The sequence below is a fragment of the Pyrus communis genome, chromosome 4, assembly GCF_041283825.1.
Source record: "Pyrus communis isolate YQ-2024b chromosome 4, ASM4128382v1, whole genome shotgun sequence".
In the NCBI taxonomy this organism is placed as follows: Eukaryota; Viridiplantae; Streptophyta; class Magnoliopsida; order Rosales; family Rosaceae; genus Pyrus; species Pyrus communis.
The window spans coordinates 6,398,454-6,470,121 of NC_142568.1; the positions used below are offsets into that span (position 1 = coordinate 6,398,454).

Sequence of the window (71,668 nt, forward strand, 5' to 3'; positions counted from 1 at the left end):
TGTTTTCGCTATTATTTGTTCCTATGTAAATGCCTAATTGTTTTCTTTCTTTCTATAGGTATGAGAAATTGGAAGGTAAACAATTTTCTATCGCTGATGCTGAGTACTTCGTATTTCATTCTCCCTATAACAAGGTATATATTCTTAGAACTTGTGATCTTGCAATTGATCTTTCTTTCTGGTTTACAATTGAGATTTTGAATGTTTTTCTTTTCCTTTTAAAATAATTTGTGCTTTGATTTGTTGCAGCTTGTACAAAAAAGCTTTGCTCGTTTGGTGTTCAATGACGCCGTAAGGAATGCAAGGTACTTGTTTTTCCTCAATCCCGTCTAAGAATCATAATGCTCCGGACATTTATTCTTAATGTATGTTTACGTGGTGATTTATTTTCTCTCTTTCCATACGTAGCTCCATCGATGAGGCGGGTAAAGAAAAGCTGGCTCCATTTGCTGACCTTCCTGGTGATGATAGCTACAATAGCCGGGATCTTGAAAAGGTACTGTTAAAACCCTTGAAAATTCCTATTATACTTGCAACTTTCTCGGTTCCTTTGATTGTGAGCATAGTCTTTAATTATATCTGCTGATCATTGTACACGATTTATTTAACTACAGGCATCCCAGCAAGTCGCTAAGCCCCTATACGACGCTAAGGTTGTACCAACAACTTTGGTACCAAAGCAAGTTGGAAACATGTACACTGCATCTCTTTATGCGGCATTTGTATCCCTCCTCCACAACAAGCACAGCTCCTTGGTAAATCCCATAAATTTCTTATCCAAAAGGCTCGACTTCTCCTCTGTACATTTTGGCCTAATAAGTTTTGTTTGATAACAGGATGGCAAGCGGGTGATACTGTTCTCTTATGGAAGTGGCTCAACTGCAACCATGTTCTCATTGCGTCTCAATGCTGGTCAACAGCCCTTTAGCTTGGAGAACATCGCAGCTGTGATGAATGTTGGAGAGAAGTTGAAGGCAAGACATGAGGTACTAGTTTTTTCCCTCCTTTTTCTGTAAGCATAGTCGTACCATTCAGATACGAACAAACTTTATTTTTCTCAAGTAATGCTTGCGTCTTTGAGGAATAATCTTGATTACAATGTGATTCCAATAAATCATACTGCTCATTACTTTGTTTTTGAAACTGCCATGTTAAAATCCTTGGCAACACGAAAGCCATCTTCCTCTGCCCGGAACGTTGTCATGCACGATGATGCATTTAACACCACGTTTAATTGAGTGCTATTGAAAATTAGAACCATGTGCTGTCCAACGGGAATTCGGTTGAGTTATCACGCTTGATAAATTAGAAAAGCACCTCGGTAAGGAATTCATTTATTGAACAACGTGTGTTTTTGATGCAGTTCCCTCCCGGGAAGTTTGTTGAAGTGATGAAGATCATGGAGCACAGGTATGGAGGCAAAGACTTTGTGACCAACCAGGACATTAGCCTTCTACTTCCAGGCACATACTATCTTACCGAAGTCGACTCTAAGTACCGTAGATTCTATGCCAAGAAGGATGCGGCCGCCATCTCCAATGCCAACGGTGTGGTTGCCAACGGTCACTGATGGACGTAATTCAAGCCGGTCACACGGTTAAGTTGAGATTATGATGCTAGATGTCAGTTGTAACTCGTAAAACAGAACATGCTGGCCTCCGTAAGTTTGTATGTTAAAAGCAAATAGTTTGATCGGCAGCTAAGTATTGTCAGGTTAAAAAATTGTTTTTGTTTCTTCTTATTTTTCTTTTTAATAAAATTGTTGAATGATAATGATGGTCCACGATTGGTGAAAAGGAAGATCACAAGCCCATGATCACAAGCCCATGTTTCGTAGCTTGTTTTTCTACTTGTACTTGCAAAAGCATTCTTGAAAAAGTACACACGAAATAATTGCTGCATTCTTTTTTTTTTATGAAGAACCCGGATCTCGACGGATCCTCTTTGTGAGAATTCGTGAATCATATCCGTTCATTATATATTATCTGGTCATAAATTATTTTAAATATTTTTAATTAAAATTAAATACAAATAATATCTAATAAAAACTGATCATATGATGTACGATGTACAGATGCGATTTACGGATTCCTAGAATCTTCACCAAAAGAATCCCGAGAGGATCCTGTTGGTTTTTCTCATTCTCTGTGCTCATATTTCCTTGTCCTAGTTTGGTATGCCGTATTAGACTACGGATAGGAATAATAGTGCGAGAGAGGTGTTTGGCTCATTTTGGATTAAATTAGCCGCCAATTAAATATCCCGGGCTCACTTATTTAGTATGGCTCACACTTGCTAAAGAATACCCTTCAAAAGCTTAAGGGGATAGTTTAGCGGGTTCAAAAGTTAAGGATAATTTAAACGCGTTTTGTTGAGATTCTTGAAAATGAGTCCCACATTATTGGTAGGAGAGACATTGCATGAGTTTATAAGAGGTTGAGCTATTCCCCATATTACCAATTGGTTTTATAGTGGAATCTCAACTTTCTTCATGGTATTAAACCAGGTTGTCCCATGAGCTTATAAAATTAGTACATGTGCTTCACGTCACCCAAGTTGTGTTGTTCACGTGTTAGACTTGAAAATTCGCCACACGGGAGGGGGCGTGTTGAGAATAAGTCTCACATTGATGGGAGGAGGGACTTTACATAAGCTTATAAGAGGTTTGACTACTCACTATATTATCAATTGGTTTTAGAGGAAAACCTCAACTTTCTTCACGTTCTATCTTCACTCTCAAACGAATCTGCACCTTCTCTGTTTTCTCTTCCTATTCATCACGAACTTCATCTGATGTTCTTTGTTCTTCTTCCTCCTCATGTATTCCATCTCTGGTTTTATACTTCGTTCTTCTTACTCCTCTTCCTCCATTCTCTCTCTGCTTGCCTCTCTGTTCTCTCTCTTATGCAATTAGTTGATTCGTCTTTTTTCTAGCAAATTGATTTCTTTTCTTCATCATTTTGTATCTTCAATTTAATAAGTAGTATTGTTTGGGTGGGTGAATCAATGTGAATTTTGGGAGATTGAAGAAATGAGGAAGTGAGTTCGTATGGGAGGGTGGGATTTGATGCATGGGAAGATGATGAAGAAAGGAAGACACGATTGGGAGAGATACTTGGGTTTCTTTCCTTTTTTTGTATGTTTTTTTTTTCATAAATTTTATCAGTGTAATGACGTTTAGTTTAGTTTCGTTTAGGTGGTTTTTTTTTTTTTTTTTTGTTCTTTCTTTTCTTTGGTTTTCTCCATTTTTTCCATATAACATCAATTATTTTGTGAAAATTTGTACAATATTATTGTAGTCCGATGTATTTTTCAATGGATAGATTAATCCTACATAGTATTAAATGCCATATTGATTTAGTTAGTATTATCCGATGATTATTTTTCTCCTATCCAACTGAAATAGTAAGTAAAGTTCAAGCTGTCAAACGAGGCTTTATGTTCAAATTCTCCTTTGGTTTATTCGGTTCAAATGTTGGAGGAGAAAAGGAGTTAGCAGATATCATTTCCTAAGTGTACTAATTTTAAAAATAAAAAAATTATTATTATTAAGAGGAAGGAGAGAATTCGAAATTATTATAACAATTAAGAGGAGAGGACAGAGTTTCGAACTCGAGACGCATGGATAGAAACTTAATACCCCATCCACTAAGATATTTGATCACATGCAAGCTAAGTGTACTATTTCACTATGCTCAACATATGTGTGGCTTATAAGGAAGACAAACTTGGTTACACCGACTGCATCTTTCTACAAGTTTCATACATCCGTTGTACGTTTCTGATACATCACATGACAGGTGTATGAAACCGGAGTAGGAGAGTTTTTCTATTGTCTAATATGATGAGGGCAGTCAAAGCCGTCGCACTGTGGTCAATGATTAGGGGCCAAAAAATTATAAAATGCACTTTGATGCTAATTGTCCACCATAACCCAATTAGGGGTTGGTAATATAGGAATCAGCCAAGAATATTCTCTGGAATTTGGATAATAATTTACCTAGATATTTGATTTTGGACATTTTGTTTATCTCCCTTCTCAAGAGATTTTGTAATTTTGAGATACTAATAATCGAAAGAAAATCACTTACAACAACGTATACCGTTTCTTTTTCTTCTGTTTTTATATGAGATATTCAAATGTGAAAAGAAATTGAGATTAAAAATGATATACAACTGGTGACATGAAAGTCCTCGTAATGAGGTTTGGTGGTTATAGTTATGAGGGGAGCTCATAAACTTGACCCTTTGCCGGCAAGTCAACATAGTCACTCAAACAGATTTGTGTAACAGAAACTACATAATCCAACCCCTCTTTTGGCTTCATCTCATTTGACCACACGTAATCGCCAAAGAATTGGTCTAACAAACATACTATTATTCTATCACCTAAATCAACAAAGAACTAAATTAGAATACCCTCCAATCTACATGCTCTTCTCGGTCACTTAAATCGGAGTGACGTTACACTTATCAATCATTTTTTGATTTAATAATATTTCTCTTTGTGTTGTTAAATACTCTGATTTGGATTTTTTTCTTCTTCATTGATAGAGAGTAGTTACAGCATCTGACACGTAATGTGAGTCGTTAGTTAATCGTAACATGATACGGTACCACAATTGAAAAGTATCTTTTTTTTCCGACATTGGTAAGTAAATTTTACCATTAATGGTCACGCTAATACGTTGGGTTTGGCTAAAAAGGAAAATTTGAAAAAGGTAGGAAGGCCTTTAGGATTTTGGTAGGGGCGATGGACCACATCGTGCGAGCAGTAGTAGATAGGCGATGCCAAATTGCCAAGTGCCAACCAACACCGGTGAAAAATCCATTCAAATGCAGAAAAGCAATTTTCCAGACCTTTCCGAACGACTCCACCTCAGCCTTTCCAATTCGTTCTGTGCCGCCCCACTGGAGCACCTTTTATTAGAATAGGTTAACGTTAGGAAGATTAAATTTACCGATTAAATTTTATAAATTAAATTATACGTAAGTTTATGATTGATTTGTTATTTAAATGTTGATAACTGTGCTTATTTATATTCGTAACATATCATTTAATTTGTAAATTTAGTCTTCAAATTTAATCTTCATTGCATTACCAATTGGAATAACAACTTATATACAACGGTAATGCTCAGATCTAATAATATATTATTACCGTTCCGATCTAATAATAGATTATTATGTAGAAAAAAAATTTCATATGACAATGGGATGAGGATCCTTTTAGGATTCTCTATGTGAGGATTCTAGAGATCTTCACATACTATCCGTTCATTATACATCGTACATCGTAAGGTCATTTTTCATTAGGTATTGTTTATATTTAATTTTAAATAAAAAATATAAAATAATTTACGACTGCACGATGCACGAACGATAAATAGGATGTGAGTGATCTTAAAATCCTTACAAAAAGAAGTCTGATGAGATCCAAATCCGTGACGGTATATTAATGAACAATAAACACTATATGATAGTGGAGAAATTTTTTATTGTGACTGGAACACGGAGGTACACCATGTGTTTTTATGCAAGTTATCAAAATTTTTATTTTTTTAAGTTATTAACTTTTTAACACACGTCACATTATTAGTATAATGATACATAATGTACGATTTCATTTTCTAATCCCACTGAAAAATCTCGCATCGTCTTTGTGAAATTTGCAGATATAAAAAATAAAAAATAGTGGGGCAGTGATGCGTGTGGGGTGGGGGGCCTCCATTCTTTTGATTTCTTCTCTTTCCGTTATATTTCTATATTTTACAGTTCGATCCCATTCTTCCTTCTTCGCGTGTTTGGATATTGGATAATATAGAACGGGAGAAAAAGAAACTGATCAAAACCCTTATCATTTTCTCGCAGTTTCTCGGCAACCAAACACTCCAATTCTCTCTCAAAGTTTCCTTCGATACAAATATTTTCCGTTTCTTCTGATTCAGTTTGCAAGAATGACGTCGTATTTGGAGGATCAGGACGACGACGGAGGTGCCTCTGATCTCAGCACCAGCACCGGAGACCCGGGAGACAACGACCATACCAACGGAGAGGGTGTCGTTTCGATGCAACCCAACTACGAAGAAACGACGGAGTTCCATTCACTGAAGGAGGAGCCCATTGACTCCGACCCACAACAACCGCCGCAGGGTCACCCCATCGGAATGCTCCCGGACACGATGCAAATGCCCATGCCCATGTCCGTACAGCTACCCGTCTCTGCCCCGACCCGACGATCCTCCACCAAGGACCGCCATACGAAAGTTGAGGGCCGCGGCCGGCGGATCAGAATACCCGCTACCTGCGCTGCCAGGATCTTCCAGCTGACACGGGAACTCGGCCACAAGTCCGATGGAGAAACCGTCCGTTGGCTGCTCGAACACGCCGAGCAAGCCATCATTGAAGCCACAGGCACCGGGACCGTTCCCGCCATCGCCGTCTCCGTCGGCGGGACACTCAAGATACCCACCACCTCATCCACGTCGGTCGAGGATAACTCCTCGCCAACCTCCGCAGCCAAGAAGCGAAAACGCCCCTCCAATTCCGAATTCATGGACGTGAGAAAGGACGCCGTGTCGCAGTCGTCGGGCCTTGCTCCGGTAAGTCCCACCGCTCCACAAGGTCTTGTTCCGGTGTGGGCAGTGGGCGGCGCCGGGTTGATCGTTCCGGCAAATGCGTTCTGGATGGGCCCGGTGGGGTCGGGGGCGGGACCTTCTGGTCCACAACCGCAGATATGGGCCCTATCTCCGACGATGACGCCGGTTTTTAACATGGTGGGAGGAGCCCGGCCCATATCGAGTTTCGTGGTGAACAGCGGAGGAGGAGCAGGAGGAGTGGAGGTTCGGGCTCCGTCTCCAGCGCTGTCGAACTCGGCGGCGAGTACGAGCACGGTGGGAGCGAGGGCAGCGAAGAGGTCGTCAACGACAATGGCGCCGCCGAGCGTGAGCTCCTCGAGCAACAACAGTAACGGCAGCGGAAGCGGCGCGACGACCAAGACTCAGATGCTGAGGGATTTTTCTCTGGAAATTTACGATAAGCAGGAGTTGAAGTTCATGGATCAACCTGTTGGACCGGCACATCAACAACAGACCCAGTGAAATTGAACCGAAACCGGTTCACGTCCGATTGAGTGATTTAGTTAGTTTTTGTTCCGAAAATTCAGATGTGAATGATTTGTGTTTTTATTTTGTGGTTTAATTTCGATTTAGCGATATTATTTTCTCAAACAAATTTTAAAAAATGCATGCAAAAATAATTGTCGACGCAAATTAATGCCGCGATGGGTTGGAGTTAAGGAGTTGCAGAGGCGGAGGTGGGACTAACTCTCTGTGTTTTTGCCTTTTGGACAACCATTTTTTTGCGGGACGACCGTACGCACATGTGCTAAAATTTCATTTTAGTTTTCTATTATTTTCATTGAAAAAACCGATATCGATAATAATATTCAATATATATGTAGATATTTTTACAAATTTACATATCGATGTTTTCAACACTACTGGTATTTTAAACAATGGTTACGTTGCATTGTTATCGCTGTTGGGATGTGTGAAACACGCTCCTTGTGAGGGCGTTGATAATGAAGGAGCATCAACGAGAGAGATGTGATCCCCGTGGATGGTGGGCCATCGTTGAAGTTGTCAAACATCAATGGTTGGGCGAGGAGGTCGCGTGCGCCGAGGGATGTGGTGGGGGTGTGGTTGGCGGGGTCCATTCGTTACACTTGGAGGATTATATGTTTACTGGGCCCACATTTGCACTCTTCCAAGTTGGGTTGGTTGCTCCGATCGAGATGGGGAGGGCACACAGATTGGGGTCCACTCGCCTTCACCTCCTTTCGTCAACCACATTTGTATGGGGCCCTTCCGTCCTACTATGGACGGCTCATATGTCTGGTGGCCCATCTCTAATATTTTATTTGTTTTGATATCTTCTGATTGATGAATGATTATGAACCGTTGATCTACAAATCCATGTTCACTATATAGTCATGATCGATGAGTGATTGTAAATGCTGCTTACATCAACAATTTAGAACTTGTTTGAATGTACTTTTGAAAATGTTGAAAACGTTTTTGGAGAAAAAGATTAAAAGCGTTTTCGGGGAAAATGCTATTTGAATCAATCTTTAGTAAAAGTGCAAGTGAATTATAGAAAAACACTTAAAGTGTTTTCTGTAACAAGCACATAACTGGTGCTTCTTCCAGGAAGTACTTCAAGTATTTTTGAAAACCAAAACTATTTTCTCAAAAAATAATTTCAGTCACCTTAAAAACGCTTTTAAACGAACCATTAGAGTCACCGAAGCACTTAGCAACTGAACATAGCATTTATCTATTAGGAAAAGGACTTTCATGCGTGAGAATAACTAACGTAGCATATTGTGTCCATGATGTCATATGTGAACTTGTGCATGTAGTTTTCTATACTCTATGATGGATGATGACCAGATCATGTTGATAATTTTAATCTTGAGTTCACAGAGAAAAATGAAGGGGAGTGATTTTTGCATACTATTTTTAAGGCTGCTACAAAGTTTCATTCAACTGCGATTCTTGATTTTATTTTGATTTTGTTCAATTTAATACCATTTCTGAAAATAAAAAACAAAAAAAAGGATAATTCCTCTCATACATTACATGTTTTACTAATCGTGGCACTCATGTAGGAGCGATTTCTTTCCAAATAAGGGCGTCATGACGTATAACCTGTCACTGAGACGTTGTGATACCTCTAAGGGTTCATTTGGTGGATTAGATGAGATTGAGTCTTAGAAATATGATTGAATTGATAGAGATGGGTTACATAACCCTTGGGTTATGTAACCCATCATATTTCCTTTATTTTGGGTTTGTAGTCAATCCAGTTTGTGTCACAATTTTACAGTCTCTTTGTGGCCTGGTGGCTTTGTGTTTCACATGAGGTCCACGGGGTCGGCAGTTTGACCGGCCCAAGAAGAAAGGAATAAAAAAAAAGTGTTACAATTTTACTCACCAAAACATTGGCTAAGTTACAAGTCTTATTTAACTTTTATGATCGAAGATAATTAATTCACATGAGGAATTAGAGGAGGCCTTAATTAGTTCATCTCCTAGGAATTCTTGTTTCATTATCCAACCCAAGGTATGAAACTGAACTCCATATCGATAGAGATGCCTTTGATATATAGGATACCGACCTAGCTTTATTAAATTATGCCCTCAAATTGCTTCATTATTAGATTATGCCCTTGCAAATTGATTAGGTACGAAGTTGGGCACATAATAATAAAATTAAAAAAAAAAAAAAAACTAGAGTTCATATATTGTAATATGTGGTTCGTTCTTTTTTCTTTTAATTAAACCAGGACAATGGTGAAAATATAAGGAATAATTGGAGACATGGAAAGATGACATTAGCTTACTATTAATTAAAGGAAATACATTAATTTTGTACCTAATGAACAAAACATTAACTTAATACTTAGTTTAAATAATTTAATTTAAGTAAATAAATAATTTTATGTTTCAGCTTAGATTAATAGTTATTTAATTTTCTACTGTAGACATTTAAAATATTTTCTAAACCATAGATTATATACTTTTAACCTAAATAGGTTTTTGAGTAAAAATGATATTCCACCCAAAAGGTCCAAAATTTCCTTTCTTCTTGCAAAATTCCGTTTGGAGTTCATGCTGCACAGCAGCATTTAATTTGGTGGGCCATCTTTACCACTTTAATTGTCCAAGAGGTTTACCATTTCAATACCTATACAGTCCTTATATGTGGGTTCATACACTAAGTATTCAATGAGTTCATATACTTTAAGGATTTACTTTCTGACCAATTAGAGATTCATTTTGTCCCTATATTTGATTTATATTCACTTTATATGGTGGTTGTCCCTATATAAGAACTCCCTTCGAGATGCTCTAAAGACTGCATGCATGGTGGTCTTTTATACTCGATACCCAAGTTAGTCTTCACTATTTTCAATACAAATTGTTTTTGTTTTTATTTTTTGAACAATTTCAATACACATTGTTAAGAAACATATTCTATACAGTTACTTTTGTTCGATTTGGCATTAAATCAACTTGCCTAAACTAAAAAGGATTAGGATATCTAGGACGCAAGATATTTGGATTTGTGTTTCCTAGTTGGTTTGGGATTTGGTTTAAGTATAGGTTTGGTTTCTTATATTCTAGGGACTTTGTGTAAACCTAGGACATCTATTAGTGTAAATAGATGGATAAGGGATAGAGTTTTGTGTGTGAGAGTTTTTTAGAGGCATAAGTTTATATACTTGAGAACACTTTGTGTTTGTGAGTTCTCTTGTATTTGTTGATAATCGATAAAGCTTCCGTTGTTAGAGAGGTACTCCTATATTGGAGGAACTCTGAAATCGTTGTGTTTTATTTATTGCTTGATTGGTTTTTGGTTAAGTTTATAACAAGTGATATTAAGAGCCAGGTTCTTACGTGGGTTGGGACTATCAAGTAATGACGAAGACTGGTGATTCCACCAGTAGTGATGATGTTGAAGAAAAGTTTGGCACTAGTGGAACCAAGACGACGGTTTAGAGTGCTAGGTTTGAAATTGAGAAATTCGATGGAAGGAACAACTTTGCTATGTGACAATGTGAGGTTCGAGATGTCCTGATACAACAAGGTTTGCTTGTTGTGTTAGGAGACATGCCGTTTTCGATGAAAAAAGAAGAATGGGAAAGATTGAATGCTAATGCATGTTCTACAATTCGGCTATGCTTGGGAAAGCAACAAAAGTATGGTGTGATGAACATAACCTCTGCGAAGGAATTGTGGGCTGCATTGGAGACAAAATATATGAAGAAGAGTGTAGAGAATCGACTGCATCTCAAGAGGAAGTTGTTTAGGTTCCAGTACAAAGAAGGCACGAAGATGATTGGCCATCTAGAAGAGTTTAACAAGCTTATAGCTGAACTGGCAAATCTTGAAGAGATAATCAAAGATGAAGACAAGGCCTTGATCCTGATGAACTCATTGCCTAAATCCTATGAGCCTGTCGTGACTACTTGGATTTATGGCAGGGAGACAATTAAGTATGATGAAATCTCAAGTGCTCTTATGAATCATGAGGTGAGACACCTTGACAGGAAAGAAAAGAATAACTCTAAAGTTGTGATAGTGAGAGGAAGATCAAAAGAAATGAAAGGTCCGTACAGAAAAAATAGTAGGTATTGTACTAGATGAGTCTTAAAGAATAAGAAGTTCTTGGACAAAGATGAGTGTGCTTTTTGTCATGAAAAAAGACACTGGAAGAAAGACTGTCCTGAAATCAAAGAAAAGAATAGAAAGAAAAAGGATGACTCAAAAGCAAATATGGTTGAAGTCGAGGATGAGGAATTTGTCTATGCCCTAACTGCATCGAGCATTGTGGATTATATGGAAGAGTGGGTGCTCGACACAGATTGTACCCATCACATGACTTCTTAAAGGCATTGATTTTCAAGCTTCAAGGGTATGAATAGAACTGTGTATATGGGATATGATAACTCATGTACAACTTAAGAAATTGGAAGCATCAGGGTCAAGCATCATGATGGTGTGATTTGAGAATTACACTGTGTAAGGTACGTCCCAAATCTGAAGAAAAATTTAATCTCACTAGGCACTCTCGAGTCATAAGGCTACAAGTTTTACTTCGATAACAACGTGCTCAAAGTTGCTAAAGGAGCACTTGTTATAATGAAAGGGCCTCGGAATGGCTTACTTTATATGCTACAAGGAAAGACTTTGGAAAATGGAGTGGCTATGGTAGCTGATGAAGTGTAAAGTGATAAAAGTGACTTGTCTGTATTTTGGCACATGAGGTTGGGACATGTAGGAGAAAAAAATATTGCAAGGATTGATCAAGCAAGGGTGTTTAAAAGGAGCAAAAATTAGAAAGATAGAGTTCTGTGAGCATTGCGTTCTTGGCAAACAAACAAAGGTGAAATTTGGCTCAGCTATTAATCAAACGAAAGGGATTTTTTACTATGTTCACTCTAATGTTTGGGGGCTTGCAAAGAATGCTTCTTTAGTTGGAAACAGATGGTTTGTATCTTTTATTGATGACTACTCTTGCAGATCATGGATATATATGATGAAAGGAAAGGACAATGTTCTTGACATCTTCCTGGAATGGAAGAACATGGTGGAGACCAAGACTGGAAAGAAGATTAAGATATTGAGAAGTGACAATGAAGGGGAATATACATCTAATCATTTCTTCAAAGTGTGTAAAAAGCAAGGGATTAGTCGACATTTCAGTGTTAGACATACTCCATGGCATAATGGGATTGCAAAAAGACTAAATAGGACTTTGCTCGAGAAAGATTGTTGCATGTTATCTCAAGCTAAGCTGCGAAAGAGATTTTTGAGCTATGCATGTTATATGCTTAATCGACTACTGTCAACAACATTGGAGGGTAGAACACCCATTGAAATGTGGTCTGAAGAACCAGCTTATGACTACGATAAGCTATGAGTGTTTGGATACAATGCCTACTTTCATGTGAAGGAAAACAAACTGGATCGATGAGCCAAGAAAGCTGTCTTGATGAGATTCAATAGTCGTGTGAAAGGCTTCAGACTTTGGTGTCCCGGGTTGAACAAGATTATAGTAAGTAAAGATGTGACATTCGATGAAAGTCACATGAAACTGAACGAAGATGTTCACATAGTGTAGCTTAAGGAACAAGTAATTGTGAATTCATAGCCAAGTAAGGAAACTGTACAAGAAGAAAGACAAGATGATCAACTTGAACTTGAAGAGAGTGATCACGAAGAAGAAACATCATCAGAAGAACTAAAGATACAAGATGATTGCATAGCGAAAAGGAAGGGAAAAAGAGGATATATCCCTACTTGCGAGATATAAAGATTGCATGGCCTGCATGGTATACGTATTGCCAGTAATTGAGGCTGAAATTCCCACTAATTTTGAAAAAGCAGTAAACAGTGAAGAACAGAGTAAATGGAATGATTCAATAGACGATGAAATGCTCTCCCTTCACAAGATTAAGACTTGGAACTAGTGGAGCTGCCTAGAGGAAGGAAAGCAATTGGTTGCAAATGGGTTTATGTAAAGAAGGATGGAGTGGATGACAAGAACTTGGTAAGATTTAAAGCTAGGCTAGTAGCTAAAGGATATGCTCAGAATGAGGGAATAGATTACAATGAGATTTTTTGCCATAGTTGCACAATTTAACCTTGAATTGGTACAACTAGACATGAAGACTGCATTCCTTCACGGTAATTTGGATGAAGAATCATTGGTATCAAGTGAAGGGCAAAGAAAGATTGGTTTGTAAGCTTAGAAAATCTCTTTATGATTAGAATCAGTCGCCCATGTAGTGGTATTGAAGATTGGACAAGTTTATGAAGGGTCAAGACTATACAAGAAGTCACTATGATCATCGTGTTTATCACAAAAAGTTGAAAGATGGTTCGTTCGTGTACTTGTTAATCTATGTGGACGACATACTTATAGCCTCAAGCAATATTTTAGAGATAGAAAACTTGAAGGAGCAAATTAGAAGGAAGTTTGAAATGTAGGATCTTAGTGAAGCCAAGAAAATATTGGGAATGGAGATCACAAGGGATAGACAAAAATGTTTGGTGTGTTTGTCTCAAAAGCAATATCTTGAGAAGTTGTTACAAAAGTTTGGAGTAACAAAAGACACTAAGCCTGTAGGAACTTTGTTAGGTGGTCATTTCAAATTGAGCAGTCAACAATGTCCCAAAACTAATGAAGAAAAGTCGAAGATGGATGGTATTCCATATGCTAATTTGGTTGGAGGATTAATGTATACTATGGTGTGTACTCATCTTGATATAGCACACACAACTGGAATTATTAGTAGATTCATGCATAATCCTAGAAAAGAGCATTGGAATGCTACTAAGTGGATACTAAGGTATTTACATGGAATGAGGGACAAAGGTATTTGATTGAAAAATGTGATGAAGGAATTGATAAGTTCTCAGTTGGATATGTGGACTTAGACTTTGCTGGAGACTTAGACAAGAGAAGATTGACAACTGAGTATGTGTTTACTATGGCAAAGGGTCCTATATGCTAGAGATCAATATTACAACCAACGGTGGCACTATCAACCATAGAAGCAGAATACATGACGATCGCTGAAGCTATCAAAGAAGCAATGTGAACTTTGGGGTTGTTAGGAGATTTAGGTGTAGAACAACACAAATTCGATGTATATTGTGATAGCCAAAGTGCCAGTTATTTTGCCAAATATCAAGCACATTGATGTACAATATCATTTTGTGAGAGAAGTGGTAGCTGAATGTGAGATTCGTCTAAAAAGTGGTGGTATAGAAGATAATCCAGTTGACTTGTTGACAAAGGTGGTTAATGTAGCCAAGTTTGAGCACTGCTTGGATTTGGTGCAGTTGAAGCAAGTTTGATTTTGCAATATGGTGGAGCAACGAAAGTTGTTTAATGACTCGTTATGGATTTCATGCCAAGGTGGAGATTGTTGGATTTGTCATTAAATCAACATGCCTAAACTAAAAAGGATTAGGATATCTTAGACGCAAGGTATTTGGATTTGTGTTTCCTAGTTGGTTTGGGATTTGGTTTCAGTATAGGATTTGGTTTCCTATATTCTAGGGACTTTGTGTAAACCTAGGACATCTATTAGTATAAATAGATGGATGTGGGATAGAGTTTTGTGTGTGACTGTTTTTGAGAGGCATAAGTTTGTATACCTGTGTTGACCCTAAAACTACCAAGCCTACATGGCATGCATGCCGAGTAATTAATGAGCTAACTATGTCATTCGGTTGTGTGTGGGGCATGCCAACTCATCGGTCGAGCTCAGCCGGGGAGTAAAATGTGTTAATGTTGCGTTGAGCGCGCTGCTAACTTCTTAATCTTGTGACTGCGGCCGAGAAAGGAACACGCCTTGACCTTCGGGTTCTAGTCATTTGCCTGATGAAAATAAAAATTAACATCAAGGTCATCTACGTGTTCTCACGTAACCCAATGCGTACTGTCTATGTATTAGGCTTAAATAAAACTTCACGTGAGGAAGCGTGTTAAGGTGAACCACATGTAAAAAAAAAAAATAAAGGATCCTTTTTTAACACACAGTTAAAAAGATTATTTGTGGCATTTCAATCTTATTAAACACCATGTTAGACCTTTGTATGGAGACAATTACAAAACCAGAAACATTAAGGACAGGCCTGCCTGCAACTGATTTCTACGAGGGAATTTGCAGTGCAGTCCGACCGGCGAGCAACGACATTGCAATCTTCCAAGTTTGTGATTATATAAATACACAATGGAGATCTTACTATCCAACATATCAACTTGTAAACTTAAACTAATTAAGTTGGTTACCAATGGCCAAGGCAACTTTTCTTTGGCTCATCTTAATAGCAACTAATGGAGATGGAACATTTGAGCTTACAGTAAACTCATCGGAGCCCGGTTCTACAATAGTGAAGGAAACTACGACACCACTGACTTCGAATAGCCAAGAGACTCCGAAGGGCATGGAAGCCACACTGCTTCGATTGCTGCAGGCAGGGAGGTGCCAGCAGGTTACTTTGGGCTAGCTTCCGGAACTGCCAGAGGCAGTGTCCCCGATTCTAGGATTGCTGTCTACAAAGTTTGCTGGGTATCTGGATGTGCCAGTGCCAGATATCCTTGCAGCATTTGATGATGCAATAGCAGATGGAATCAACTTCACTTGGCTCTGACTTTCCACTCGAATACTGGCTGCTTGGTTTCTGACCTCTGCTGGAAACTCTGGGCCTCTTCCGAAAGCAGTTTCCAGTTATGCACCTCGGATTCTGACGGTCACTACCAGAACCATTGACAGAGTTTGTTGCGAAAGCATACTTGGGAATGGAGAAATTTACAATGTGAGTTTGACACTGATCTGCACCCTTTATATCTAGCTGTACCATAACAAGTCATCATCGTACTAATACCGTACCATTATTGTTCAATGATGTAATGCAGGGAATCTCCGTTAACAATTTCGACCTTCTTAGGAAGTCGTTTCCCCTAATTATTGGAGGAGATGCTGCAAACTGCTAACTCAGTGATATCAAGCTATTGTATGAACGGAAATTGAAGGGAAAGATTGTTTTCTGCGAAGCCATCGGGACTGGTTTTGGCATCGTGGTAGCTGATGGCGCGGGTGCAATTATGGCTGATTCATTTTACACTGATTCTGCATTCAGTTACTCCTTACCAGCAACTCTGATCACCACATGAGGACACAGTGTTTTGGACTATATCAGATCAACAGAGCAAGTATATATAATCTTACACAATTAAAATTCCTTTTTCTGCATCATGCATTTTAATGAAAGAAAACGGACCTGTTTGTTTCAAGAATCCAGTTGCAACAATTCTCGTTGCTGAGACAGAGGAGGACATCATGGCACCGTATGTTGTATCGTTTTCTTCTGGAGGACCCAACCATAAACCTGGATGTTCCAAGGTGACAAAATTCCAAATGAATGTCATGATTTTCATTTTCGTCATTGCTTAAATGGCTTTTAACTACGCTTCTGAACACGTTATATGCTGATTGGTTGTGATAAATGATGTACAGTTTGATCTCACTGCCCTGGGTGCTGATATACTTGCTGCTTGGTCTCCCATGGCACCGCCATCCACTGACTTCAATGACACCAGGGGTGTCGATTATAACATAATTTCATGGACTTCCATGTCCTGTCCTCATGCTAGCGGTGCTGCTGCGTATGTCAAGACTGCCCAGCCAAAATGGTCTGCTGCCGCAATAAAATCTGCCCTAATGACTACATGTATGAACAGTCATAATATAAACACTAGTTTTTGTTTTTCTGGAAACTAACCAGTTCCTGGTGTTTTCAACGTGCCTCTCTCTATTAAACTACTACCTTTTGGTTTTCCCATGAAATGAATAGCTCATGTCATGGACCCAAACAAACACAATGAACTTGAATTTGCTTACCGGTCTGGTCACATCAACCCTCTGAAAGCAGTCAAACATGGGCTCGTCTTTGATCCATCTGAGGCAGACGATGTGCATTTCCACTGCAAACAGGGTTACAACAGCACCACATTAAAGCTTATCACCAGTGACAATGGCCCTTGCAGTTGAAGATGGCCAGCCAATTAATGCCGTCTTGACCGAAACCGTCACCAATGTTGGCTCCTGAAACTCGGTCTATTCCATCATCAATGTGGGGTCTGAGTTCCGCGACTCCAGCATTTCTGTAACACCATAATCGCTGCATTTTTCCGCAGTTGGCAAGAAAAATCCTTCACCGTGAAGGTACGTAGTCCGCCGCTGTCACAGCACCCAATCGTATCTGGTTCAATCGTATTGACTGATGGGTCCATGTAGTGAGAAGCCCAATTGTTATATACACAATCCTCCCTGGTGCTGCTTTTTACTCATCCATACCTGAGAAAACGCCAAGCTTCAAAGGCTCTTCCCTGTACGACATAAATGGGTTCCTCAGCAGCAGCCAACTACCAATTCCTTTCAAATCATAGCAGCAACTCCGTCGGAGTGACCTCAAAACCCGTTTCACTCTGTACTGCCACCAAATGATTTCTTTGTAAGCCAATTCTTTTCGGAGTAAACTCAACTCAAAACCCGTTTCACTCTGCACCTGCTGAACAAGATTGAAATAAAACAGAACAGGATATCTATGGTTGTATATGGCGCTATCTTACTCTTTCGACACAATGCTAGTACAACCGGGGACACTCGGACAGTAAATCACAGTTAAAAAATATAACAAAAATAGCTCCAGGCGACAAACTTTACTGCCAACAAGTAAATTATCAAGGACTAAACTTTATTTCAGTCGCAACATTGATCACACTAATTAACAGAATCAAAAGACTAAACTGGAGCTCGTCAAATTCAAATGCGATAAATACATTATCAATAACTTAAGGAAGAAAAAAAGGTTTGAGCTTGGTACAAACTTGCAACTAGTTTATTGATCGAGTTATTTCAAAGACAACATTCCAATACAAACAAGGCAGACGTGAATGCCACCCGGGAGAAGGCGCTGTATAATGGGGAGATCACATAAACTGAATTCAATTAATAGCAACATGACAACCAAAAATCCAAACCTAAAAGCTTTTAAGCTGCGGCAGTCTTCTGATTTGGCTTGAAAACGTTCTTGATGAGCGATTCCTTGATCGACAAGAGTTCAGGGAATTCTTTCTTCAATTTCAAGGCGTCGAGCTCATTGTTGCTTCTAGGAGCAACAATCACCTTTGCCTGCTCCTCAAGAGTAAAGTTCTTGTAAGTGAAGCTGGGGTCAATGTATTCCTTGTACATCTCCAAGATCTCGTTGTGGCTGACCACTCCGGGGTTTGTGAAGTTGTAGATTCCGGTGAGGTTTCTCTTTGCCATCTCGATGGAAATGGGGAGGAGTTCGTCCAAGATTGTCATGGAGTTTGGAATGTCCACTACCTTCTCGTATCGAGTGATCTTCGTGATGAAGTTACGGGGGTTGGATAAGTCGGATGAAATCGGCATCCGAACGCGCAAAGTACAAACGTTCTCGAAATTGTTGAGCAGATCTTCCACCTTTCAAGTATCATCAAGTACCAAAATTAGTAACTCCCACTTTTTAAGCATTCTTATAGATCAAGTCACACATTTGAAAACTGAAAAATTGTCAATGACATCAAAATTCTGCTACAAATTTTACGATATCTCGTAACGATAATGCTACATGTAACAAGTTAGTAAGTCCGATTTTGATGGTAAAAGGTTACAAAAGCGAATATTTTTAACAATTAGTTGCATTATTGGCAAGTCAGAGTTATCCAGGCTACGAGAAATTACACCATGGTCCTCTTCTTGACCACAATCAAACAGACTCACCGTCTCGCAGCATCAAATCTGATCCTCCCACATCTTTTTATTTATCAGGAAGCCCCGTCCTTACTACTGGACCCTTGCTTGCTGTCTTAACCGTTGCAATTAGAAAACACAACATTTGTAATCCAAAAGGTTCACAACATTACAGATCCAACAGTAAAATCTTTGGATCTAAGATACCCAGATGAGATCTTACCAAGGGTAAATACGTAATTACAATGCAAACGTAAATTGGTAAACGTGAAAAGGTAAAATGCGATTGACTCACCATGGCCTTTGTCTTGGAATAGAAAGATCCGATAAAGTTGGGGGTGTCCTCCTCCTTGAACCCGACGCCCGATCCGAGCGCGTGACCCGCATCGTACTCGAAAATGCACCCGGTCGCATAGTTAATGAGGACCAACCCCCGCTCTCTGCATACGTCAGCGAGGGTCAGGGTGCCGACCACGTTGGTCCGGATGGTCTCGACCTTATGGGATTCGCACCAGTCGACGTTGGGGCGGCCGGTGACGCCGGCGGCGTTGAAGACGTGGGTGGGCTTAATATTGGCGATGTCGGCCTCGAGCGAGCTGCGATTCTCGAGGCGGCCGGAGCCGTAGTCGTAGTCGATCGATTGGGCCTCGCAGAGCTTGCCGAGGAGGCCGCCTATCCAGCCCGTCCGGCCGTAGATCAGGAACTTGAGCGGCTTCTGGGCGCCATTGGATGGGAAACCCATCAGTGCCACAACCACAGACCAGAGAGAGAGAGAGAGAGAGAGAGAGAGAGAGAGAGAGAACGAGCTGAGGAGTGTTTGATTTGGATCTGGGGATTGTGTGAGAAATGGAATGAGTGGTGTGGGTGGTGTATATAGGCAATAGAAAAAGAAGGAACACGAGAGACGGGGTGGTCGAATGCGACTGTATCGGACACTGATGGTGTATCTTTAATTCTTTGCCTGAATATTATAGTTGGGTTGGGATGTGGGAGACCCTATAGAACCTTACCATAGACTTCACTTCTTTTTTTCACTTTTGATATTAGTGGAGATTTCGAGTTGACAAGTGATTTCTACCCATATTTTTCTCGTACGTATTTTATGTTTGTTTTTAACAATTAGATTCAACAAATAGAGAATATTAATGAAAGAAAAAGACAAACGTAAGTGTATAGAATCATTTGCAATTTTTTTGCTTAATAATTTGTTTGTTGCAACTTGGAAGAGAGCAAGAATCGAGCTTTCATTTAATCCAAGAAAAGGGAGCGTGAGTTATACTTTATGAGTGGAAGGAGGTTAAAGGTAAGTGTTTTACCACTAAAATTTTATATGATTAGGTCAAATTATATTGTAAATGGGAATTCAAGTATGGGCATTTACCCACTTAGTATTACGATTTAGTGGTATTCCTCTTCACTTGTAAGTGAGAGATCTTAGGTTCGATTTTCGCCAAAGACGAATTTAAACCACATTATTGCTAGTCTATTATGAGGTTTAGCCCACTATCTCGCCTCTTAGTGTAGATAATATCGTTTATTCTAAAAAAAAAAAAAGTACGAGTGTTTTTGTTTTTTGTTTTTTGATGGTTGTGTATATTGGTTACAAAAGTTTGATAGTTATTAAATTGAGTTTTACCTATTTGGAAATTAGAATTGTTGTCTTAAAATGTAGGCACATTGACAAGTTGGTTTCCTATTTTTCATTTTTGGTCCAAGTGAGTTTTCCAATTTGGTCATTCATTAGTTGATGCATTGTTGTGCCTTCCTTTTCATTGTTGACAAGTTTCAACTCTAAATGCCGATCACGTTAAGAGAGTAAGTTTAAAGTAATTAAGGGAAGGTGGCAATAATTTATGGAGATTAAAGGGTCTATTAGAATTTTAAAGGAGTTAAGAAATTTAAAGATATTCAATAAGAATTTTAAAGAATTCAATAAAACCTAAAAAATAAAAACCACATAAATTCATTAACTTTTAAACTTACCGAGCTGACCGTATGTAGTTGTACAATGTAAAACTTTCAAGAATTTGTCAGCACATAAGAGCTCTTTTAAGAAATTGTATTTAAAACAAAAATTAAAACTTTTTCTCGGAAAGCAAATTATGCAGATAAAAAAACGCACGCTTGCGAGAGATTTTTCAATGTAACTAGAACATGCAGTGGTATATCATGTGTTACTATACCAATAGTGGAATATATGTGCTAAAAAGTTAATAACTTCAAAAATACAATTTTCCACCCTTTATATAAAAACACGTGATGTACCACCTATGTTCTTGTCACAATAAAAATTTTCTCTACAGTTGCAACCATGGAAAATTGCATGTCTACCTTACAAAAAGTATGCCTAAACAGTCCATGGAAAATCGCTTATGGTTGCGACCTTAAACTTCTAAACTCTAGAAAAAACTTGAAACTAAACGAAAAACACTTGATTGGCATAAATCCCTTTTTCCTTTCTTTTGTTTCTCACACATACTTGGCCTTCCAAAGTTCTTTTTTGCAGGCGATACACTCCTAAATTCTAAAAACATTGAAATCAAACGAAAAACACTTGTATAAATCGATTCATACCTTAGTTTGATAATTTAAAATTTCAAAATCATTATCCATCGGTCGAAAAGAATTTGTTTTTCTTTATGAGAGCGTCTTAGGAGTTTAGCCAAAATGAGCATAAAGATTGTGTAATGGTACGGTTTATATCTTAATTCAAAAATTTCAGAAAATCAAGCCACTTGCTAGTTGTGGTACAAGGATAATGCTTACATACTCACGAGTGAGTATTCACCTTTTGGTTTTGTCTAATGATATTTTAAGACATGTTTTATTGTTTAAAAAACTAATGCACATGTTATTAGTATATTTTCTTTTCACTTTAAAAAATAAAGAACACATGACATTTTTTAGTTGAATCAAATTAAAAAGTGAGTGCATAGTGTATTCACTATTGAGAAGTGAGTGCATAAGTATTATCTGTAGTATAATATTTATTAAAGTGGAGAGTGGACTTATAGTTTCTCATGAAAGAGTCGACTCATAGCTTCATCTCTACGTGTTCAAGCTTCAGCTCTACATGTTCTAATTAATTAAGGTATATTAATAGGACAAGGATTGTCTTCCTTTCCATTTCTGGTGCCCTCCTGTGCTCTTCTGTTTTGTGTGGTCATGGTTAAGTCACGTTAACATTTTATATTATTTTTTTATAGAGATAATAAGACAAAAATGAATAGTAATATAAAATGTTGACGTGTCTTAACCGTGACAACACAAACAGAAGAACGGGAGGACACCGGAAGTGAAAGAGCAGACAATCCTTGTCCATATTAATATCCTTCCTTGCTTACCTTTTCTTTTATTTTATCTTTTCTTCTTTCACCTTTATTTTATTTTTGTTGCTCTTTACTTTCACTTTGTTTATTCTAATTCCTCAACCATTGCATAAATCTCAGATCCAAAACTTCCAATGCAGTAAGGTTCCATAAAATCTAAAGGCTAACTCCAATAGGGGGATGGAAACTAAAAAATAAAAAAAATAAAAAAATAAATCTAAAATGAAAGTTCGAGCGTGGGTGAGCACACAACAAGTACTTTTTCTATTGTCCAGGGACTAGCACATCAAATCCAATTTAATCAATTTTAACGGTAATAAAAAAAATCCAATAGTTCAAATTCAATTTAATTAATTTTCTTGGTAATAAAAAAATGCAATGGCTCAAATTTTAATTAATCCAAATTAGATCCAACTCCAAAACTCCTCCAACAATCTTATCAATTTTCACTAATTCATAAAAAATTCAATTTTCTCAACAATTGTTTTTTTAAGGTAAGATACAAAAACTAATTCCAAAACTATAAGCCATAAAAATTAAAAAAAAAAAAAAAAGACAAATGAAATACAAAAGTTTAACAGATTATAAATTGGTTGGGGTGGGAATTATAGGTCCCTACCCCTTGAAGGAAAGAACGGGTAACCTCATACATATAGATGAATAGTTGAAAATATGGGGCTAAATTATGGGATTTTAGCCCCTTGTGTTGGAGATAGCCTAAAATTCATCTATATATATATATATATATATATATATATATATATTGTATTTTGGTAGAATGCAAACTACTCATTTCAAAAAATTTAACATAGTTTATGAAATCAAGATATGCTAACTTTTATATCTATCGATAATTTATTGGGGGCGGATCAGTAGCGCCACTTTTTTTACACACGTTTTTGTGAGATCCACTTCGTAATATATTTTAATGATCTGAACCGTCTCTCTTTTAGAACCTCATATATAGATCATCCTTGCAAAATATTTGACAAATCCAAAATCATACATTCACCTCTAGTGAAGAAAATAGACAAATATGATTATACAAAGAAACCCTAAACCATTAATCCAACGGTTATATGATTTTAGATTCGAGTATTTTTGGTAGACATGAGCTTTGAGGGAAGATATAAAAGATAGACGGTTCAAATCATTAAAAAAAATTACAAAGTGGTGCCCACAAAAATGTGTGTCAAAATTGCATAAAAAAGTGGTGTCACAGATCTGTCCCTTATTTATTTAAGAGAACTCTTAAACTTGTTAACTGGAATAACAACATATTAGTAAGCTCTACATTCACCTAATTAGTTCAAATAACAAGTTTGTAAGTAGCATTTGGTCTAATATCTTAGTGGATATAGATATAGTGTTAAGCTCTACATACGCGTCTCAGGTTCGAAACTCCTTACTATTTTAAGTTTTTGTAATAATTTTGAACACTCCCCTTCCCTTAGTATTACTACTTTAAAAAACAGTAGTAATCGAATTACAAAATCATCCCACATCATTTTAGCTATGATATTGATATATATATATATATATATGTATGTATGTATGTATGTATAATTGTATCAACTAATACAGATGACCAATGTATAAAATGTCGATGATTGTTGTGACTGTGGCTACAAGGGCAGGATGATAGTTGATGCACCTGCAACACACTGTAATAATACCTCGTCTGATGCTTAAATAGGATACGGATCTTTTTGTCCAAAAGAGTGGGTGGTTTGAGAAAGAACACACACACCTTTAGCTCAAGTAGGGGTGGTTCGGTATGGGATACCATACCGAAACTAGTATCCCGAATTCCAAACTAAAATTTTTTGGGATAGGAATTTGAAGACCAATCCCAAACCAAATTTTCGGGAATCCCAATTTTCGGGATTTTGGGACAAATCGGGAATTCCAAATTGAAATATGAAATTATGAATTGTTCTTCAAATATATAATTCAAGAACACATTCATGAACTAGGAATTTCATTTCATTCACACTACCATTTAATTGAACACTGGCATGACTGATTGTTTTTATCATAGTCAAAATTCAAATTAATTAAACCCTTTTTGCAATATGTTGAGAGACAAAAGAATCAAGTCTTCTAAAATCATCAACCATGGCAGCAGCAATAATAAAATCCACATGAATATCAAACAGAACATGAAAAATATGCAAGGTGTAGGGCATTCCAAGTTGCAGAGCATGAATTAGAAACTACTAGCATCAATTATAAAAGAATAATATATATATATATATATATGTATAAACATATATATAATAATTAACATTATATATTTTCGGTTCGGTATGGGATTCCCGAAATATTGAGAAGCCAATCCCGAATCCCATACCGAAATTTTGGGATCGATTCAGGATAACATCCCAAAAATTTCGGGAATTTCGGTTTGGGAAATTTTTGGTTTGGGATCGGGATTTTTGGGAATTTTTTCCACCCCTAAGCTCAAGTGTGAATCGTGTGATAACGAAGGCAAACCATGTAGGACCCGATTTTCAGCTCCCACCATTACTCATGATTTCACTAATTTTCACGGCTCTGTTTCTCTTCTCCATTATTCTCAATCACATTATGAAAATAAACGATATGTATGATTACACGATAAGAGCGACAAACATAAGCGAGATGTATCTATACTCGTTACATATATTAATAAACATTTCAGGATTATAACAACTACATTCCTAATTTGTTAATGTTTTACTTAAGCAAGGACTTTATTTTATATATATATATATATATATATATATATATATAAAGTATTTCATCATACATTGATTACAAACTAATCATCCTCCTCTCTATGCAGTCTCAGTACCACATCAAGTGTAATGTACTTTTTGCCTTTGGATCCAACGATTCGTCAAAGTAGAGCTCGTGGCTCACCTAAAGAATGCATATCCCTGGAAGTTCAAACTTAAGCTGAAAGCTCCAAACTTTTACTCGCTTTCCACTTAACCAACCTCTTAGAGTTAAAAAAAAATTGATTTACTCGAGAACCATGATGAAAATAAATTCTAAGCTCGATTTCCTTTGTAAATTAAAAAATCAGGAAAGTGATTTGTGCATGCCATTTTCCCCACTAACGCCTAAGATTTGACAGCTTGAGTATAAAATGCCTCCACGCAGCAATCAACAAAAGAAAAACATTTAGTATCTCTTATATTTGTCATTCATAGTTTTGTTTTACTAGATATTTTATTCTAAACAGCCGTAATTTATAACGAGAGAATTTAAACTTGAGTGTAAAGAAGATAATACATTACTCTAGCCAAATGACTTAATCTGCATTGAGGATTCAAATTTTCACCCCAAATTATTTCGACATTCTAAGCAGAGTTGGACAAAATAACTCACCACCAACCATATACATTACAACGCATGTGGGACAATGCATGTTCAAATCCTACCTTCTAATGTACAAGGAAAAATAGACAAGTTGGTGCCACATAGCTAGCAGGCCTAGTTGTATATTCATATGACCAAGAATTTGAGGCAGAAGCATACTTATCAACTGGGACTTCAAATCTGCACTGAAAAATCTGTTGTGATCAGATGGTGAGATTTTCTTGGATGGCTTTGAATGCCCCCAGTATGTTGCCGCCGACGTCTGGAAAAGTTTCGCAGCCCGGAATAGCCTTCACCTTGCCCATTTGATCGACTTCAACCGGATATTTCAGGAGGTGAGCCTTCATTTCTGTAATCTCATCCGCAACGTATTGCCTCCAGTTCTGCTCGCTCAAGGATCGCACCCGTCTCACGCATTCAAGACTCTCCGGCTTCTTGAAACATTCTTCAAGACATCCTGTATGCTCTGCCCAAAGTGACATTCTATATCCATATATCTGCAATCATATATGCAAGCAAATTATTACAATTTTTTCCCTTGTAGCGCACCATTTCCGTATGTATGAATGGTGACCTCTTCCAAATTATAACGTAAGGTGATTTCCACACACCACTTTTCTCCCCCTGCCCTGTTACTTCTCGCATTTGGATTGAATAAATAAAAAAAAAATCAAGGGAAAGAAATAAATAGGGATGTGCAGGAGAAAAAGGTTTCGGAAATCATTTCCCAATTATTCAACAGACAGAATTGAAAATCTTGCAGTTGTATCTTCTACTCAACACCAAAATCTGGACACTCGGATAACATACTTATGTTCGAAAATTTTAATAGTGCTACATGTTGCATTTTATCATGATTCAGAAACTTCTCTCAACCTTAAACTTTCAGGACTCAGGTAGGATAAAACGATGCACAAGAAAACCTCTAGCAATATGGGTACAGAAAGCTTTGACAATTAAGGCTTTACCTTTCCATGTGGACTAGAGAGTTTTCTAGCCCAGGTGTGATGAGGCTGGTATGCTCCCATTGCTATTTCGGTATCCCGGGTACCTTCCAAGGATCGCTGATTGATATTTGCAGATCCTATTATAACATATTCATCATCCACAATCATTCCTTTAGAATGGACATAAATCATAAAACGCCGATTCTTCCGAGTGAGTGCCTGCATTACAGAAAACCAGCACAAGCAATTGAAATATATCGGCAAACCTAGCTTCATGAGCTAAAGGTGTGTTCAAGAAAAAATTTAGGGGACATACCAGGGGAGTATTTGCTTCTTTTTTGTTTGCAGCACAAGTTTCTTCACCATTCGGTATTTCGCGATTCCCGAGGCAAAAGAAATTCAAATAGTCTTGTGGACAATACTTGTTTTCAAGTCCAGCCTCCTTTAGAGCCTTGTAAATCATTTCGTACATCAGTTGCATTGTTTTATTCTGCAGAGAAGAAAAAAAAAAAGCCATGGGATAAAAAAAATGGTGCTGCATTGTTATTGTTTTTTATGGATGTTTCATCTGATTGGTAAAAAAAACAAAATGCCTTGAAATTGTTCTTGTGTTATTACGGCCTAGAAAGCTTCATAAGGCATGCTAGAACACTAATGAGTCTGGAGCCAACGATAACTGCTCGAGTACAAGTACTTTCTTAAACAGTAATCAGATTACCTGCCAAAAGAGAATTCTTTGAATAGGAGTGCTTGAAGGAACACCTTCTGGCCACATGGGGATTACAATATATACAGAAAACCTCTCATTTGCTTTGATTTTGTTTACGATTTTAAGAGCAATTTCCATTGGTATTAAATTGTTTGCACCTGCATAAAAAGGCCTCATCACCGATGTCTCTACGAAAATAAATCACATGGAAATACAATACAAATTTAGCTTCATAAATCCCAATGCTGCATTGATGCTACATGGTGGGAAGGGAAAAATAGAGCACCGACATGTTTATGAACCACCTATATTCATTTTTCGGGTTACTTGCTTCAAAGGTTAGAGTCCTCACCTAAATCACTGTATAAGTTCCAATTATATGATGACCCAAGGAAGTACTGGTTTTCTATGTAAATGAAATGTTGAGCCGCACGGATTGCCTTGACATATGCTGCATGTATACTCATGTCTATCAGCACATTCTTCCCACAAACCAGGTTCTGTTGCAGACATGGTGAGACATTAGTGTAAACTGTGAGATACCTTATATTAGTGCAAAGAAGTTAAGCCAAATTTCTCACCTTGCTTGTAGCATCTTTTGAGTCCTTCGGGAATCCTTTCACTGAATTGGAATCAATTGAACGGAAAACCTTCAATTGTGGGGGTTGGTGGGGGAGAAGATTAAAAATTGACCAATTTGTTTAGAAATCATAGAAGACAAAAGATAGCACACGCCTGATTGAGATCCAATGTACCTGAACATCCCAAGCTTCTGGATCATTGCCACTCAGGCAAGGAACTTCCGCCATCCCAATAATTTCAGGAATTCTCTCAATCCTTAGTAGTGCATCATCATGCGGTGTTTTAATTTTTTGAAGCCCGCGGGGTTTTGAAGCTTTCAACCAACGCTCCTCAAAATTGGCAAGGATGTCATATGCTGCTGGACCATCAATTTTACTGTGCAAATCATGCCATGGCTGCCTTGGACAACCAACAGAGCGCTCCTGTTTGTGTTGCAAAGGTGAACATGGTAAAGAAGAAAAAATTCGACATAACTATACTATTTATTGAATCAAATCATCAAGGTGATCCTCTATCTTTTCATGAAAACTCGACAGGGAGCTCGTAAACCAGTAACATCAATGACTTACACACTTCTTATAGGATCACAAAAGTATGAGAACTTTTTAAGAAGAGGGCATGTAATGCACTAATACCTAATAAGTATTCTTGCTCGTGTTACACAAAAAAAAAAAAAAAAAAAAAAAATTGCTTATAAACTATCAATTTTTCATTGTGTGTACATCATCTAGCAATGGATGTTAATCCAACAGAAAAATAAAAAATTAATACAATGATTACCGAGAAAGTAGGGTTACGACAGTCATCTTTGTGCACTGTCTGTAAACTCTTAAAGATTGGATGATCTGGAGTGTCATAGCGCCCCAGGCATAGATCAAGACCTCCAACAAATGCAATGATCTTTCTTTTAGAATTGCCTGCATCAGCATCCACAAGCACTGTTTTCTGATGATGGGTATAGATAGTTTCGGCTTCCTATGACCAAAGACAAGAAGTATAAAGGTTCAAAGAAGCACTCACGCAGAACATTAAGCATGAAAATACAAAGAGATAGAGACAGGCAATTATACACCTGATGATTTCTTTTGATAAGTATCCGAACAGAACACGAAAACATAAATCAAATCTGAGTTGTGCTATATATATGTCCATACAGTTTTAACATACTACTTGTGAAAAAAAAGAACGACAATTTGACATAAGCTTAGAGCTTGCCAGCCATAGAAGATATCGATTCTTTTTTCTCAGTTGATGATAATATCACCATGTCAAGAATAAGCAGCACTGATTCCTAGTCCTCCAAAAGATTTGTGTGGGATTTACTTGATGTTCAGCCCCAAATTAGTTGAAGTGGGATAATTGTAATTGATATGCAACTTGGCATATCATAACAGAACTCTGGACTTTCCAGATTTCATTTTATGAGGTCCATTTACTAGTGTAAGAAGCGAAGGAAACGCAAAATTTTAGTACCACGTATGAAAAACAAAATGACATGAACAATGTTCACCTCTCAACTTGCTGCTTAACTAAGTCGGTTATTTTATCTAACCTGCTTTTTGACCCAGCTACCCTTCCCAACAGATCGAGGGCAAAGCAGTACTTGGACTGAAGAGTGCTTGAAGAAACGCCGAGTTTCCTCATCAGAGGTTTGCATGACCCCTTCCTGCATATCATATAGTCAATCAAAATGGACAATGATGTACAAAATAAAGATTAGCCTTCTCAAGCATTTATTCAAGCTATACTTTGGTGTCAGCCGGATCAAGAGCATAGCCTTTGAATCCCGTACATGTATGAAAATCAAAATCAAAATTTAAAAAGTACAAAGGGAAATACGAGACTGCAGAAAACGGGCAATGTGTAGATGCACCTTAGAGTTACTTATTATAACGTTTTGGTCAATTAGCTTGGTACATCATACATAACTGCATCTGCTTTGAAGTACAACATCAGGCAAAAATCAAATGAATCTAGTAGTATTTGATAAACCTAATCCGAGCTCTCTATCATCCTCTCCTCAGTTCCGCTCTCATCAAGATTCGAGTTCATCTTCAGCTGCCCCTACATTGTCTCTATCTTCTGTTTTTAGTATTTGCTTCAATTTCTTATACACAATTCTCAACTCAAATATTAAAACATTAAGTGAAAGATAATTTTTTTTTTAAGAACAAACACAAACTTTGTTCTGTTTATGTCATTTCTTACGATGTTTGATGATTTGATCACTTTTATTTCTTGTAGAGAAATGAGGAAGTAGAACAAAGCATAACAGTCGGTATAAGTAGCAATCAGTATTCTTGGCGCCTAAGATAGAAATATTTCAGATTTGCGAAAGCATTTTTCAGAGCTTCAACAATGAGCCAATAATAACTTGTTCAATCGAAGGGAAAAACTTATAAAATCATCCTTATATGCAAGAAAAGTATAATAAATTTGATCTGAACCGAGAGAATCCCGAATTAATATATTTACTAATCTCGAAGGCCTTACCATTTTATATCCCAAAATTCTCCGGGAAGTTGGATCATCCCAAACAAGAAGCAGCACTCTCACACCTTCCTGTGATTTGGCCTTAAGAAGATCACCTAACATGTAATCCGCGGCATCATTCTTATCCCGAACCAATCTAACTCTGTGGTACACAGACCACCCTGCAATGTATATCAAGCGACGGGCCTGACTTATTGCATCGAACATGTCTTGCCAACAATTCCCTTGCTCATACTGAACACCGCCGTCAAGCTCCAAATTCGGAAGGCGACCATCATGAACATGTGCATCTTGATACAGAGTCACCTTACCGCCTCTCCTAAGAGGAAAGTAAGTGCCGGGGACGCCTTGATGATCAGGATCCGAACCTACTCCCTGATCATAAAATGTCAGTTTTTCAATTGGGATATACTGAATTGACAATCTCAAAACGGCTCCAGGCTTACAAGCTTTCCCGCTCGAATTAAGTATCGGAAATGTTCCCTCTACTTTCATGCCAGAAAGTAATTGCTCAACTGGGATTCCCACAGCACCCATGATCTGTGATCCCACAACATCAGAGTCTTTCACAACAAACTGCACCTCCGAAGCATAATGCGCGACCGGAACATCAAAATGCTGCCCCCAAACCGGGTTTTCGCTATTACTAATCACAAACGTCCTCCCAACCACAGCACCTGACACAGAAATTGTCACATAGGGATCACTGGTTATCTTCTGCGGCGCTTGCCCTTCAGTCTTGCTGCCAAACTTCCCTGGAAATTTAGCAAACATGTCGCCGAGAGTCCTATGAACCATGTCCATGTTAGGAAGGTTTCTGGCCTCCATTACCCATATAACTAAGTTGCCATGTAAAAGACAGACCTTGAGAGATCCCTTGGCAGTCTTGAATGGCAAAACTTGTTGGCCCTGCCCATGCTCTGAACCTCCAAACGATAGCGATTCGTTATACGCAGGATACGCCATACAATCAAGAGTACTTGCTCACCACTCAAAGATTTTGAACTTGATGATATCTATATCACTTACATATCAAACAAACTCAGCCAACTAAATACTTTCGCTAAACAGGATTCGAAATCAAAAAATGGCGATAACCCAATTCAGAAAACACCCCAAAGATTCTTGTTGCTCCACCAGAAAAGAAAGAAACAGATGTTCTGGTGAAATATTGGAGTACCAGAAGGAATGGGCCAAAAAATAAGAGTAAACGTGGGGTTTAAAGGGAGGACAAAAATAAAACATGGTGGGTTGGTTTGACTTGGTAAAATAAGGTGGCCTTGGAAAGATGAATATTATACAATAGAAGCAGCAGCAGTTGAATTTGAATGAGTGTGAAGAAGGAAGAAGAAGACGCAAACTTTCCCATTATTTTAATTATTTGAAAAATGGAGAGTTATTGAATAATCAACACGACATTAAAAAATAGGGAGATACTATATATGATTGATTGTCTTTGGTTTTGCGTGGAAAGTTAGTTTGGAATATTACATGAAGAAACCCCTTTGAGGTTTTAAAGTTATTCCATGGCAATACCATGCTTGATAATTGATGTAATTTAATTATTATCTCAACACTCTCTCAGGTTTTATCATGAGATTTTAAAAATAACACGAGCACATCTTGTAATTTCATAGAAGCATGTCATGATATTGTCTAATTATTACATAATACGAGCAATATTAGAGGAGAAAAAATCTAACACAAAATCTTATGCAAAATATTGTGTTATAACTTATGTAGTGAGCATGTGATGTCATATCCTTAAGTTTGATGCTTAACTTTCAATTGGGTTTTAATGAAACACTTCCAGTACTGTTCATTTTTAACAAAAAAGATATTTTTACTCTAAAATGTCACTCCTGGTACTATTCACTTACAACACATTTTTGTCATTTTAATTAAAATCCAAAATTTTCAAGTCATTTTCTTTACTTTTCCTTAACTTTTATGCAGTGAGCATGTTATGTCATATCTTTAGTAACTAGTGAGCACTAGGACTCCTTTCGATGTTAATGAACTTTTATCATGCAGCTTATAAGGACCAAAGTATCCAGTGATTGCTATGTGTAACAGCTTTTTGAATTTAATACACTGCATTGATTGTAAATCCTTCACATACTAATCGGGCCAACTGTGTGACGCATTTCTTTGCTTATTATTGACGCAATTTGTGTACATGTCCTTATATCCTGTGACGTGATCAGTGGTTTATGAAAACACTACTACTGTTGGATAGTCAATCCCCACACGTTTTTTACATGAGTGTAGAACTCTGCTTTAGTTTAAGGTGCCTTGTCAAAGCCTTGAGTAGGTCTTTAGGCTCTTATAAACAATTTGATTGCTTTTAGGTGTGCCACGGTTGGTTAAGACCAACATATTGATTGTTTATTAAGTATTTGTTGAGTTTGTCTGCTTGCGCCCCAAATAAACTGAACTTCTTATCAAAAATTGTTCAATGGAAGAATTAAATCCATGTTAAGTTCTTTTTTATGCCTCGGTGACAAGGTGTGACAATGACTTTTATTTTCTTTTATATTGATGCTAAGAGAGAACCACAAACTGATCAAAAGTGATCTAAGTCAGTTTGCAATCTTTGTTATAAATGTAAAAACAGTAAGTAAAACGAAACAAAGTACAAGTAAAAAGGTGAAAGTAAGAAGCTGTCAAGACTTGCAAAATATTAATTAAACCACACTAAATTGCATGAAAATATAATAAATTGAAAATAAACGAATAATACAAGTGATCGGGCAAAGATTAAACCTATTAAGGCAAGTTTTACCCACAGTTAGGCATAGTTATCCACCGATCGGGCAGATCCTAGTACATGTAGAAAGTGTTTGTGAAAGAAATTTTGACACGTCCCAACCCCAATATCCCCAAATATCAGGGTAGGCACGTGCTGGTCGACATCCGAGGGTGACAAAGCCATTTTAAACACGCATATAACTAAAATATGTAATTAGATGTTCAGAGCATAAAACTCAACAAGAATAATGGGAAAGAATGATTATGGAAAGGTATGAACTGAGGTATGAACTCAGAAATGAATACCACCGTCAGAAGGCAAATCCGTTAAATACATCATACTGTACTCTCTAGGGGTATCATAGTTGCCTGAAGGCAGTACCTGTCCATCACCCGAAGGTGAAGTTGTACGACACTGGGTTATGCCAATGAAGAAACCATGGTCCATCACCTGAAGGTAAAGCTGTACGACTCCGGGTTGCGCTGGAGAAGAGGATATATAACATCACACACCAACACTAGCCCCGGCTAGTGTAGCTGGGGGTATAGCATAAATATCTCACTCCTCATTCGCTCGAAGGCAGTGCATGTCCATCACCCAAAGGTGAAACTGTACGACACTGGGTTACGCTAGTGAAGAAACCATGGTCCATCACCCGAAGGTGAAATTGTACGACTCAAGGTTACGTTGGAGAAAATTTATATACATAAATCTCCTCAACTGTGTCCTATGGCCATAGACGCCTACATACCCGTTTTGTGTGGATGTGTTGTATGATAACCCATTAGATACGTACCGAAAACATATCTCAAAATCTCATATCCAAATCTGGAGCTCAAAAGCTTAAAGCCTCAACACATAAATCCAAGATAACTCACATTCGTAAATCCATAGAATTCTTATTATGAAAATCCCATAATTCTTAACCTTCAGTAAAAATGTAAATTCAATAAATCATAAATATGCATAAAAGCAATTTTAATAAACACCATTATAAAGCATAAATATAGAAATTCGAAAAACATAATATAAGACATATTCAATGCATGAAATATGCAATGCATGCAAGCCTAATATTTTATAAAACCATGCAAGTTTAGAAGGGGTTCACTCACTGGTATTCCATTGCTCAAGAGCCGCTCGAACCAGCGAGGATGGTGTCACTTCTCGCCAATGCACCTAACCACATATAGAGGTCATTTAGTAAAACTCTATTAAAATGATCGAACTTTGCAAAACGAACGACAGATTCGGATTCAGCACGTCGAAAAACCTAAAGAGGGACCTCATGTTCCTTTACGTGCCGCCATGCACCGAGTTGGGTCGCCGGAAAGTTCACCAAAAAAGTCATCAGTGTTACCATGGTCGTCGCCTTGGACGGCGGCAGAGCACAGTACCTCCGGCAGAGGCGCGTGCACTCCATATGCTGGCCTATGGCAGTGTACATGCGAGCCCACGTGTGGACTTATGCTCTGACCATGGAACCTGGGCTGAGATCCGGGTCGGGTTGAATATGGGCTAGGGTTAATGGATTAGGCCAATTGTTGGGTTGGGCCTAGGGTAATGGGCCAAGGGTTTTAGGCTTGGTTTAGTATCTGGGTTGTTAGGTTGGCCGAGTTATAAGGTTCGGCTTGGCAAATGGGTTCATAGATTTGGGCTGGATAATGGATGGGCTTAGTTAGATGGGTTGCATGGCCCAATGGTTTGGGCTGGGTTAATGGATCAGGCTTAAGGTTTGTTGTTTGCTGGTTGGGTCGACCCGGTTAAGTTCGTGGGTTGCTAGACCCAACAAAGAAGAAGGTCGGACATGGGGTTTTTGGCCGGGAAACCTCCCCAGCTCCGATTTAGGGCCAAAATCGATGATTCAAAAGCCATATTGAAGCTTAAAACATGGAGAACAAGATCATACCAATTTGGGGCTGAGTTATTGTCAACGTTGGCCAGAAATGCCCTGCAAAACTAATGTCCTCGTCGAAAAACTGGGAAATGTTTTCTCGAGCTGGTTTCTACATAGAATTTATGCAAAACTCGTATGTAAGTTCGAGATCGAGCTAGAAATTGAAAAGTAAGATAAGATGACGTGGTGTGGGTCTTTACTGAAGTTGGGAGTGCGAGGTTCGTCGAGAAAAATCGTCAAAAAGTAAGCCACGATGGTGAAGGTTGGTGGTTTCTCTGTTGCAATGTGCACAAAGAGAAAGGTGAAAGTTGAGAAAGAAGGAAGGGAACAGTAAGAGAGTAGGTTAGTAGTCTGTGTACATGTGTGAGTTGCTCGGGAAGAAGAAGAGAGTACAATGAGAGTTGAGAGAGTTCTAAAGTTAGTGAAGAAAGGAGATGAAAAGTTATAGAGAGAAAGTTTCAGAGAGGTATCTCACGGGAGAGAAGGAAACACCCCAGAAATGGGGAAGATTTCGCCATATGTCAGCCAAGGAGAGATCCCAAAATGCCCTTATCATTCCGAGTCCCGTAAAATCTTCGTTTTAGCTCCAAATTCAATTCCGCTTACGTCCACGCGTCTGTAGCGACGAGTACTACCAGAATATGCTAAGGAAATGAATCTTAGGTGACATGACAAAGCAGTCAACAAAAGTCAACGCATTCGCCTTAAAATGTATTTTCGTAATTTCACATTTTAAAATTATAAAAACCGTAATTTTTTGGGATGGGTTGTTACAAATTTTAATACAAGGAATTGATACTACAAGTAATGTAGCATAGCTATAAAGGTACAGGGTGCTTGAAGTACAAAAGAAATTTGTAAAAGTAGGCTTACAAAGTTTTGAAGTCTTTTATATGTTGAGTTGAGCGTCATTTTTTCTTCCTTTCTACTGCCTTTTATAGAACCATCTCCTACTTCTAAGGTAAGCCTTTCTCTCTCAGGTCATTCTCTTTGATCCAAGTTGCTAAGAGCAAGTCTAGCATGGTTAAACGCTAAGGGGATCGGCTGCTCTATCAAGGCTGTCACTGACAAGATTTGCAGGAAATAAGACCCGTGCTGGACAGGCTATCTGTAGCCATTGCTAGGTGCAACATGGCACCCACTCGGCCATTGGATTTCAACGACTCTTTTTTCTGGACCATTCGATTTTCAACGATAAAAAAAAATTGAAAACTCTCGTAATGGCTAGATGACGTGGCACGATCTGAGCCTTTCAAATCCAGATCAATGGTCTAAGTTTTTCGGCTTTAAAAATTAAAATAAAAAAAAAAATCTGATATGTTACCATTATGCCATGTGTCACCATCTGGAGGGTTGGATTTCAATTTTTGTATAATCCAACAATAAAAATTAATTAAGTTAATAAAAATTAAAAAAATATATTAAAAATCCGAAATTTTTTTTTAAAATTTTAAAAAATTATTTTATTTTTCTATAAGTACCTTATCATTATCTTCCACCTTACACCACACTTTCATATTTTCTCAAATACTTTCAACCACATTCCAATCTTTCTCTCAAAGTTTCTATATACTTTTGTTTCCAAAAAAATGGCCAATGATGCAAGTACGAATCGGGTGCTTACTGAAGATGTTGCATTATGTTCTACCTCGGTTGAAGTTACTCATGATCTGATTACAGGTAATGAGATGCAATTACGAGAAATGTGGAGCATTGTTTATTCCCTTTTTCTTGAGAAAATTGGTGGCGAAAGAGGGGAACAATCGCTCTCAAGTTGTTGGAGAATACTTAGCCAATCATTTATTCATTGGAGAAACACCTTGGCACAATCTAGTACTAATATTCAAAGTGGGGAAAATTACATTGATCAGGTAGCAATATATTATTTATTTGTTTGTAGTATACCAAAATTTACATTAGCTACTTTGATTATAATTTTTTCTTCTCCTGCATTTTGTAGACACTTTCAAGCACAAGCTTGGTACAATGCCAAAAACAAAAACAAATCATTCAATCGGTGGAAATGTTGAAATATTGTCAAAGATTGTCCCAAATTCAGAGTTGTGCTTGTCAATCCAAAAATTGTCATGAACAACACATCTCTACACTCTATGCCAGATCATGACTTGCATGTTAATGAAATCGACACATAACAAGTGCCGGAAGCGACCCCTGAACAAGTGTCGAGGTTGATCCGTTATACACTTAGGTCTCAAGGTAAGAAGGCTTCATTGAGAAGAGGGAGTTCTTCCAAGAATGATTATGCAAAATATATGAAAGAACTTGCTCACCAAGGTGAATTGACTTTGGTATGGGAAATGGCTAAATTTGAGGCTGATAAGGCTAGAGATGAGGCAAAAGCTGCAGCTGCTGAGAGATTATTTCAAGTTTCTTGAGCTTGTTTCAACAACCACAAGTGTTCTATCTAGTCACTTTGTCGAGCTTTGTGATAGTATGAGGATTGGAGTGAAGTATATCGTTGAATGAGCCTTTCATTGTAACGTTCATCTCTTTCTAATAGCTCGTGTTGCACGGGTTCTTCGGTGGCATCATAAGCACAATATATCTATATTTTGGAATTGTTCATCATGTCTGGCTCAAATTCATCAATGACATCATAATCATACTCATCTTCTACAATCATGTTGGGAAGAATGACACACGTCATCATGATGGATCGAAGCGACTCTAAATCAAACAATCTGGTAGCACCCTTGACAATCACCTAACGAGCTTGGAGGATACCAAAACAACGCTCCACATCCTTCCTACACCCTTCTTGACATATTGCGACGTGTTTTTCCTTTTTACTTTTTGGATGTGACACTATTTTGACAAATGATGTCCACATTGGGAAGATGTTTTCTACTAGGTAGTAAGCCTCTGAGTGTACGGTTCCATTGATTGTATATGTGACTTGAGGAGCTTTTCTTTGCAGGACATCGTTGAACACTGGGGATTGAGCAAAGACATTGAGGTCATTTTGAGCTTCTGGAACACCAAAAAAAGCACGCCAAATCCATGTATCAAATGATGAAACCACCTCCAAAATGATACTTTTGGCTCATTTTCCAGGTCCAATGCATAGAGTCGATGTTTCCAATCATGCCAAGAAAACCTCGTATCTCACCTTTCTTCAAAAGCCTTTGCAAGTCCATTGTCATGGGTCTTCGGAGGTACTTTTTGGTGTAGATAGATTTGATTGCGAAGCAAAACCTCATCAAGGACTCCAGAATGGTTGTTTTCCCCATCTTCGCTATCTCATCGACTTGGTCTACAGATGCTTTATATGTAAGCATCCACAAGGCTGTAGTAATTTTTTGCTCATGAAGGAAACCCATGACACCAAAAACATCATTCTTTTGCACAAAGTAAGAATCATGGTTGCAAATAGCAATCATGATTTTGTTGAACAAATGTCGTTGCATTCTAAATGACGTCTAAAGTACGCATCAGGAAATGCACTGTTACGGTCAAAATAATCGTCCAAGAGATCCTTACCTCATCGTTGCCTACTTCTATCAATGTTTGTAGAACGCCTGTGTAAACACAAAAATTTTGTAAGGAATGAAACGAGAACACGTGTACAAAGTAAATATGTATTGATTTGAATTTTAGGTTACAATCTCTGTTTACAATTTTCCTTTGATTTAGGCTTCAAATTTGATGTAGATGCGTAGGTTATTGATCCAAGGGTCGTGATGACTTAATCTCGGACGAATGATTGAATGATTGCTTCAAGTTTTAAGCTGGAAACAATGCATGGATGGTTTTCACCTCAGGTTTAGGGCTGCAGCAAAGGGAGTGTTGATGTAGGATTTCGTTATTTCAAGGGTCTCAGCGACTTGATCTTGAATCAGACATTTTTACAAGTTTTGAGCTTGGAACAAAGTCTTGAAAGAATCGACACAGGTGCTTATTGATTCTTCAAGGAAATGCTTTAGATTTGGTCGAAAGAAAGCTTTGGCTTTGGTTATGCGTTCTTTGACGAGTGCTTTGGCAACGTATTAGTCTTCAAAGATTTGGCAGAGGTTCTCCCTTTGTGAGAATTTCGGCCCTTCAATGTAGAAATTGTCGACCTTATGCTTGTCTTGGGACCTTGTATTTATAGACTTCCAAAGCCATGCCTTTGGGTGGAGTTGGCTTTGATTTGTGTCTTGATTCGTCCATGGGAGAATTAGGCATGTTTTGTGTCTTAATTTCAGCCATTTTCTCTTGCTTGGCCGAATTATAGGGCTTTCTTGCCTATTTTGTGAGCAACCTTCAATTCTTGCTTGTTTTGTGAAAATGCCTTAGCTTTCATTCTAGTTTTGGGAGCAATTTGGGCCCTTTGCTGTTTTTAAGAGGGGTTTTCTCCCTTTTGCCGATTTTTGGGAAGTTTTGAGCTTTCTTTGCTACATGTCTTTGATGACTTGTCTATTTGTGATGAGTCATATGTCATGTGGAGCCTTGTGATGCATCATTTGTATGCAATGAAATTTCCATGTCTACAAATGCCCCAACTTCAAGGCGCGTTGTAGGCATGTGCTTGTCACATGTAGGAAACGTGTTTTGAAGTCCTGCAATGTGAATGTTCTAACTCAAGGGCCGTAGAGGCATATTTCTTGAATTGAAATGATGATTTTCGTCAAGGGTCGTAGAGGTGTATTTCTTGAACAAAACATTTCTTCAAGGGTCGTTGAGGCTTGGTCTTGAATGAAAAATGAAAATTGTCTTCAAGGGCCGTAGAGGCTTGATTTTGAATGAAAATGAAATTTTCTTCAAGAGCCGTAGAGGCTTGATTTTGAGTGAAATGAAATTTTTCTTCAAGGGCCGTAGAGGCTTGATCTTGAATGAAATGAGATTTTTTTTTTCTTCAAGGGCCGTAGAGGCTTGATATTGAAAGAAATTTTGGAAATGGATAAACTGGCACATACTTATTGTGCGTATTGAATTTTCCATAATTTTGACAAAATACATTTGGTGTATTTTGAATTTTTTTCCTTGTGGGGAAAAAAAACGTTTTTCCTTCCTTAGGTAGGAACCTCCTTCAATTTTGGTAATGAGGGTGATTTCCTTCAAAGTGTTGGAAAGTTTTGGTGATTTCCTTCAAGGTTTCGGAAAGATTTAATGCTTGTCCTAAGGTGAGTAAGATTTGCATTTTTTTTTTCTTTACCTTTTTCTTTTCCACGGAAAAAGGGTATTTTCCCCTTTGGTTTGGGAAACTTGAAGACTTGTCCTTGCTTTGGAGGGATTCCGTTTTGTATTTTGGCAAGAAAAGTAAAGCCCTCTCCTTATTTTTTTTGTTTCCTTTTCTTTGCTTTGCTGATTTTTGTTGCAAAAACAACATACATTTCCCTTGTTGGTTTGAGAAACACATCATCTAAGTTGCATGCCAAGTTTGAGGTCGATTTGTCTTCTGGAAAATTCTGTAAAAATATGCGAATTGTAGCTTTATCTCTTATCTTTCCAGGCATACATTGCACACCACTAAGAAAAATCGGGAAAGCCTTCAACTCGTCATTTTCCCACAGCTGCGCAGTTTTGACGGGAAAACAACTTTTGCGGGATTAACTTTGAAAAATGGAACGTTTGGCTCTAGGGAAAATTATGAAATTTGGACACAACGATCATCAGCCTTTTATCTTCCTTCTGGCCTTACATCAAAACACTTCCGGAAAGTCAAATTATCACCAAAAACGTCTTGCTTGCGCAAATTGGTTGAAACTTGCCATTTTTTGCTTGGAAATCGCTACCTTATTTTGGTTATAATGTGCTTCTTTTTTTTCTTTTTTTTTTCCTTCTCCTTTTTCTATTTGGTATGTACTCTCCCTTAGAGCATTAGGAAGCAATTGACACCTATTTATAGGACAATTAGGTTTGTATTTTTTTCACAATTCCTTGCCGTGCATTGTCTTTGATGTTGTGCCGTGTGTGCTGCTGCTGTTCCTGCCATGGGTTGCTTGCTTGGAGCAATGCGTCACTTTTTACCGCGTGGTGCTGTGCAAAAGAATGTAGCGAGGTTACGTTGTGTAGTGTCTTTTGGTCTCAATTTTCCCTCGGTGGTGGCGTTGTCGTGAAGTGCAAGAAACTGCTTGCATAATCGCTGAGGGGTTGCGTAGTGTGATTGCATAGCATTTTGGTTTTCTTTGCTACTGTAGCGTGCTTTGAAGGACCGTCTTGTAGTTGCGTTCTTTGTTGTGCTGCTCAAGCTTTGTGGCTGATTTCTTTTCGTCGTTGTGACTTTGTCATCGTCATCTTTCAACGCTCACGAGGTTTTTCTCGCATGTCTTTTGCTTTAGTGAAGCAATCTTTTTTGTTTTTCTTGTTGTCCCACCTTATGGTTATGTTGCCTTTTTTTTTTTTTTCGTTGCAACCATGGTATTTTTCAAGTGCTTTACGAGCAACACCATCACTATTCTTGTGAAGGAAGGTGATATGCAAGATAGAGGAACAACGTTGAAACTTTATATGCCGTTGACTGGCCCTAAGGCGCTTGTTCTTCCTACAAAAGACAACTCGATGCATATGAAGTCGTGGTCTTCTGACGTATCTTGGGAGGTGACTGATTTTGGTCATCCGAATACGAAGAAGAAGATGTACACGTCGAGGATTCTTATTTTGAATCCTTCGCACCATGTTTGTGACAATCCACCGGCTTTGTTTGAGCTTCTTGGCGATCGCATCAGTAGCGGAGCTATGACTTGGAATAGCACCTTGTTGACTACTAGAGAAGCCGTCTTTGTTTTTTGCTCATTTTGTAATATGGCTTTGTAGCCGAATTCTTCCTTTAAAGAAAATATTCACATTCTTGAATTTGCTCTTTATTCTTCAAAGTGCTTGTGTTTTTGTTGATGATGTGATTGTACTTAAAGTTTTAAAGTTTCAAGTTGCCTACTCACCCTCGGTTGAGGAAGGATCAAGTCATGATGTAGTTCAAAAGAGTGATGGATTTTTTATGGTGATTTTGCTTTTTGTTTTGCCGTACACAATTTATGCTCTTGTGGGCTAGGAGTGTTGGGTGTTGCTTTTTAAACTCATGCGAACAGGGAGTGTCGAGTGTCGCCTTTTAAGCTCGTACAAACAAGGAGCATTGGGTGTTGCCTTTTAAGCTCGTGCAAATAAGGAGCATTGTGCCGTGCACAGTTTAGGCTCATGCATGCGAGGAGCATTGTGCCGTGTGCAGTTTAGGCTTGTGGAGGCGAGGAGCATTGCTTGTTTGTTTTAAGGGTAATAACACTTCAAGAATTTTCCATTGATGGGGCTGATCTTTAAGCCGTCTTCCGCCATGATTAAGTAGGCACAGTTGGTGTAGACCTCTTGTATTACGTAAGGTCCATTCCACTTTGATGTGAACTTGTTTTTTGTCTTATGAGTTGTGATGATAGGCCTTCGTAATGCCAAGACAAGATCTTCAGTTTGGAAAGACCTTGGGCGGACCATCTTGTTGAATGCCTTAGATAGCCGTGCTTGGTAGCATTCCAAGTGTTGTTGAGCTTCAAGCCCCATTTCATAGAGTGCTTCCAACTTTTGAAGTCATAACTTTACATTTTCCACTTCAGTCAAGCCCTCTTGTATAGTCATCCTTAGTGAGGGGATTTTACTTTCGAGTGGCAAAACAGCTTCCACACCATATATGAGAGAATAAGGCGTAGCTTGGGTAAGAGTCCTATGTGTCATCCTATATGCCCAAAGTGTTTTGCTTATTCTTTCGTTCCAGTCTCTCTTTGTTCGATTGATTACTTTTTTTAGGAGGTTGCATAATGTTTTGTTGAATGCTTTCGCAAGACCGTTGGCTGGAGCATGATACATAAAAGACTTGTGCTGCTTAAATTTGTATTTTTTGCAAAGCTCGTCCGTGAGTCGGTTGGAGAACTGTTTTTCGTTTTTGGTGATGACGTAGTGAGGCACACCATATCGGTAGATGATATGCTCCTTGATGAAATGAACGACAGTTTCCTTCTTGAATTCCCTTAGGCGTACGACTTCAGCCCACTTTGAGAAGTAGTTTATTACGGCTAAGATGTAGTCTTCTCCGGCAGATGATTTTGGTGTGATTAGTCATACAACATCCAATTCCCAAGCATTAAATGACCATGAAACAACTGTAGGGTATAATGGTTCAGGTAGTTAATGTATGAAGTTGGATTGGAATTGGCAGGCTTGGCACCTTTTGGCATGTTCCAGATAGTCCTTCACCATGCTCGACCAGTAGTAACCTATTTTCTTGAGCTGGAAGTGTAGTTTTGGTCCAAACTAATACGCTCTGCATACGCCTGAGTGTGCTTCTTCTATGGCTTGATTGGCTCCTTCTTCGTCTAAGCATCTTAGAAGTACTCATTCATAAGAGTGTTGGTAGAGTGTTCCTTTGTAGTAGAGGAAGCGAGGTGCTCGTCGATGTATTTCAAAGCAGTGTATAGGATCATCTAAAAGCTTTCCATGCTCTAAGTAGTTGATCAACACCTGTTTTCACTCTTCAATATCAACTGGAAGTACTGAGATGGTATTTGTATCTTTTAGTAAAATTTCAGTGACGAGTGGGATCACCCATTTTTGGCAAACTGGCATTTCCCCAACTTCATCTTCTCCTAGTGCCATACTTGAGGCTAGGTTAGCAAGAGTGTTTACCATTTGATTTTCTTTTCTTGGCATATGTTCTAGCATCATGGCCTCAAACTTTTGTAGCAGTTAAGTTGCTAGCCAGAAGTATGGAATGAGATTATCTTTCCTTACTTCATATGTAGTCAAGAGTTAATTGATTATGAGTTTGGAGTCGCCATACACTTCTAGCGTTGTGATTTCCATGTCGATCACCATTTGGAGTCCAATAATCAGTGCTTGGTACTCAATGACATTGTTCGAGCATAGCTCGCTTAAGGAATAGGGTAGTCCTTGTCTTTGTGGCGACATGAATACTACTCATGCCCCCGCTTCGTCTGCTCGTGAGGATCCGTCGAAGAACATTGTCCATGTTGGGAAGATGTCAATGTAGAACACCTCCTCGTCATGCAAGTCGTCCGAGATTTTCCAATCGACTGGGATTAGATGATCAACAAGGAAGTCCACTAGGGCTTGTCCTTTGACGGCTTTAGCTGAGACGTAGATGATCTTGTATTGGTTGAGAAGCAATGTCCATTTAGCTAGTCGCCCTATCAAAACCAGTTTGGACATTGTAAACACGAAAAATTCCTGAAACAAGAAACAAGAATACGTGTACAAAATATATTTTATGTTTAATGATTTTGGGGTTACAATCTCTTTGTAATTTGATCCTCTGATTCTATCTTCGTATGGTGTAGGTTTGTGGATGAGCTGTTGATCCAAAGGGCCGTCGGGGCTTGATCTAAGGATGAACAGTTGATGAACGGATCTTCAAGAGGCATTGGGCTTGATCTTGAAGAATGGGTGTATGAGTTTGTTGAGGTTGTTGATCCAAAGGGCCGTTGGGGCTTGATCTTAGGATGAACGATGAACACTTTCTTCAAGGGCCGTCGGGGCTTGATCTTGAATAATGGTTGTGTGGATTTCTTCAAGGGGCTTTTGGGCTTGATCTTGAATGAACGGATGATGAACGATGAACACTTTCTTCAAGGGTCGTCGGGGCTTGATCTTGAATAATGGTTGTGTGGATTTCTTCAAGGGCTTTTGGGCTTGATCTTGAATAACGGATGATGAACGGATCTTCAAGGCTTTTGGGCTTAATCTCGAAGAACGATTGGATGTGTGAATTTGTTGAGGTTGTTGATCCAAAGGGCCGTTGGGGCTTGATCTTAGGACGAACGGATGATGAACGCTTTCTTCAAGGGGCCGTCGGGGCTTGATCTTGAGTCGGCGGAAGTTCTTCAAGGGCCGTTGGGGCTTGACCTTGAAGGAGGGTTTGACGAAGAACGAAGAGTGTTTTCTTGATCCTTCGGGATTCGCTTGAGAGCTTTAGAGTTTCAAGGCTTCAAGGTTTTGGTGTGATGTGAATTCCCTTCCTTCTTTCTCTTCTTCTTTTTCCTTTCTTTCTTTTCTTTCTTCCTTTCTCCCTCCCAAAATGAATGCCTTGGCTTCCTATTTATAGAATTCCAAAACTTGATTTTTGGATTTAAATAATCAGATGAAATAAATCATTTCTGCCAGGTAATGACACGTGTCCTATTTGATGACTTTTCCAATTTATTTTCGATTTTTCGTTGAGTCACACGCTACATGTAAAATTTATGTGACACATGAGCGTTGAAATTTTAATTATTGGTCAACATTCATTTCACCGAAATTTCGATGTCCACAAATGCCCCCACTTCAAGGCGCGTCGTAGACATGTGCTTGTCACGTGTAGAAGATGCGTTTTGAAGTCCCTTAATGTAGATGTCAACCCAAGGGCCGTCGGGGCTTGATCTTGAATTGGGCTGAAAATTTCTTCAAGGGCCATCGAGGCTTGATCTTGAGTTCGACTGGAAGATTTCCTGGTTTTCTCCAATCGTTGATTTTCCACAGGCTTAATCTTGAACTGGGCTGGAGATTTCTTCAAGGGCCATCGAGGCTTGATCTTGAGTTCGACTGGAAGATTTTCTGGTTTCCTCCAATCATTGATTTTCCTTTGTGCTACTCTTGAACTGGGCAGCAGATTTCTTCAAGGGCCATCGAGGCTTGATCTTGAGTTCGACTGGAAGATTTTCTGGTTTCCTCCAATCGTTGATTTTCCTTTGTGCTACTCTTGAACTGGGCAGCAGATTTCTTCAAGGGCCATCGAGGCTTGATCTTGAGTTCGACTGGAAGATTTTCTGGTTTCCTCCAATCGTCTGAGCTTACTACTTTTATCTGTTTCTTTGTTCAATCTCTCCAATTCATATTGAAGAGGGTTGGAGGATAGCTCAGCATATGCAGTTGTTGCTTGTCTCCACATGCCTCAATGTATCATTTTCACTTGCCTTACTTGCTCCCCTTTGCAGAAGTGGTCCCTTCTCTGGAAGTGTATCAACCGTTGAAGATGACTACTCGAGAGCAACGCTAGGTAAGCAACCAGGGAATAGATTCCAGACAGTCAGTTCCAGATCAGAAGACTGACTCCAAGTGCTGGCTGATTGCTTCTTTCACTTTGCCATGCGAGTAAGAACAAGGACAAAGGAAAAGACAGGGAAAAAGCATGATATGAGATACCTTTGCTTTCAAAGAAGCAGCGAATGAATCAGCACATATATTTCTTGTGCTTGTCTCCACATACTTCGATGTATCATTTTCACTTGCCTTACTTGCTCCCTTTGCCCATTCTTGAAAATCGTTTCCGGCCTTTTGAGAATTAACTCCATCCACCCCTTCTCTCTGAACACCTTTTGAAAAATGACTAACTCATCGAACCTTTGCTTAGATTTGAGTCTCAGCAGCGATCCGGTTGCACCCCTTCAAGGTAATGTATGGCGCCCTTCTTTTTTATCTTCTAACGGTCATCTTTCAGGTGAAGACTCCATGATGAAGGATGCAACAACAGCTACGATAGTAGCTAGAAACCTCCTCACTCCTAAGGATAGTAGGCTGCTTTCAGGACGGTCCGATGAGTTGGCCGTTCAAGAGTCCCTCGCTCTCAGCGTTCAGTGTGCAGGCTCTGTGTCCAACATGGGCCAACGCCTACTTGCTCGCTCCCGTCAGGTTGAATCGTTGATGGCAGAGGTGGAAAGTCTCAAGCAAGAGATCAAGCAGCTGAAGTATGAGAATAGAAGTTTGCACGTGCTTGCAAACAACTATTCGACGGGCATGAAGAGGAAGCTTGATGAGCTGCAAGAGTCTGAAGGTCGGATTCAAAGTGACCGTCAAAGGTTTTCGTCTTTCCTCCAGAGGCACATTTTTCCTGGGTCTTCCAGCGTTTGGCCAAGTATTGAGGCCTCGAATGCTCTATCTTCGATGCCTCCCGCTCTGATGCCTTCCGCTCCGAGAGTTTTGCCGAATAATGGGGCTTCACGTGAACATACTTTGTGAAAGCTCCAATCTTGTATTTTTTTTTTTTTCACGTGCTGCAAATGCCTCCATCGGTGGAGATGAAGAAGGAACACTCCGCGGGAGGAGTTGACAGCGGCAAAGACGGCAAGGATGGTTGCTGCTGCAATCGGTGGAGGCGTTGACTGGCAGCGAACAAGCTACTGTTGGAGTTTGAGCTCCATTTGCTCCTCCCTGGAATTAACAGCTTCTGAACTGCCATTTCCTTCCATTGCACGAGCATGCATAACTGAGCTGGGGGAAGGCGCTTCTCTGGACTGATATTCGAATGCCATAGAAGCTGTATCCTGCTGGTCAATATTCAAAGAAGATGACTGGCTTACAGATGGTGATGCTATATCTTGAAAACCAGCAACAGACGAACCTTTACCATTTGGTCCATTCCCCAGTTGACCAAAATCATGACCTTTGCATTCGCCTGGATCTTCAAAAGCAGAAGAGCATGGTTCAAAATATGGTGATTTCAAAACAATCTCTGGCTGCTGGCTTAAGACACAAAGTCGTGTGTCACACTGGATAAGCTTTTCAAAATGTTTGTTTAATAATCCTTGCCGTCATCATCGTCAACGAACTGCTTTCCGTTCCAAAAGAGCTATCAGCCTTCCGTGAAGGTGGAGGAACACAACTTCTTTAGCAGTGAGGAGGCTTGTAGCTTCTTCTCCGATGAGCAAGCACCTTCACTTTAGTGGTACTGTCCAGACGGTGCTGCTTCTGCTTCCAGTCAGCTTCTCTCTCTCTTCTTCGTCTTCTGTGCTGCTGTTGATATCCCCGACAACGGCTGAGGTCCGCCCTGCAACCGTCGACCAAGCATAGAACTTTCAGATGATCACTTCCATTGTTACTGCCATTAATCCTTCTCGATGATGAGAGCTTTATTGGATCCTCCTGCAATTTCTTGAAATCCAATCCTAGAGATTCAGCTGGTCGATTCTTTATCTGGGGTTATGAGATGCTGGTGCATTGAGAAGGGTGACACTATGTTCGACTTCTCAAAAAAGACTCATAATGTCAGTTTTTAGGTATTTCTGGGGTTTCTCTGAAACAGGTGTTAACGAAGGTGCATCTTTAAATAGATCCTCAATTCCTGATGAAGATTTGACATTGTTCTCTGCTGCATTTGATGGACCAGTTTTCTCAGCTGTCGATGCCTTTTCAGCAGACTGAAAACCAGCCCAATCATTATCCTCAGCTGATGCTGCATCCGATCCATTCTCACTTGGACCATCCACTGAAAGCATGTTGAAAAGGTCAGTAGCATAATCAACTTTTGGAGGGGCAGGAGGAGCAGTATCAACAGCTTGCTTTGTTGCTTCAGCTGGCTCAACAGCTGGTTCTATTTTCTGAACATCTTGTGGTCTTGAGTCATGTACAACCTGTTCAGGACCTTTCGGAGGAACAAGAAGACTAATTCTTGCAGCAGGAACACTTTCTTTTGTACGAGTCGCTAGAATGTTCTTCCTTTCCTCAACCTTCTTTTCAGAATTTCCAACATAACCATGCCCAATTTTTTTTTTTTTTTTTTTTTTTTTTTTTTTTTGCAGGTTGAGGCCAATGTAAGTTAGTCCTTTTTTTCCCACACTTTAGAAGGTGGCTTTGGTTGTCCGTCCCTAGGAACCCATCTCTTATCTTCATACTTTGCACGAATAAAATTCTCAATTCCAACTCTGTCATAGTTCGGAGGTAGTTCTGCTTCCCAGTAACTATTTGACTTCTCATTTCCCATTGATTGAATAAAAGCAACCTGTTCTGGAAGCCATGTGTCCATTTCCCACCTTTCAAGCTCATCCGTTGCGGTAGAGATAGCAAGGATAAAATCGAAAAGAATTTCTCAAGACACCCAACTCCCCGGGTCTCGCAAGTGATGATGATGATGAATCGGACGATGCCGCAACAGCAGAGCCGGCGGAGGTGAAGAAAAATATGGGTAGAGGGACGGCAACTTTTGGGACCTTGATGTGTCGACTCCGAGGACATTAGTTTGCTACTCCCTATTGTTGTCGGTCGAGATGAGAGTGCACGATGCGGTACACTGCAGTCGGGGGAAGGCAGAGTTGACATCTGCTGTTATTCTTGGCTGGGCTTTTGACGGCGACCGTTGCGGTTGTAGGAATTGACAGCGGCAATGATGGTTGCTGCTTCTTGCGGCTGGCGGCGCTGCTACGGGAGGAGCGAGGAGTAGCGGAGGAGAGAAAGCCCTGAAGCAGTAGAAGCGCCATGATCAGGTTGAGCAAGCACATCATTATGGTGGCGCTCCTGAACGAGAGCCTGGGCCGGTGGGCGCGGTACTCAGCGATCTTGAGGAACATGGGCATGGCGAGATCGAAGTGGGTGCGAGGCGGGTTGCACCAGTGGATTCTCCTTCAGTTGCAGGAGTGGTGCTCTTAATAGATCCGACCTTGACATTTTTTTTTTTATTTTTTTTTATTTTTTTATTTTTATGAACTTGTATTCCAGTCCTGCAAGGCCTCGAGTTCGAATGGACCAAGACCAGAGATATCCCCAGTCAGATCTTTGTCTTCAAACGACATTTTTACAAGAGCTCTGCTAGCATTTTTCCCTGCGGACAGTGCATAAGGCCCACCAGGTCCATAACATCCTGCTCCGGAACACGTCATAGATCTGACCTTTGATAGCCATGAACAGAGGCTTGTTGGAATCAGAGCCGTCGTACTGCTTCAATTCTTCTTCGGTGACCTCGCCGAGCTGGACGGGAGATGAGGAAGGCGAAGACGATGGTGCAGTGCTCGATGGAGAAGGAGCGGCGGGAGCTTGTTTGGGAGAAAGCGCATGAGACTTGGCCGGAGACGATGCAGGGGATTGCGCCCCCGTCGAGGCCAGCAAGAGGGAAGCCATTAGGACCAAAACGACGCCGCTGAATCGAACCATTTGCAGATAGAGAAACTTTGACAGAGATTTAGAGAGAGAGAGGGGAATCTATTGAGGGTTTGAGAATTGAGAGGCGAGTTGCTGATGGGCTTTGATGAGGGCCTGGATTTGGGCTGCTCCTTTTTGTGGACTTCAACTTCTGTTTCTTGGCATGGGTCTTAAGTGTAGGCAAACCCATTTTAACATGTATAATTTTTTTTTTTTTTTTTTTTTTTTGGGACAGAGAATATATATATATTTTTTCTAATACATAGTAACATATGTATTTTTTTTTTCTTTTCTTTTGTAATAAAATTGACTTTCTTTAATGAAACATTTATTTATTTATTTTGATACGACTGTACTTGAAGTTTTGAAGTTTCAAGTTGCCTACGTACTCTTCCAAAGAAGAGATCAAGTCATAACGTAGTTCAAATGAGTGATGGTTTTGATGATGATTTTGCCGTACACAGTTTATGCTCTTGCGGGCCAGGAGCGTTTGGTTATCACCTTTTAGGCTCGTGCGAACGAGGAGCTTGTGGTGTCGTTTGCAGTTTCAATCTCGTGTAGACAAGGAGCTTTTGGCGTCGCCTTTTATGCTCGTGCAGACCAGGAGCGTTTGTTGTCGCCTTTTAGGCTTGTGCGAACGAGGAGCTTTTGGCGTCGCCTTTTATGCTCGTGCAGACCAGGAGCGTTTGTTGTCTCCTTTTAGGCTCGTGCGAACGAGGAGCTTTTGTTGTCGTTTTTCAAATGATCTTAGAAAGGCATTCTTTGCAATCTTTATAGCAAGGAGTCTTGACTGAGTGATTGAAGAAGTCTTTGGGGAAGAAATCACGCATCGTGATGGCAACGGACGATCTTTGTGTCATAACTTCATCATCCTCAACACTTTCATGTAGCTTTGAAGGTTGACGGTAGCTGCTTTGCCCCCTTTCCGATTGGTGAACTTGTGGAGGAAACCTATGTTTCTTGTGCATTTTCTTTGGAGTGACATAAGTCCATCCTTCAACTTCACTTGACTTGACTGACATGGTTTTGGAGCATGCCCCCAGCGGTTGAGGTGAAGATTTTGAGTTCAAAGAGCCAGAAGTGGCGGTGATATAGTTTGACTTCACCACATCATTAAGATCTAGCTCGATGATCCCTTTCTGAGCCAACTTCATGATGAGATCTTTTAGCACAAAGCACTTTTCCGTCGGATGACTAATGAAGCGGTGGAATTTACAGTACCTTGGACTGTCAGTACGGTTTATATCTTCCGGCCGTTTGCACTCAGGTAGGTCGATCACCTTTTTGTCAAGCAAGTCTTTCAACATGGCAACCACGTCAGAGTCGGGGAATGGATAAGTCTTCTCCTCAAGCTCCTTCAAAGTGCGTCTACGTATCTCTTGATCACGAAAAGCTTCGGTTTGAATCGCCTTGCTTCGTGTATGGATTTTGACTGGAGTTGTGTTGACCGTCATTGCTTCCTTGGTGGGTTTCCACGCAGCCTTATCCACCTTTGGCCCCAAAACTTTGTCATTCTTGTAGTCGGCGATCTGTTCTTTCTTCCCATGACGGGTGATGCTTAACTCCATATCATGGGCGCGGGTGGCTAACTCATCAAATGTTCGTGGTTTGATGCCTTGAAGGATGTAGTGTAGTCCCCACTGCATGCCTTGAACGCACATCTCAATGGCAGAGGTTTCAGAAAGCCGATCTTTGCAATCCAGGCTTAATGAACGCCATCTATTTATGTAGTCGACGACAGGTTCATCTCTCCACTGTTTCGTACTGGTCAGCTCTAGCATGCTTACAGTACGACGAGTGTTGTAGAAACGGTTGAGGAATTCCCTTTCTAGCTGGTCCCAACTGTTGATAGACTCAGGTTCGAGGTCAGTGTACCAGTCAAAAGCGTTACTTTTCAGCGAACGCATGAACTGTTTGACGAGGTAATCTCCCTCTGTCCCAGCATTGTTGCAAGTTTCAACGAAATGGGCGACATGTTGCTTCGGGTTGCCTTTTCCATCGAACTGCATGAATTTTGGGGGCTGATAACCCCTTGGCATCTTCAAAGCATCAATCTTCTTGGAGTAAGGCTTTGAGTACAGTACGGAGTCATGCGAGCTTCCTTCGTACTGTGTCTTGATAGTGTTTGCGATCATCTCCTGTAGCTGCTGGATAGAGAGAGATCCCATGAATGCCGTTGCTTGGTCTAGCTTCGGCTTCTCTTCAACTTTCTCCGCTGGTGGCTCCTCTTCTTCGTCGTCTTCTTTCTTTAATAGGCCAATATTTGGGTCGACTTTCACGTCGGGCAGCATATCTAGTTGGTTGACAAGTGCGGCAATCTGCAAGTCCTTCTCTTCCACAGTCCGTGTGAGCTTTGTGATTGCTTCATTCATCTGAGCTAGCTGCTCCTCGATTGAAGTTGCTCCAGTGGTCATGACTTGCATGGTTGTACTGCCGCTTGGATCAGGGTCGGAGAGTAGGGACTCTGAGTATTTCCTCAGGCTTTCGTCTTCTTTACCTTCTTGAACCGTGATGTAGAAAACATCTTGGATCTCCTATTAAGTGCCGTTCTCTTGGGTTTGTTGGCATGAAGATTTGCCAGTGTGGACGATGATGCGCCTCCTTACCTTCAGTGGTCCTTTTGTGTCGACCTCTAGGATTGCTTGGCGCTCCATCCTTGAAGGAATCAAGCTTCGAGCGTCGTCTTTTTCTCCTAACCCATCGAGCTTTTCTTCCTTTGGTGTTGTCTTCCTCTTTCCAAAAGGCTTACCATTATCTTCAAATCTTTCTGAAGCTGATCGTCGCAGAGGAGAGATAGCTGTGTTGCTTTGTTTCTTAGGCTTTAACAACCTTTCAAAAACAGAGCTTTGGGATGTCGGCGCGTTAAGCCTCTTGAAGACAGAGGTTCGGTCTTGACCACCAATGCGATTAAGCACTGAAGTTCTGGAGCTTGAATGGCTCATCCTATCGAAGACCGACGTCCGAGGGGAGGGTTTAGGCTCTTCTTGGTCTTGTTCAATGCTCACGCTGATGTGTTGAGCGCTAGCTTTCTTCACTTTGCTTGAAATCTTCACGGGTGCATTTGGTGTGAAGCCAAGTCCAGCTTTGTTGTTGTCAACTCCATAATCATGCTCCTTCAACTTTTTTTGAGTCTCGGTGAGGTCGCGATCTTTGTCGTTGACGGTGTTTGAAACCTTCTTTCCAAGATTTGAAGAGGAAGCAAAGTCATGCCTAGCCTTTGACATGAGTTCGTAGGCATTTGGGTTGAAGCCTTCTTCGATTCTCTTAGTTGGAAGAGAGCTTGGTTTCACTATGACACCATGTTGCGCCTCCAGACGGTTGATGAGTCCGGCGGTTTGCAAGTTTTTCTCCTCTGCAGTCTTTATCAGCCTTGCAATTGTTTCCTTCATCTGAACCAGCTGTTTTTCAATGGAGGTAGTGTCGATAGTCATGACTTGTTCTTTGTTTGAAGCCATGGACTGTGCTTGAATATCTTGAACGGAGACAGAGATGAGAGGTAGAGATTGTCCCACCGAGCGTGCCAAGTTTGTAAACACGAAAAATTCCTGAAACAAGAAACAAGAATACGTGTACAAAATATATTTTATGTTTAATGATTTTGGGGTTACAATCTCTTTGTAATTTGATCCTCTGATTCTATCTTCGTATGGTGTAGGTTTGTGGATGAGCTGTTGATCCAAAGGGCCGTCGGGGCTTGATCTAAGGATGAACAGTTGATGAACGGATCTTCAAGAGGCATTGGGCTTGATCTTGAAGAATGGGTGTATGAGTTTGTTGAGGTTGTTGATCCAAAGGGCCGTTGGGGCTTGATCTTAGGATGAACGATGAACACTTTCTTCAAGGGCCGTCGGGGCTTGATCTTGAATAATGGTTGTGTGGATTTCTTCAAGGGGCTTTTGGGCTTGATCTTGAATGAACGGATGATGAACGATGAACACTTTCTTCAAGGGCCGTCGGGGCTTGATCTTGAATAATGGTTGTGTGGATTTCTTCAAGGGCTTTTGGGCTTGATCTTGAATGAACGGATGATGAACGGATCTTCAAGGCTTTTGGGCTTAATCTCGAAGAACGATTGGATGTGTGAATTTGTTGAGGTTGTTGATCCAAAGGGCCGTTGGGGCTTGATCTTAGGACGAACGGATGATGAACGCTTTCTTCAAGGGGCCGTCGGGGCTTGATCTTGAGTCGGCGGAAGTTCTTCAAGGACCGTAGGGGCTTGACCTTGAAGGAGGGTTTGACGAAGAACGAAGAGTGTTTTCTTGATCCTTCGGGATTCGCTTGAGAGCTTTAGAGTTTCAAGGCTTCAAGGTTTTGGTGTGATGTGAATTCTCTTCCTTCTTTCTCTTCTTCTTTTTCCTTTCTTTCTTTTCTTTCTTCCTTTCTCCCTCCCAAAATGAATGCCTTGGCTTCCTATTTATAGAATTCCAAAACTTGATTTTTGGATTTAAATAATCAGATGAAATAAATCATTTCTGCCAGGTAATGACACGTGTCCTATTTGATGACTTTTCCAATTTATTTTCGATTTTTCGTTGAGTCACACGCTACATGTAAAATTTATGTGACACATGAGCGTTGAAATTTTAATTATTGGTCAACATTCATTTCACCGAAATTTAGATGTCCACAGACATAATGTACTTGACCAGATTGACTTTAACAACCCAATGGATGGTGTAAGCATGCATGTAGTTTCTAAGCATTTGGACGACAAAGACTAAGGCAAGGCACATCTTCTCAATCAGTGAGCAGTTAAGCTCGACACCAGTGAGAGTTCTACTTAGGTAATAGAATGCTCTTTCCTTTTGGTCTTCATTTTCTTGTGCCAAGAGTGCTCTAACAGAACCTTCTTTTGTAGCAATGTATAGGATGAGCAATTTTCCAGGCACGGGAACTCCTAAGACAGGTGGGCTTACCAGGTACCTTTTTATGCTCTTAAAGCATTACGACAGGCGTCATCCCATATGAATTGAGTGTCCTTCTTCATGAGGCGACTGAAGGGTTGACACCATCTGGCAAGGTTAAAGATGAAGTGCCTAATGAAGGCTAGCCATCCTTGTAGACTTTTCAGCTCATGTAGATTCCTTGGCTCTGGCATGCTTTGAATGGCCTTAATATTCAATTGGTCCACTTCAATGCCATGGTGCTTGATAATGCAGCCAAGGAACTTCCCAGAGGTGACACCAAATGCACATGCCAACAGACTCATCTTGAAGTTGTAGGGTCGAAGTTTTTCGAACACCATTCGTAAATCCTTCAAGTGATCGGATCTCTTCTTGGTCTTGACAACTACATCGTCTACGTAACATTCTACGTTGTTGTGTAGCATGTCGCTGAAGATCTTTTGCATTGCACGTTGATATGTAGCCTATTCGTTCTTCAAGCCAAGGAGCATTACCTTGTAGTAGTAGATACATCTTAGGGTGTGAAAGGCTGTTAGTTCCGCATCGTTGAGGTCGCAGAAATCTACGAAAAAACGTATTTGTCCAGATTTCTCAAGGACAATGACGATGTTGAAGATCCATTTAGGGTATTACACCTCTCAAATAAGCCTACTTCAATTAGCTTGTCAATCTCAGCCTCAATTTGTGGGATGAGCTTGAATCGATAGCGTCTTTGAGTTTGCTTTATCGATCGCATTCCAAGTTTGACTGCAAGACGATGCACGACGATGGTAGGGTCAAGGTCGGGCATTTCTTTGTAGGTCTAAGCAAAGACGTCTTTGCACTCCATTAGCAGTTGGTAGTACTCCTCGATCTCATCCGTGTTGGAAGTATACCCATAAAGCCACTCATTTGATGTAATAGCTTTTAGAATACTTATTATGTTAAACTATTATATGTTTACGAAAGGGCAAAGCTTATTGTTAATCACTATTTATTGTATTATGTGTTTAAGCAATAAGGGAATCCAAGGAATGTATTTAATCTAAGAGAGAAGTGATCTAAGTAAGTTAGATTAACGAGACATTTCTCTTATGTTCATTCCTAAAACGTTCCTAGCCATAGGATTGCCAATTGGGCATTGACAATCCGCTAAGGTTAGTATGTGTTATGTTAACTTAAGCGTGAATATGACTAGTCTCAAGTCATTTAGTGTTGGACACTAAGACAAACACATAAGTGCTCAGAAGGTAATCGAGTACAATACACAACGATCAAAAGACAGTTCGAACATACATGTCATGTAAGAACTCGTAAGTTGCAATATGCAAAATAATCCTTCGACCTGAGGCATCATAGATGTCTAATCCTAAAGGTGTATTGTATTAGAGAAAAACCGTATTGCATTGTAATCCTAAGCTGAATAGGTTTTCCACCTCTTCTGATTAGCTTAGGTAGCCATGATATACTGCTAGGTATCACTCATGGTTTGTGGAATCCCTAAAGGTGTATAATCACTAAAGGGAGAATTGAAAGTATGTTTTAATTCACAATCGATTTGATGAGTTCTAATCGCTCACTACCTCGCTAAAAGGAACCAAATGGATCGTACACCGTGTAAGGTAGAGATTGAAGAAACAACAGAGATGAGTAAGGATAATTAAATGTTTTAATTATTTACGGCTAGGATTAATTAAAATGTTAATTAATCAAACGAATAAGTTTGTTTTAGCTTTTGAGTAATTATTCGACCTCAAGATCCATTGGGCTTAGAACCGTCAAGCCCATTAACTTAAATTGTATGACAACTTAATGACTAAAAACTCAAAAAGGCCTAAACAGCCCAAAGCCTTTAGAAGACCGGCCATATTGTAAATGAATTGGTTTTGGTTCTTTTTGTCACTTAAGTGAAGTGACTATATAAAGGACTTTATAGCCAAAAGTTCATTAGGGATTTTCTAGAGAGAATATGAGAACACAAAGCTCTCTCTTCTCTTAGGAGGTTGGCCACCCTAGAGGAAAATGGCTAGCACTCTTTCTTCCTCTAGGTCACTCATCTCTTCCTCAATGCTCTCCTTAGTGTGGAGACTTAGAGGTTCCTTATTTTGGGAACTTGGAGAATCAATTCCTTCATCCATCCAAGAAGTTATGGATCCAAGAAGTAAAGTTCCTCCATCCACATCCATGGAGTCAAGGAGCAAGGAAACTAAGGAAAGAAGGCCCTCACATGGGTGAATATCCTTTGCTAAGAAAAAAGGTGCTTCAAAGGTATAAAAGTTTCTCAACTCTTTTCTTTAAGATTTGAGTTGAGTCTTGGTTCACCACGATTACTAGGCCTTGAATTTTATGGGCAAAGTTTTGTTTTTGAGTGCATACAAGCATGATTCCGCCTTTTAATTGTTAATTGCATACATAGATGTTGCTCAAATGAACTAGTTTTCACAAATATTTCCTTCACTTTAAACCATTTCCCCGATTCCAGTTTATTCTTAATGAAAACAGGTTTATTAAGTTAACCAGATATGGATGCAGATGAGGCTATTGAGTATAAAACAGGTGGGAATAACTTGAATATATGCTAAAAATTACACTTAAATGATAGATCTACTAAATTAAAGGATGAACAAAGAGACTCAGGGCAAGATTTCACCTTGTCGGGCAAGGTCAAACCTCTTGCATCCACTTCTCTTTGAGTTTACAAATGTTGTATGCTAAAAAGGTATGGATGGTAAACAGGTTTTACACGAGGGAATCGATACTACAACACTAAGGTAGGTAGCAGAGCTTTTACATTTAAACAAAAGATAACTTTTCTATGGGAACTATTGCTAAAATGACTTAATCTAGACGAGTTTCAGCTTTTCTGGATGCAAATCTGGCTTGAGAGTGGAGTTTGTATGTTAGTTGTTTGATTGGTTGAGTGTCCTTGTCTCTGTTGTCTCTATTGGCTTTTATAGGCACCTTGGCCCAACTGCTTTAGCCTCTTTCTTGGCTGAAGGCTTTCAGGGGTAGTGAGTCATCATGTATTTACACCTTTATGCCATCAAAAAGTGCTTTTTGGTTGGTAGTGAGCTGGTCTCTATCACTTGTCACTTCAACCGTAGGTACATGGCATATGCCTTGGCTGAGAAGGTTTCAATTTGCTTCGGGCTTTGTAGCTGGGTTTCGGGCAAGTTCATCCCATTTTGGTGTCTTTAGGCCTCTATTCTATTAAGTCCAACATTCAAATATTAACCCAAATAATGCCCCATTTAATCACTGTTAAGTCTGCAATCCGAGACATTAATAATGATTAAAACAGATGCCGCATTCTTTTCCTCAGGACTTGCACTATTTAACCAACCATTTTCGAATAAACCTTTGCACTAACCCACGATTTCCAATGTTAACTAACTGCTTACTATGTAATCCCCACTTAAATCTCTCGGCCAAATACCTTAGCAATTCTTATTCTTCGAGTTTCCAGAATTCCCAAATTTTCCAGAATCCTTTTGCTTTCATAGTTCTTTCTTGCTTTCTGCCTTCAACCTTCTCTCACCTTTACCAAAATCATTCAATGGCTCCCAAAACTGTTCGTCCTGCATGTGAGTCTGGCGAAGGGATCGTCAACATGCGCCCCTTACTCAATGGTCTTCATCATTCTCGAGCAGACCTGAACATTTTAATTTTCTTCGAAGAGGAAGTAGTACATTCCTTTTGGCCTGCCTGGACTTCTAGGGTCCCAATTGTGGTGGAGAATAACATGACCAAAGCTAATTGGTTCACCCCCAACCCATACTCCGCCAACGCTAGCATCTCGGCCTTAAAATGGTCAACTCATCGTAGAGGCTTCCTATTTATGAAGGATGAGGCCTGGTCACAATGGGGCTCGAGCTTATTTGGAAGAAGAAGTAGATGAACAATGGGTCCCATGTCTCTCACCATCTTTGATATGGCCCAAATTTTCGGGCTAAAGCCCTCGGGCAGATGCGTGGATGTTACCCACGAATGATCTTCCTCTTCTTGCCCGACGGCTGAAGGCTCGGGCACTTCTGACTCTATTATTCACCTGGAGTATACTCCCTTAACCTCCAAGAGTTATGGGATGTCATTCACTGGCTTCATCCTTTTTGCCAAAAGTACCTTCAGCCTGCCATCTGCCACTGCGAATAGGGACAAAAAACACATGTACTTTCTCTTGCACTAGCTCAACAAACATGTCTTCCCCAACAAATCCAAAGGAGTAAAGCTGGAGTAGATCCCCTTTGTGGAAGCTCTCCATTCCTTTGATGATGTGGCCATGGGGCCTTTCCTTTTCGCTCACCTCTACCACCTTCTCTTTGAGATAACCAGAGGTAAGCCCTTCGAGACCAACCATAACGGGCCAACCTTGATGGTTTAATTGTGGCTCCAGTGGTACTTCCCCGAGCTTCGGGCACCCAATCTGGAGTTCCCTAAGGGAGTAGCTCCAGCTCATATCTTGGCCGAGGTATCTCCCACTGACCACTCAACCTTCTCCTGCCTCTATTTCTTCAAAGTTTGTCGGACTCGGGCAGACTTGGAGTGGGGCACCTCCGTCTTGCAAAGATATCCATGGTTTTCAGACCAAATCTTCTAGGAAGCTTTCGAGGAAGATGCTAGTAGCCTTTGCAAGGAGAAGTTTATTAGTTGCATCCAGCAGAGAGATCTAGCATAGGGAGTGCGGATCGACAACACCAAATATGAGCGCGGGTTGGAGGTCTACCAGTCCAACTTCAGTGTTAGGTAGTTGGGGTTCAGACAAGCCATCCCAATACCTTTCTTTGATTCAATGCACTGTGGAACCTCATACTGCCTTCGCTCTCCCTCGGATGTTACATTTTGGGCAGCCCGGTGCAGTCTTAAAGTGATAAGCAAGATTTCCCGCAAGTCTGTAGCCTTAAACTTTGAATGCATTCCTTTCTTCGCCACTTGGTGGGAGGCCAAGGGGTCCAAGAAGTATGGAGATGACATTAGAAAGGCTCGTGACTGTCTTTTAGGGCAACTCTCCATCAAGTCCTACCCTAAGCCGAGTGAACTTGAGAATTAGAAAGAGATGGTCAACCAGAAGAATCAGCTTCTTCTGATAAGTATATCTTATTGCCCTCTTCTTCTATATTATGTTGCTTTCTCTATGATCTGACCTCCACTAACTCTTCTTTTGGTTATGTTAATCTTACAACCCAAGGCAACATTGAAGAGGTGGATGTCGGTCTAAAAGAAGATGTGGATGCCCTTGTCCTTCACGAAGCTGCGATTGAAGCTGTGAAACAAGGGGTTGGGTCCAATCATGCTGCCGGAGATGTTTGGGACATCTTCGAGCTATTTGGAAATTCTAAGGGTGAGGCTGAGCTTAAAGTAGAGACTTGGGTACATCGGTGGACAAGGATGACGATGGTATAGTCCTTTGAGTGCGAGCCCGATGAGTAGCCTCAGCCTCGTCTCACTCTACTTGGCCCGATGGCAACTCCTACTAGGAAAATGACCAAAGCTCAAACTTCCAAGGCCTCCCAATCCTCTAAGTCCTCCACTACCCCTTCAGCTGAAGTGGGTAGAAATAAGCAAAAGTCTTCTAGTAAGTACTTTTAGTCTTAGTCTTTTTCCTTCAGTTATAGTTCTTATTCATCAGAGGCATGAACTCACCCTCTTTTCTTTTCTTGTAACCAAGGCCTCTAATGACCAAGAAGCATTCCCCCACTCCCAAAGAGGGGCAGTTGAGCGTCGAGATCTAATTTGAGGACAAAGTAGTCCTTGATACCATTCTTGAGGAGTTAAAGGTATAATTTATGTTCTCTAAGTCCTTAGCTCTTCTTCAAATTCACTTTCCTCAATGCTTGCACTGATTCTCAACTTGTTTTTTGAAATAGGATACTAGAGGTGAAGGGACTGCCTAGCCCGAGGCCTCCTCTCATCCAGCTCGAGCAACACGGTTTTCTCCTTCTCGGGCCAAGCTTTCAAAGGTATACTTTCATTCCACTTATGGTTAAGTTTATGATATTCCAAATGTTAACAAGCCTTTTTACTCTTTTTTAGGCCAAGGTTGAAGTACCAGCTTCTCGAGTCAGACAGAGTTCAACTCCCACTTCTTCTGTTTCTCATCCTCTTATGGTGGTGGCACCTACTTCTCAAATCAACCCAACCACTGGGGAGTTGCTACACTACGTTGAGGATGATAGCAATCCAGTAAGTATCCTTCCCTTTTAAACTTTTCTGAATTTCTCTTTGAAGTTCCCCTTACCTAGTACTTATACTTTATTTTGTTTTGTTTTTTTGTTTTGTTTTTTGTTTTTTTTTTTGTTTTTTGTTTTAAGTTATCTCTAGTGCATGAGGACTATCAACCATCATCAACCACGTTTGGGGAGCCAATAGTCCCTAAGATCTCTGCGGTCTCAGAAGTGACTAGCCTAAAGGCTCCTCAGGCTGCTTCTCGGGCTAACCCACTGGCTTCTCCTTAGGCCACTGCAACCACAAAGGTGGTTCCTTTTTCTGTTCCACGTCCAGCTCAGGTATACAAGTCTTTTACCTTTGTCATTCTCTTATACAAATTGACTTACTAACACTTGTCTTTTCTTTTGGTTTAATAGTTCTCTGGTGAGGGCTCGGGCGACTCTCTTCCTCTTTCACCAAGCAAGGCTGACCCTCCTCAGCCATTAACAGCAACAACACCCTTCCATCTCCTTCTAAAGTTCCAAGCTCAACTCAGTTATACCAACTTCACTTTCCTAGTTTTCCTTTAATTTCAATTGCAGGCCATCCTTCTAATTCATTTTTCCTTGGTTTGCAACAGGGTTCTGGCGAAGGCTGGGGCCAATCTCCTCCACCCGTGGTGCGCAAAGCAGATCTTCTTAGGTTTCCCAAGGCTTGTAGGGTTACAGGGATTCCCATTCCTCGGCCAAAGAAGAAAACCAAGAATGCTGCTACTCATGTCTTCACTTCTTCTGGTCCCACTACTTCACTTCCCACCGAAGCTGGCTCTTCTGCTGCTGCTTCCAGGGGTGTTGGGGTGATGCCCCCACCACTTCTTGCATCCATTTCAGCCACTGCTTCTTTGCCCGAACTTGTCCGCGAGTTCAGGCAAATCAAGACCAAATTAAGGTCTCCTAGGCGTTCCTATGAGCCCTAAAGTCTTCAAAACTCGCGTCGACTCTTCACGGATTGGATGAAGAGCTTGACCGCCTCTTTCAGTCTCAAGGCTCTCCAGGATGTAGAAAAGGCTTTGACTGAGCTATATCAGGCTGAGCAAATGTCAAGGGTTCAGTTCAAGGCCATATCAGGCTGAGCAAATGTCAAGGGTTCAGTTCAAGGCCTTTATCTCTTTCTTTGAGAACCTGCGGGCTTTAAGAGATCAACACCAGAGGGTTGAGAGGAAATCAAATATAGTTAAGTGCTACCAAGATAAGCATACTTAGACTTCAGCCTCATTGAGGCAGCTAGTAAAGGAAAGCTCAGCCATGGAGGACCGCATTATGGTGGTTGCAGCCAAGATCCAGAAACTAGATGAGTAGCTCTTTACTTTGAAAGCTAAGCAGATGACCCTTATTTGCTAACTTTACAAGAAAATAGAAGAAATGAAGAAGGTGAACGAGGAAGCAGATGATTCTGAGGCCCAACTAGCCAACAACAGCATGTACTTAGAAAAGCTTGGCAGATTTTTTACAATCATGCAAACATATCATTCTAGAATAGCTATTTTGGCAAAAGATGTAAAGCTGTTAGGCTATGATCTTTGCAACTTCCTCATTTGATGAAATGAAACGACTTCCTTCTTCCCTTTCACTTGTCTTTTTATTCTTTAAGGCTTAACTATGGTAAATGCACAAACTCAATTCAACTTTTCTCAAAATGCTTAGGCTTTTCCAATATAACAGTCTCTGACATCTCACAAAGTTGGGTGATAATTCTTCAAAAACTTAGCATTGCCTGGATGTTTTTGCAAACTTATTTCTAAATCTGCTAAGTAGTAGCCTCCTTGGTCTAACAACCTGTTGATACTGAAAGGTCATTCCCTAGTGGGGCTCCACTCTCCAAAGCCTCTAACTTGAGCTCCTAAGGGTAGAATTGCTTTCCACACTAACTCTCTTTCCTTGAAGGTTTTCAACTTCACTGTTTTGTTATAAGCTCAGGCAACCGCTCTCTTCCCTTCTTGAATTTTGTTCAAGGCTTTAATTCGAGCTACATCTAAATCTTCAACTCCTGGACGCATAGCTTGAATGTATTCTTCACTATGTAGACCAAACTGATTTTGAAGTCTGACAGAACTGACATTGATTTCCATAAGGAAAATAGCAACTTGCCCAAAGGTTAAGGCGTAAGGAGTAGTTCCAGTTCCTGCCTTTTTGGAGGTTCTGTAGGCCCAAAGAGTATCCCCCAACTTTTCATGCCATTTCTCTAGACTACCTACCACTATTCTTTTAATGATATTTACCAAGATCTAATTGCTAGCCTCTACTTGACCATTTTATTAGGGATAATAGGGGCAAAACTGGATCATCTTTATTTTGAACTTATCTGTAAACTCCTCTACTTCTTTTGAAATAAAAGATGGCCCTAGGTCTGTAACAATTATCTCAGGCACTCCATATCTGTGTAGGATCTTGGCTTCAATGAACTTCTTCACAGTAGCTGAAGTGATGGTCTTCATGGCTAAGGTTTCTACCTACTTGGTGAAGTAGTCAGTTGCTACAATTATGAAGGTGTGCCCCTTACTAGAGGCCAGGTAAATTTGCCCAATGAAGTCTATAGCCTACCTTCTGAAAAGCCAAGGCTTTACTACTATATTTAAAGGTACTGAGGGTATGTGCTAAAATGGCCCATGCCATTGGCATTCTTCACAACCCCTGGCATAAGCCTTACGGTCCTTTTCCATGTCGAGTCAAAAGTGGTCATACCTTTTTAATAACCACCTCATTGTGGTTCTAGCTTGATGTGCCCCACAAATGCCTTCATGTACTTCAGTCATTACTCTCATTGACTTTTCCAGGCCCAAGCATTTCAACAGAAGTCCATCTGGAGTCTTTCTCAGCAAAGTTCTATCCCATGCGACATACTTAGTTGCTTGCCACCTATCCTTCCTACTTGTGGGTAATGAAGGATCATTCAAGTACTGGATGATGGATGTTCTCCAGTCTTCTACCTCATGTTCTTTAGTCATTATATCTAGACGGAACCCTCTTTTAAAGATAGAATAGAGGTTTCTTTGTCGTACCTCTACATCCACTTCAAACCTTCTTTCTTGGATTAGTGCTCCAAAAGCCATTTGTGCCAACTCATTGGCAATTGAATTTGATTCTCTGGGAACATGATTGACTAAAATCTCAGTACCCCAATAACTCAACAATTGAGTAACTGCCAAATAATAATCAGCTATGGTGATGTGTCTGCAATTGTAATTCCTATTCAGCTGATTGATCATTAACTCTGAATCACCAAACACCTCGACTTCAGTTACCAATTATCAAGGCAATGGAATTAAGGGGTAATAGAGAGTACCACTGGGATGCTAAGCCGACCAACGAATTTCCAAACAACCTTAACTTGTCGTTATGATTGTCTTCAAATGCCACACAATAGTTGGAAAACTTAAAGATGTGATCCCTAGAAGATACATTACAATCCTCCCTACAGAAGGTTGGGAACGTCGGCATCTTGAAGTTAAGGGGTAAAGGGTTCTGCTCATCAATATATTCAGGGTAGCGCTTCTGGTAGGTGATCCTGAACAGGGGGTGAGCCTCTGGTTGGGCAGTCTTGACCATCGTTCTTCTTAGCTCAGCCAACTCATCTCTGAGTTGCTGGTTAGCTGCATTGTTGTGTAGGGTGTAAGGAGGTTCCCACTTCGGGCTACACTCATTGCCCGAGAAAGCCTCCTTCTTTGGTTCAAGTTGTCTCCATTTGGCCCATCCTCCATTGGTGGTGGCCTATACGGATGAGGCTTGCTTGTTGCTGCGAACCCATATTTCTCGTTAGACTCCCCAACTTGTTGATTTATTCCATACTTCCTCTTATCTTGCCCAATCTACCCCCTACTATCTAGTGGAAATAATAAAGGATCGGGCAAATCTGTCTCCAGTATCTCCTCTGCTTCTAGGTGACTGGTTCTATATTCTACCTTATTCTTCCCTCTATCCTTCTTTTCCTCAAGCAAAGGAAACAAGGGAATTATTGGCTCTCTTTCAGGGCTTGTTTCCCTAACTATTTCTCTGGTTTGATCATTCATTAGCGAAAAATACTCCAGATCTAATCTTTTCTGCAAACTCCCAGTTAATGAACAAAGTCAGCTGACTTCACCTCTAGTCTATAGAGAGATCTTCTCCATACTTTTCAATACTTGCACCATGGTGACTTGCAAGTCTTCATTGGTAACTTTTCCGCCCAACTTCTCAAAAGAAGTTGGACTCTCCAGGATCGCATGGCCTCGTAAAGAGGGAAAATCTTCTGGGAAATCTGTCATGTCTGATCTTGGTAGACAATGAGGTGGCCCGTACGCTGTGTTCCACCTGAAAGTTCGTTCATTTCTTCTTTTTGGCATAAAAGACTATATGTCCCACCAGGCGTGCCAAAACTATGTTCATGGCAAAGATGGTGTCGGCCCTTCGCACAGCTCTCCTGGGCTAAATGGCACTTGGTGTGTTGTTAGTCAAATTCTTGCTTGTTTGGTGTGCTACAAGAAGAGTTCAAAGTTAGTCTGAGAGGTGCCTTTGTAGGGCCTTTGGTGTAGGCCTTGAGGCTCACAATCAAAACTAACCAAGATTTAGGCGTGCCATTGTTATCTCAGTATAACAGATGTAGAATAGATATGATTTAAGTCAATTACTTGCGCCCCATGTTACTTAAACTTCTTATTATAAAAGGATTGTCATAGATGGATTAAGTCTGCATTAAGTTCTTTTTCTTGCCTTGTAAACAAGGACTTTTAGTTCATAATCTTATATGTCCAAAAAAGAGGGAGTCCAGAGCCTTTTAAACCATTTCCTCGATTCCAGTTTATTCTTAATGAAAACAAGTTTATTAAGTTAACCAGATATGGATGCAGATGGGGCTATTGAGTATAAAACAGGTGGGAATAACTTGAATATATGCTAAAAAGTACATTAAAATGATAGATCTACTAAATTAAAGGATGAACAAAGAGACTCGGGCAAGATTTCACCTTGTCTGGCAAGGTCGCACCTCTTGCATCCACTTTTCTTTGAGTTTATAGAGGTTGTATGCTAAAAAGGTATGGATGGTAAACAAGTTTTACACAAAGGAATCGATACTACAACACTAAGGAAGGTAGCAGAGCTTTTACACTTAGACAAATGATAGCTTTTCTAAAAGCAGTTCCACCCCTAACACAAATGCGCCAGCACCCAGCGCATTTATCCACTCAGTGAACAGTGATAGACCCCAATAAACAGTAATATACCAAATGCATCTCCACCCCTAAAAATCCGCTGGCACCCAGCCCATCTAATATTATATTATTTTATTCATATCAATTAATATTTTATCATTTAATTTATTTGTTCTTTTTTCTTCCTTTCTCTCGAAAGGTCTAGCATTTTTGTTTCCTTCCCACTACTTCCATTCCTTCTCTGGTCCTTTCTCCCCTTATTTCTCCGACAAACCGTCTCCCCTTCATTTAGATCAAAAGACCAGCAGGTCTTTCTTCTTGTTCCTCGAATCAGAGAGAGCTATCTCTGGGCGGAGGAACCGGAGCCCCATGATTGATGGAGTGGAAGTCGGGAAGAGGAATGAGGGATTTGAGATGGGGTGTAGATGAAAAAGGCATACGGGTGTATTGGATGGGGTTCCAGGGATCAGAAGGCGTCAAAGGCGCGACAGAGTGATGAAGGTGGAGATTGCGGTAAAGGTGCAGGTAAAGGCCCACGACGTCACGCTAACGTCAGCATGGCATCATACGGGTCGACTCACGCCTTTGTCGATTTTGGGCTAGCCTGAAGACCAGCTTGGGCTGGGTGCCGGTCAAAATACTGGGCTGGAGTGGTTTCACTGAGTGCCAGGCTGGTTTTTTGGCTGGGTGCTGGCCTTTCTCACCTCCGGTGGAACTACTTTAAGGGAATTATTGCTAAAATGATTGAATCTAAACAACTTTTAGCTTTTCTAGATGCAAATCTAGCTTGAGAGCATAGTTTGTATGTTGTTTGTTTGATTGGTTGAGTGTCTTTGTCTCTATTGTCTCCTTTGGCTTTTATAGACACCTTGGTGATGCGAGATTTATACGCACACAAATTAAACCCTCTTTTCGTCAAATTGTAGTATATGTATAAGTAGGGATCGTTCTGGACCGGGGATTAGGAGGGATTGTTAACCACTTGGATTTGACTCAAAAACGTAAAATAACAATATGAAACACTATACTAGACTCAAGGAATGCAAAACTAAACTTTAAAACACTAAAACAAACCAAAAGACTCAAACATTACCCAAAACACTCAAAACTGCCTTAAAATCACTTTCTGGGCAGTTTTGAGCACCTTGAGTACTTTGGACGAATTTGGGAAACAAAATGAATCAAAACACTTATAAACACAAACTAAATGTATTTCTAACTAATCTAACACTTTAAAATAAATGGGGGAAAGGTTTTGACGAATTTAAAATTAAAACAGAAACTTAGAATTAAAACAGATTCTAAAAACGAAATGGATGAAATAAAATGATGAGAAACTAGTTAGAGGGTTCCTTATCCACACATGAACATAAGCATATAATTTGACTCCCAGTTATGACTTCAACAAACGATGAATGACAATGCTCCAAGTTAATTAGGTCCGCTTAAACTAACTCTCAGATTTCCCTAGATTCATTGGATTGAATGGAATACGCATTACAACCAAATTATTCCTAATCAAAGTCCCTAACCATGGAATACGCATGATAGAGACATTCAACAAAGATCATTAAGTTCAATGGAAATCATAAACATCGACTAGGCATTCATAACTATGGAATACGCATGTTAATCCAGCCTAGGGTTTACTAAACACAATCGTGACTAGCGATTTTTACTACTCATGAATATAAGTTCATAACGATTAGGTGAAATTCCCTTATATCCTAGCATCAAGTTTAGGCATGCAAATTAAGTGTCGACCCTCAACCCACATACATAAACAAGTTCTTAATCAAAACAGAAAAGTAAACCACATCTAAAGTTCGTGAATTCATAACTGGAGTAAATCAAATCATAACCAACATATGTAAATGGCTTCAAATTCGCCTCTAACTAAAAAAAGAAATTAGTTCCACATGTTTAACATAATTGAACAACAAGTTAAATTAAACATGAAAACATAAACAAGTCAATAAACTAGACAGAAAGTAAATATGAAATTGAAATAGAATGAATGGAATTGAAATGGATGAATGCCAGCTAAGGGGTTCATCTCACACATGTTACACTTGCATAATAAAATGATTTCCAATTGCATTTCAATAAACCATGAAACTCAACACCCCGGGTTAATTAGGTCCGCTTAAATTAACCGTCAAGTTCTCCTTAAGTTAATGAATTGGATGGGTTAGCGCAACGCAATCCACAACATTCTCCAAAAGTCCTTTACGTGAACAGCACAATAAAGATACAATCAAAGATCATTAAGCATCATGAAAATTATAAGTATTGACGAGGCATTCGTTACTATGGAATACGCATGAAACTTATGCCAAGAATTTGTTTAACGCGATTGTTTATAAGCAACCTCCACTACTTGTGAATATAAGTTCATAACGATTAGGTGAAACTCACTTATATTCTAGCGTCATATTCATGCATGAAAATTAAGCGCGCATTCTCAATAAACATACATAAATAAGTTATCAATCAAACGGTTAAACAAATTGAATCCACAACTTATGAAACGCAATTAGAAGTAATCAAATCAAAATGCAAGCATAAACATATATTCAAATCACCCCCTAGCTAAAGGGGAGTTTAGTTCCTCATGGTACAAAACAAAGAGAATCAAAGAAACACCTAAACATTCCAACAACTCAAACTTGAATTGTATGAACGTTTAGGCCCTCTTCTCTTCCATGCCTCATTCGTACAAAACAAAGAGTATTGAAATTAAACATAGAAATCAAAGAAACACCTAAACATTCCAACAACTCAAACTTGAATTGTATGAACGTTTAGGCACTCTTCTCTTCCTCTTCGTTGTAGCACAAGGTCTAAGGATAGTTTGATGGTGTGAATGGTTTGGGGAGTGGTGAAAATGGAAGGGGGATGGTGTTTGGATTAATAGGGAGAGCACGGCAAGGGTGTTTGATGTCTACATTCTGAAATGGAAGAGTTGTGACTGAAATGTGTATGAATGAGTGTGAATGAATGTTGTGTGAAGTGTGTATGGTTTTTATAGGGAGATGAATGGATGGGAGAGGGAACATGACAGCTAGGTTAAGTGAATGCATGTGCAAAACAGCTAGGATGGCTGAAATTGTAAGGGAAATGCATGTGCAATGTTGGAAATCTGATGGGAGAAAGGTGGATGCATGTATTGGCTGATTTAAAGAATGTGAGGGAATGATGAAAGGGGAAACATGACAGCTAGGATGAATGCATGTGGAGTGCATGTGCAATGTTTTAAAGGATGGAATGCATGTGAATATGCTAGAAATCTGATGGGAATGAATGATTAAATGTGAATGGCTGATTAGAATCTAGGGTGCATGTGGGTTAGAAATGCATGTGGGTGAATGTTTGAATGATTAAAAAGGAAACATGACAGCTAGGTTGGTTGGTGGCTGCCATGGAGGTGTGGAATGATGGATTTGCACAAGGGGAATGCATGTGCACGGTTTTGGTGTGGAGAAATGATTATGGATGCATGTGTTGAATGATTTCTTGGTGAGGGATGTGGAGTGGCTGGAATGATGAAAGAATAAAGGGTGCATGTGGGTTAATTAATTAAAGGGAGTTCATGTGCAATGTTGTTGTTGGTGCAATGATGGAGGAACAAGTGCATGTGGCTGAAATGTGGAAGGTGTGTAGCTACTTCAAGTAGGAATCCTTGTGACATCAACTCTTCAATTTCGTCCATTCATTTTGCTCCAAGTATAAGCTATCCCTTCCAATTCCAATTTTGCTCCAAAATGCATCTTTTTGCTTCCTTAGCCACATGAACCTAAAAACACACGAAAATGGCTTAAACGCCAAAAACAACTATGAATTAACAATATAAATGCACGAAAACAAGCTAAGTAAGTCGCCTAAATATGCTCCTATCACTTGGCCCGACTGCTTTAGCCTCCTTCTTGGCCGAGGGCTTTTAGGGGTAGTGAGTCATCTTGTATTTACACCTTTATGCCATCAAAAAGTGTTTTTTGGTTGGTAGTAAGCTGGTCTCTGTCACTTGTCACTTCAACCATAGGCACATGGCCTATGCCTTGGCTGAGAAGGCTTCAATGGGCTTCAGGCTTCGTAGCTAGGCTTCGAGCAAGTTCATCTCGTCTTGGTGTCTTTGGGCCTCTATTCTGCTAAGCCCAACGTTCAAATATTAACCCAAACACCCCCATTGCTTGATTTCGGTCCAAACAACGAGTCCTTTTGATGCCTAAAATTGGTCCTAGATCGGCGCTAGGGGTTTTTACCCTACCAACAAGCATCACGCAGCCCTTATATTTGTAAATTTCAAAACGTTGCTCCAATGTAAATGTTAGAAAATGATGCAGCAATTTCACAGAAACAAATCAACAACCAATCCACATTTGTGAATCGTAAGTAGCGAAGAAATCAACTCAGACAAAAGTAAATGGAAATATAGTACATAAAGATGAAGTACCATTACCGATCGAATTTTGGAAAACATGAATTTATACAACCTCTCACATGTAATTAGTTGGCCATTTGTTACTTAATTTCTCTGTTTTCAGAGTGTTGGCTAATTAGACTATATATACTTCCCCAATGTCACACAATTCAGCAGACACAAAAGTCATGAGTTCATCAGTTTCTCCGATTATCAAACAAGATCCAACGGTGGTTATGGTGTTGTCGTCTATCTTTTGCGCTTGGACTTTAAGGAGGTGACTGATTGAGAGTTGCTGTGCCAGTTCCGCTTCCTTTGGTTAATGAACCAGTTGTTTATCTGCTTCAGCTGCAACCCTGTCTCCTCCACAAGCTTTGCCTTGTCATCTTCCTGCATATATCATGTGAATCTTTCATTAATTCTTCGAGGAGGAGTCAAATGACACTATTGTTATAGCAAACAGTCCAATTATATCGCTATCATCTCTGACACGATGTAGAAATGTTCCCAAAAAGCACTATTATCGTAACAAAAAGTCTCATTATACTGTTATCATCGAGATATGATGTTGATAATGTCACTATTAGTCCCATTATAACGAATCAACGACAGTAACTAGTGCTACATAGTCTTGATATGTCACAAATAATGTATCAATATGCTGTCAATCTTGCCAATGTTGTTGATTCGCTACAGTATTAATGTTATTCAAGAGCTTCTCCCTGATTTCTGCCATCATTTCTTAACGCTGTAGTCTAAGCAGAATGTTAAGTGTGTGTATATATACATATACATATACGTATGTGTGTGTGTGTGTGTGTGTGTATGGAGTGTAATAAAATCATATATGAATGGTGAATTTGCTTGCTTACAGTTGGGTAGGGCCACTTAGAGTGTTGCTGCCACCAATTCTTCAACACCGTAGTTGTGTCCCCAGGTAATTTCCCTGCCCTTCTTTTTCTTAGAATTTCCTCTCTTACATCTTCAATTCTTGACTTAAATCCCTGCAAATTTTTAACAATGCACGTTTGTTATATAGGATACAGAAAGCTCAGTTCACATCCCGAAAGCGAAACAACTTAATTGCAGCAATGGTGTAATTTTTGTGTGTATGTTTTACCTGCTTCAGCTCAATCTTCAATTCCTGTCGAACTCTTTCCATTAACGATCGTTCAGATTCAGTTGGGAGTAGGGGGCCAAATCCCATCATATCATGCCCTTCGCCGCCGGATTGATCCATTGTGAAATCCATCGGCATGTCATCCTCATCGTCGGA

The 71,668-nt window shown here is 39.7% G+C and overlaps 4 protein-coding genes and 3 pseudogenes across 5 annotated transcripts in view; 3 read left to right on the top strand and 4 right to left on the bottom strand.

Annotated features, from left to right (window-relative positions):
* The window catches only part of LOC137722912 (hydroxymethylglutaryl-CoA synthase), a 4,430-nt gene extending 2,657 nt beyond the window's left edge, over positions 1-1,773 (top strand). Inside the window, exons 7-12 of the mRNA XM_068462032.2 lie at positions 59-134; positions 250-305; positions 409-496; positions 615-755; positions 837-986; positions 1,364-1,773. Of these exons, the coding sequence (XP_068318133.1) occupies positions 59-134; positions 250-305; positions 409-496; positions 615-755; positions 837-986; positions 1,364-1,570 (718 nt within the window). The 3' untranslated portion in view covers positions 1,571-1,773. The remainder of the gene's footprint in view (positions 1-58; positions 135-249; positions 306-408; positions 497-614; positions 756-836; positions 987-1,363) is intronic.
* A 3,925-nt stretch (positions 1,774-5,698) lies between these two features.
* LOC137723346 (transcription factor TCP9 pseudogene) lies at positions 5,699-7,187 on the top strand (annotated as a pseudogene). The gene has a single exon (XR_015961529.1). The product of XR_015961529.1 is annotated as a transcription factor TCP9 pseudogene (transcript).
* A 9,161-nt stretch (positions 7,188-16,348) lies between these two features.
* LOC137721936 (subtilisin-like protease SBT4.3) lies at positions 16,349-17,532 on the top strand (annotated as a pseudogene).
* Positions 17,533-17,955: 423 nt separating this feature from the next.
* NRS/ER (nucleotide-rhamnose synthase/epimerase-reductase) lies at positions 17,956-19,829 on the bottom strand. The gene is made up of 2 exons (XM_068462305.2): positions 19,155-19,829; positions 17,956-18,589 (listed from the first exon to the last, which is right to left on the bottom strand). The coding sequence occupies exons 1-2, from the start codon at positions 19,599-19,601 to the stop codon at positions 18,137-18,139; spliced, it is 900 nt and encodes a 299-aa protein (XP_068318406.2). The 5' UTR covers positions 19,602-19,829; the 3' UTR covers positions 17,956-18,136.
* A 5,573-nt stretch (positions 19,830-25,402) lies between these two features.
* Positions 25,403-31,678, bottom strand: PLDGAMMA1 (phospholipase D gamma 1). Its single transcript, XM_068462745.2, has 10 exons — positions 30,286-31,678; positions 29,345-29,458; positions 28,573-28,767; positions 27,966-28,214; positions 27,792-27,860; positions 27,563-27,710; positions 27,220-27,368; positions 26,818-26,991; positions 26,523-26,720; positions 25,403-26,051 (listed from the first exon to the last, which is right to left on the bottom strand). Exons 1-10 carry the CDS (start codon positions 31,249-31,251, stop codon positions 25,758-25,760), a joined length of 2,556 nt encoding a protein of 851 aa, XP_068318846.2. The 5' UTR covers positions 31,252-31,678; the 3' UTR covers positions 25,403-25,757.
* A 15,348-nt stretch (positions 31,679-47,026) lies between these two features.
* Positions 47,027-48,651, bottom strand: LOC148697371 (ADP-ribosylation factor GTPase-activating protein AGD5 pseudogene; annotated as a pseudogene).
* Positions 48,652-70,365: 21,714 nt separating this feature from the next.
* The window catches only part of LOC137722507 (homeobox protein HD1), a 6,441-nt gene continuing 5,138 nt past the window's right edge, over positions 70,366-71,668 (bottom strand). The window contains exons 3-5 of the mRNA XM_068461522.2: positions 71,513-71,668; positions 71,265-71,396; positions 70,366-70,782 (exon numbers count right to left, since the gene is read on the bottom strand). The exon at positions 71,513-71,668 is cut by the window's right edge and continues 35 nt beyond it. Coding sequence (XP_068317623.1) covers positions 70,642-70,782; positions 71,265-71,396; positions 71,513-71,668 — 429 coding nt within the window. The 3' untranslated portion in view covers positions 70,366-70,641. The remainder of the gene's footprint in view (positions 70,783-71,264; positions 71,397-71,512) is intronic.

Excerpts from the sequence above, each read along its gene's own strand:
- NRS/ER (XM_068462305.2), bottom strand. The coding sequence starts at position 19,601 with ATGGGTTTCCCATCCAATGGCGCCCAGAAGCCGCTCAAGTTCCTGATC. Across the intron at positions 18,590-19,154 it reads ATTCCAAGACAAAGGCCATG|GTGGAAGATCTGCTCAACAA; the intron begins GTGAGTCAATCG and ends GATACTTGAAAG.
- PLDGAMMA1 (XM_068462745.2), bottom strand. The coding sequence starts at position 31,251 with ATGGCGTATCCTGCGTATAACGAATCGCTATCGTTTGGAGGTTCAGAG. Across the intron at positions 27,711-27,791 it reads CAAAAGATGCTACAAGCAAG|AACCTGGTTTGTGGGAAGAA; the intron begins GTGAGAAATTTG and ends TGTCTGCAACAG. Across the intron at positions 26,992-27,219 it reads AAAGAATTCTCTTTTGGCAG|AATAAAACAATGCAACTGAT; the intron begins GTAATCTGATTA and ends TCTTCTCTGCAG.